This window comes from Corvus moneduloides, chromosome 22, assembly GCF_009650955.1.
Source record: "Corvus moneduloides isolate bCorMon1 chromosome 22, bCorMon1.pri, whole genome shotgun sequence".
Classification (NCBI taxonomy): Eukaryota; Metazoa; Chordata; class Aves; order Passeriformes; family Corvidae; genus Corvus; species Corvus moneduloides.
In genome coordinates, this window is record NC_045497.1 from 753,203 (window position 1) to 822,844 (window position 69,642).

At 51.0% G+C, this 69,642-nt stretch overlaps 2 protein-coding genes across 8 annotated transcripts; both read right to left on the reverse strand.

Moving 5' to 3' along the window:
* Nucleotides 1-4,599: 4,599 nt before the first annotated feature.
* SPSB1 (splA/ryanodine receptor domain and SOCS box containing 1) lies at nucleotides 4,600-31,096 on the reverse strand. Of its 5 annotated transcripts, none has more exons than XM_032131578.1 (3): nucleotides 31,001-31,096; nucleotides 9,658-10,473; nucleotides 4,600-6,726 (listed from the first exon to the last, which is right to left on the reverse strand). In XM_032131578.1, exons 2-3 carry the CDS (start codon nucleotides 10,349-10,351, stop codon nucleotides 6,599-6,601), a joined length of 822 nt encoding a protein of 273 aa, XP_031987469.1. In that variant the 5' UTR covers nucleotides 10,352-10,473; nucleotides 31,001-31,096; the 3' UTR covers nucleotides 4,600-6,598. The 5 variants fall into 5 exon arrangements, with proteins under 5 accessions (XP_031987469.1, XP_031987470.1, XP_031987472.1 ...); XM_032131579.1 differs by lacking the exon at nucleotides 31,001-31,096 and adding an exon at nucleotides 30,574-30,787; XM_032131581.1 differs by lacking the exon at nucleotides 31,001-31,096 and adding an exon at nucleotides 18,988-20,333.
* Nucleotides 31,097-36,541: 5,445 nt separating this feature from the next.
* Nucleotides 36,542-48,054, reverse strand: H6PD (hexose-6-phosphate dehydrogenase/glucose 1-dehydrogenase). Of its 3 annotated transcripts, none has more exons than XM_032131633.1 (7): nucleotides 48,010-48,054; nucleotides 47,096-47,245; nucleotides 45,736-45,891; nucleotides 43,903-44,558; nucleotides 42,677-42,794; nucleotides 40,892-41,161; nucleotides 36,542-40,586 (listed from the first exon to the last, which is right to left on the reverse strand). In XM_032131633.1, exons 4-7 carry the CDS (start codon nucleotides 44,527-44,529, stop codon nucleotides 39,229-39,231), a joined length of 2,373 nt encoding a protein of 790 aa, XP_031987524.1. In that variant the 5' UTR covers nucleotides 44,530-44,558; nucleotides 45,736-45,891; nucleotides 47,096-47,245; nucleotides 48,010-48,054; the 3' UTR covers nucleotides 36,542-39,228. The 3 variants fall into 3 exon arrangements, with proteins under 3 accessions (XP_031987524.1, XP_031987525.1, XP_031987523.1); XM_032131634.1 differs by lacking the exon at nucleotides 48,010-48,054 and adding an exon at nucleotides 46,878-46,990 and having other exon boundaries at nucleotides 47,096-47,413; XM_032131632.1 differs by lacking the exon at nucleotides 48,010-48,054 and having other exon boundaries at nucleotides 47,096-47,413.
* Between the last annotated feature and the right edge of the window lie 21,588 nt (nucleotides 48,055-69,642).

Here is a 69,642-nt window from a genome sequence, read left to right on the forward strand (position 1 = left end):
TGTGATTAGTGCCAGTACCAGGCAACCTGAGAGAGGAAAACAAGTTTATTCTAGTGAAGGCCATGGTTAGTCTTGATTATGAAGTCCAAAACACAGTTAGCAAACACAAACACAAGAAAACACAGACCTAAAGCATGTGTGCCACAAGTCTCTGCTGTAAATGTTAGGCATCCTCCAAGGTGCACAGTCCAGATCCATGATCTGTAAGCCCACCTCAAGAGTGCCTGAGCTAGAGGATGCAGCTTCTCAGGGTGGGTTCCTCTTCTGTCTCTCACCCTTTTGAAGTCCAGAGTTATTTGCATTTCTCTGTTTTTTAAATGCAAATAAAATGGTCAGATTGAATACAAAGAATCACCTTCTTTCTAATAAAAGGGATCTTATCACACAGCACTTCACTTTGGAAGAGGTAGCTGGCATCTGTGAGAGCATTAATTGAAAACATTTGTGTTTATCCAAGTAGGATGCATCATAAGGACCTTGAGTGGTCATTCTTCTAGGTTTTCCTTTACAAAATCGATTGTAAACTTCATTTCTGACACTCTGTAAATCTAACTTTCACTGCTGTAACTTCCTATTGTGCAGCACAGTTTCAGTCAGTTTTCATTTGGCAGCATTTCACAAGGAGCTCATGTGAAACATCCCCACAGCTCACTGTTGTGAGGGTTTACTGTGTCAGTGGTGTTATCAAACACCACAGCCAATAGCTCCTGAAATCTCTGCACTGTCTATACCAGGTCAGAATGAAAAATGTCCAAGTGTCAGCCTCAGTGATCAAATTGCCTCGCTTGTCTGCTTGATTCACCATGTTCCCCTGGGTTTCCATATAGCTCATTAAACAAAACAAACCTTTAGAGAACGTTTGACATGATTAACTACCTTTGCTGGTAATGTGTGCAACCCACCCAGGTGTCTAGACAGTTTGAAAAATACAGATCATATTTAGGAGTAACAGCTGGTACTCCTCAAGTCTCTCTGCTGGACCTCAAATTAAGTAGAAGCAGACCTTATCAATATTATGTGGTTCTCTTCCAAAGAAAACATCCAGCCTGCTGCAGGAAATTAAGTTACTGCTTTGGTAGATGGCACTTTACCTGCAGCCTACCAGGAAGCTCTGCACTCCCAAAGGTCCTGTTTTGAGAACAGTGAGAGCACAAAGAGTTCAGACCCATTTCCATTGTAGGAAACCTTCAGTATTTTTCATAAAAGGGAAAAAAAAAACCCAACACCTGTGTCCTACCAGATTCCAGTTTAGGCAGGTGTTTTTTGCCTGCCCGTGTACCTTTTAAAATAATAAGCTGGAGAACCTGTTTGCTTATGCAGGTTTTAGACTGAAATTTTGTTAGGTGCTTCTAAATAATGGCTTGACAAGAGGTTCTGGGAGGGAACAATGACAGGCTCTGGTAAGAACAAGCATTCCAGGGACTCTTCAGGACAAACCAGGTGCTCTCTAGAAGGTCACCCGGACGCAGCTCCTCTGCCTTGGCCCACGTCCCACCCAAAACCTCTGCACAGCAAAGCTTCCCTTGGCCATGGGCTGTTGGCTGCAGAACACTCACACATGATGTCAGAGGCAAAAGCAGTGCTAGGTGCCCAAAAAGTGTGGACAGGAGTCCTCTGATTATTAAAAGATGCGAGTCTGAGCAAAGTGAAAAATTGCAGGTCAAACCCATTTAATGAGGACTGTGCCCCAAGATGCCACACGTGTACAGGATGTGGTTTTCCAGGAATGTGAGGGGGGGCAGAAGCCCAGAAAGTCAAGGAGGTAGGTACCTGTAAACATGATGGCAAATGGGACTGCTCCCAATTAACAAATTTTACACAAGTAATGTGTAAATGCCAGGCAAACAGAAAGGACATCCCAAGGTATTCCCTGTTCAGCAGGTATCTGTCTTCTGACTGAGTCAAATTTGTCACAGTTCTGAAAAAAACCACAAAGGTCTTTGCCCCACTTCATTGTATTTGAGAATTTATCGTCCCTCTTACAGGGGGAAGTAAGATTTAAAACTCAGCTAAGTCCCTGTCCAAGAGGCTGCCCAAGCCCTGACCTGCAGGCCTAAACCCAGGCCAGGAGTGCTGTTATTGTAAGAGACTGTAAATCACCTCCACTTTCATACACCGTGGCAGGATGTGAGCAGAGGAATGTGGCTGCTCTGTGCTGCCCCAGAGCAGTGAAATGCTCAGATTTGTATCTGCCCCGTGTCAGGGTGAGCGCGGGGGTGCCACAGGAACAGAACCCGCTGGGAAGAGCATAAGCAAACTGTAAAACACAAGGCAGACAAAACATCTGGCAGCTGCTTCAAATAGTTTTCTGTCTGAAGGGCAGACAAGCCTGCAATAGTTTCGAATGAAAACATGTGCAAAGGCAGGATCAGTGCTTCAGTGTGTTTTGTGCAAGCATTGAATGAGTTTTGCTCCTTTCAGCGCTGTTTTGTAAGCCAAGAAAGGCTGTGCTTTGGGTAAGGTTTTTAATTTTAATAAACTTTACTAAATAAATCACTGTATTTCCTTCTCCAGTCAAATGCAACTTTGGCATAAGATCAACAGCATTAGCTCTGCATAGGAAGCACGTGGGAGAGATGAGGGGCAGTGTGCTAGGAAATGTTTTCCATAATTGTCTTACCTTATGCAGGAGAAAAGGTGTGACTGCCAAAATAAGTTCTTAAAAGAATGACGCATGTTCTTTCGAGTTCCCACGTCTCAGGGAAAGGGAAAATTGCCTTGATACTGGCAAAGGACTTGACAGGTACAGACTGGTGGCTGGGCTCCAACAGGGAAGTTAAGCTGATTGAGCTCAGACATAAATTCTCAGTCCTGCGGACAAAGGAAAGAACTGGCAACTGTCTTCCTCCCTCCAAGTTTTCCTGTCCTGACACTGTCACAGCTTTGATGAAGATCCACAGGCACAGGTTTGTGCAGGAGTGTAACCTGCACCCAGGACAGGCTTCCCTTTTGAGAGGAATGTGACAAGACTGCTAAAGAAGGATGATGTATTTCCTTATCAGCTACTGCACTCCTCCACTGAACACTCCCCCCTTGCACACTTTCCCAGACTCAAATTACTTTCACCAAAGCCTCAACTTCCAGGAGGAAACAAAAGCTACTCCACTGCTTGTCCAGGGCACCAGGATGCCAAGGCTCTGTGCAGAGTGGCCCCAGCACTGCTGCAGCACAGGCAAGGCAACAGCAGGCAGGCTGTCGAGGCCAGGAGCCTCCTAAAAAATGTAGGAACAGTTCCATGTGCGCAAAGTGGTGAGTCAGCAGCAGCAGGAGGATGAGATGCTGGCAGTGCAGCAGGGGTGGCTTTCAAGGCAGTCCTGAGACAAGCAGAACTTGCAGCTTTTACTGCTACTCACAAAGGCAGAGAGAGATCTGCCTGCCACAATGCCAGGGCTGGGATGGAGGCAAGAATAGCAGGGAAGCAGAGCACCACTGATTTATTAGGACTTGCTAATCCGTGATTTCATTTGTTGATTCCATCAGGTCCAATCCCCATCTCATGACTTCCTCCCCTGTTGCCATGGCACTGTACATAAACACTGCAGGCTCCCAGCCCTGAGCAGGTCATTTGTTTCAAATATTCCATGCAGCTGGAACACAAGCCTGTTTGGGTGTCTGGAGCTGAGCATGAACTAATTCCTCAGTTTTCTGCACCCGCCCCACCTTCTGCACCCTCCCAGCCTCCTGCTCTCCCCCAGCCTTAACTGCAGGGGAAGGGGAAGGGGCCTGGGGCAGAAACAGGCACAAAGTAAGAGTTCCACTGAAGTCCTGCAGCAAACCAAAGTGTGATTAGTGAATATGCTGGATAGTAAAGCTCAGGATCTACAAACCCTTGTCTTAATCATGTGGTTTTCCCACATGTACATGTCTCTTACACATGTAAGAGACACCCAAAATTTAAAAAAAAAAAAAAAAAAAAAAATCTTGCCTGACTAGAGACAAGAAACCACTTGTCTTTTTTTTGAGCTCTCCCTCCCCACTACCCTTATTAGGCAGTTCTCAGGCTGCAGTGGAACCTCACATGTTGCAGTGTGTGTGGGTGAACTGATTAAAAGATTTGGCTCCCTCACACACCTTGGTGGCTGCAGGGAAGACAGAAAAGTGTGTGGACAGGAGGAGGACTTAAAGCCTTCACCATCATGGACAAAAGTACCTCATCACCACCACACTTCCAGTCACTTTGGAGGCTTAACCTCACTGCTGGCACAACGTGGGAGCACCTCTGTATTGCACAGGTCGGTGACTGGAGGCACAACCAGCAAGCAGCTGTAAAATCAGCTATAAACCCAGTTACAGCAGGAACCCGAGGCTGCCTCATCACAGATTAGACTGAGCTCCATCTCTGAGGCTGTAGGGGCAGCTGTGCACACTCTCAGGTTACCACACCTCACCACCCTGTACCCACAGCTGCAGCCTGCCCTCCGTCTGTACACACCTTTTAGATGCCAGCTTTAAATTGTTATTCCTCCAAGCAGAGATAAGGCCATGACAGCCCCTGCTTTGCCTGTCTGGGCAGGCTTCCTGGGAATAAGCTCACTGCTCATGTAGAAACAGAGGATAAAGAAATCTGATCATTTCATGCAAATAAAACCCATCACCAAGTAATATTTAATAAAGTTTATTAGGTTACTGAGTATTATCTACAGTCATAAAATAGAAAGAATTTTAAACTGTACAAAGTAATGTCCTGGTGAAGTGAGGAGAGATGGTAACAAGGGAGCACAAGGAGCATTAGGAGTAGGGGGAACACAGCTACCTCCCTGGAGTTCTGGAAGACACTGGTTCAAGTTGAAGGCAACCAAGTAGGGCTCCACACACACTGAATTTTGTGTCCCACCCTGCAACAGAAACTAGTACAAACCCCTACATTGAAAAAAAGTCATATAATATTAGAATAAAAAAGGGGCACATCACACCCCACCCAGTCTTGGCACCAACTCTGTGCTTTAAAAAATATACTATGCAAGTAGTTTATTTTCAAAAAGGTACCCTACAGCAGCTGTTTAAAACATGTTCTTATACATACACCACAAATATATATATTAACATTTTCAACAACTAAACTCATTTGTACCTACACAAAACTGAAGGGGTAACTCAAAAGCAAAAAAAAAAACAAAAAAACAAACCCAAAACAATCACACAAACATTTTTCAAGAAAAAAACACAAAGAAATGTGCAAAATAACCCCAGAAAGGCAGCATAGTAACCTGTGGAGAGGTCAAGAGAGCAGCTCCTGCTAATAAAGGAGTGTCATCCTCTTTACTTGGCTACTGAGGATCTATTTGGGATGTGCTGATTTTGCCTGAATTGCTTGTCCTGTTTATTGCAGTTCTCTCCTGCTCCCCAGCTCTGGAGAGGTTCAGTTTCTTCTTGCTGTGCCTGAAAATCACCCCCACTCTCTGCTAAATCCTCCCAAGTTCCACCCTGCAGCAATCCCCTCCTGGGCTGCTCACCTGCCTGCTGAAGGCATTTCTGCAGCCACACCGTGGCCACTGCTCTGGGACAAACTCCCACCTGCAGCAGGGCACAGAGAACCATTCCTGCTGCAGAGCTAAGTGGAGATTAAGCTGGTCTATGACAGCACAAAGCCTGGTCTGGATGAATTTAAGCAGCTTATCCAAGAAGAGAATTCCCTAGCAGTGCCATTAGAGAAATATGAATGTTTCTCTAAAGCCCCAGCATGGAACAGGGGCAGAGCTCAGGGGACAGGACCTGCAGCTGTGTGACAAAGCTCATGCAGATGGGCTCACCCTATTGCACAAGTTTGTCCTTCCCTGTTCCCACATCAGCCAGGAATCCCAGACCTAAAGCTGCAGGTTTCAGTTGGGAAGGAGGCATGTGGAGACACAGCCTGACTGCAAAATTGACTGAGTCAGGAGGAGGCAGAGCAGAGAATGGAGCAGGAGAAGCAATGGTGCTAAACAAGAAAGCAGGAGTCACAACCCGTGAAACAGCAATAGAGCAAGGTGAGAAGTCCCAACACAGATACAGACATCAGCAACATAACCACCTTCTCCAAATCAAGAAGCGTCCTGCTGGAAGGGCTCTTGGTTTTGGTGTTCCAGGGCTTGGGGTTGTACTTTTTATTTTTTGGCTTTTAAAAGCTCATCAATTAATTCTTTGTGGCATTGTAGACTCTTTCCAACTCTGCTGGCTATCCCGAGCCTTTCCATTCTTAGGACCTGGTCTTAACATTCCTATTCCTAATGCTTCCTCTTTCCCCAGATTATGTTTTTATTCTTTTATTATCATCCTTCCCTTTAGCTGGTACAGAAAAATCATTCACTCCGAGGCCCTCGAACCCCAAGGATGCAGCACAGCCTTTTCTCAGGAGAAGCAGGGAAGCACAGAGCCTCTGTAAATGTTCCTTTTGTAAGTGTGCTGGGGAAGTGACTTCCAAGGAACAAAGCACTTAGTTGTGAAACAAGGATTACTTGAGAGCTCGCCAGTGAGGGCACATGGAGGCTGAAGCAGTGGCAGGAATGCTTTGGCCGAGGAGCTCCAACAGCGGGGATGACACGAGGGCGGAGAGCCCAGTGCTCCGCGGGTCGGCTCCGATCCATTGCCTTGGTTCCACCTCTGTCCTGGAGCACGAGGGTCATTGGTAGAGCAGGTAACTCTTGAGGGAGGCTGGCAGGGGCAGGGTGGGGATCTCAGTCAGTCTGTCCTTGCCCAGGGCAAGCCTCACGGCTCGCCGGCACAAGTCCATCAGAGGCAGTGGTTCAGCTGGGAAGAGAGACCCAAGACATTAACAGCCCAGCCCACAAGGCACACGTTCACTCTGCTGCTTCTACAAATCCCCCAGGAAAGACTGAGCAAGAGAAGGGAATGCCTGGCATGCCTGCAGGACCTAAGCCATTCAGCAGCTTCAGCTCATCAAATACACCAACAGAGCATGAGGTTTCTGTAGGTTATTTAAGCCATACATGTGGGAATGAAACAATCCTAGAATACCAGCTGGAAGTTCCTCCTCTACAATACCATTCATTCCAGTCAGAACACATCTTCTAGCTCGTGCCTCTTACTGCAGTGTCCAGAAACTTTTGTAAGAGTCACTGAAGCAAAAGACTGCAGCAGCTAGAGCATCATGTGGTCTGGGTACCCAGAAGCACCATGATTTATCTCATATAGGAGGGTAACAGCTGTCAACCCCTCCATTTATACTGCATAGTTCCCATGAAAAACAAAGCCATCTGTCAAAGCTTCATGTTTCTACTTGCACCGTGACATTTTCCACTAGAGGATTCCCTCCTGTGTCACAGATCCGGGAAGGATACAAGCCTTTGGCTATCTTTTTCTGCATCCTGTACTTAAAACCCTGAACAAGACACTACAAGTTTTTCAGGAATGGCACAGGGGGCCCTTTGCTGCTGAGGAGTCATTCACACACGGAGGGGACTGAGGTCAAAGCCAGAGCTAACACATCCCAGCTGCACACAAGGAAGATACACATTAGTTCCTCACAGCCCCCGCTGCTGAACCTGTCACAGCTCACCTTGACACCCCGTGCTGCTCAAGCCTGAGGGGTTTGTCCTGCCCCCAGAGAGGGCTGACAGACATCCCCAACCAGATAACTGGACATCCTTCTACAGCCTGAAGGCTCTGCCTGCACCTTTAGAAAGCTTCCTTTACTTGGGCTGAACACAGACACCTAAAAGCACCCACGAGCGCAGAATGAGTTTGGCTGAGAAGCTGCAGTTTTCAGTAACTTTGATAGATGCCTACAGCTCCAGCTTCTACTGCTACATGCCAAATTAATCTGACTGTTCATACAGGTCCCCAAGCACCACCATTTACCACACACGTTCTGTGCCACAAGGAAGGCACGGCTGCACTCAGCTCTGGCCTGGCCGCTCATGACCCATTTCAGGATCTGTGCTGCCTCTTGCACAGGGACAGGTTCCTGCAGCAGGCTGCACCTCTCTGCTCTGGCTGTGACACTGCCAAAGAGGCCCATTACTGGCAGCACTCCTTTGGCACTTCCCAGTGTAGCTTATTCTTAAACCACTGGGGCACAAACTCACTGCATTCAAAGTCTGCCCCAATTCCGCCTGTTCTGCACAGAGATAGTTGGGATAGAGGCACTGCCTAGCCAGCATCCCAGGGGACAAGGGCCCTGACCTTCAGAGCCTTCAGATATTCACAGAACAAATACATTTCAGTTTAGTGGCCTTAAAAGGAGAGGATCTTCCAGAGAGATCAAGATTTGTCCTCGTCTAGTTTGCACTGATAACCCCATCTGACAGGAGACCAGAAGAGAAAGCACACACACATCTGACCTCCTTCCATTCACAAGCACTACAATCACTGGACAGTGTTGCCATTGAATGCTCAGAAGTGGTTAGAGCCAGACACCTTCTTTCTATCTGTGCCAAAACAGCATCCCGTCATTGCTGGCCTGGTGCCCACAATTCACTCCTTAGCTGAGAGCACATTACAACCAAATCCAGTCCTGGAGGTGGCCGTTTCCTTGCTAAGTGCAGCTCTGTGCCAGCAATTCCACAGACTTGCTGGCTTCGAGTGGAGCTGCAGGTTTTGGCTTTGACCCTCCAGCAAAACCTGGTTCCTGGAGCTGCTGACATTCTTTAAGATGTTGTGGCAGAAAGAGCTGGGCTTTCTTTGGGTGAGAAAATGCTCTGCCAAGAGCTCTCTGTTTGGTCTTGCAGAGCTGAAGTGTATTTCTCAAAGCACTTGCAGATTTTGCTCCTGCCCCTTTGCAAGGCTCTCCTGGTTATTCTGACAGTTCAGTTTTTCAGCTTTGTTGCACCCCAGTGTCAGGGTTTACCAGAGCTGGGCCAGCATCAGGACACCTCCAGCACAAACAGAAGAGCCCAACTTGCTACAGCCCTTGGGCAGACACTGTTCTGGAATGCAGGGGAAACTACTCTTCATACCGATACTGCCAAATTTATTTCACTAGCAACATAAATCCAGATTTTAATCCATTTCCTTCACCTCTCTCCTCCACCCTACCCAGAGGACTGAGTCACAGTCTGGCCCCATGGGAACTTCTGACTATGAGAGATAACAGACTTTAGCACATTTGGACAGCCAAATTTCTTACTAAGCTTAGCTAGAGATTGATGTGCCTGTTAGTAAAAGGCCTGGCATGCAAGCTGGGCTGACTACAGTATCCAGCCCCTCGACAGAAACGAGCACACCCTGCTCTGAGAGAAGCAGGGAAGGGAGCTACTCTTCTGAAAGATGAAAAACATTCCCATTTTCTTAGATAGGGAGAGATTTTCCCATTCTTGCCTGCAAGGGATTTTAAATATCCCTTCATTACCCACTTAAGGAAGGGGATTGTCTCAGAGACTGTTTTCTGTAAAGAGACACCAGGATTCCAGTGCCAGTGGTGCAACTGTCAGAAGAACGTTCCTGCTGCTCTTTTGGTAGCAATACAAGGTTCCCCATCTCTAGTTGGACAACTGGCATCACCTTCTCCCACCACCCCACCTCCCCAAGCCCTGCCTGCTCCCTGCAGTGCCCTGGTGACAGAACATGTGTGCAGTCAGGTAAGTATTATGTATTTGCCATCGAGCATTCTGCTGACACGAATCCTCACCTCTCTAGAAAGAGGAAAACCCTCCCCAGGATGGCCCAGCAAGGGCAGCCACAGGCCTGTGCTGCCAGAACCAGCACAGGAGTCATACTCACGGTCAAGTCCATTCAAGTAGCACATCCGTATTTCACAGTGGCCCCACACTGCGCTCACCACCGGGTAGAGTTTTTTCCCTTTGAGTCCTCGAAAGGCAACCCCCATGTACTGCCCATCCACAATGAAGCTCAGTGTCCCGTCATCCATGTCCAGAACCACCAGGAAGGAGTCGGGCACGATGAAAGTCTCGTCCGGTTCTAGGAAGGCAGGGTAGGTTTTGCTGGGCTGGTTCTTGCCGTCGTGGTAGAGTCTGTTGCGCCCGAGGTCCCAGCCCCAGGACTCGTGGTTGTTCCCCACGAGCGTCGTGTACCCCACGGAGTGCAGGGGGGCCTCTGCCGTGGCCACCCCGACCACGGCGTGGGTGCCCCGCTGGCGCATGGCCCACGTGATCTGCCACACGTGCAGTCCCCGCGTGTACCCCACCTTGCCCCTGATGGCATCTGTGCTCTGGGCCACCGGATGCCGGTGAAATATCAGTTTGTCGTCCTCTTTCACAAACACGTTCAGCGAGCGATCGTCGTTGTTCCACGAGTGCAGCAGCTGCACTTCGTAGGACACCGGAGGCATGTCCAGCAGCAGGTCCAGCCGGGTGGGTTTGCTGTAGTCCAGTCCTTGGAGCTCCTGTTTCAATGGCCTGTATACAGGGTCCCTCATATCCACAGTCTTTATCCCACCTGTGACCTTCTGACCCATTGTGTGTCCTGATTTCGCCTCTTTATAGGCTCATCAATTTACCTGGCAGCTTCTGCTGTCATTCAGCCCTGCAGAAAAGGTTGCCAGGAGACTTTGTCAAGATGTGCACCACTCAGTATTGCCTAATGGATGGAAAGAAAAACAAGAGACCAGTTAAACATTAGCACGTTCAGCCTTGTATGCCACATTCACAGAGCGCAGGTTCATCTGTTTATTCCAAAAACGTGTGCTTCCTTTCCACCAGCAGGAAGGGTTGCACAGATCAGCTGCCAAACCAGCCATTGATACAGGGTTGAGGAGATAATTCTCTTCAACTAAAGCTTTGCTGAGTACCTTGGAGGCCTGACTGCAAGTCTAAAACAACAGACAAAAGCTGCTGGGTCCAGCCTTGGGGGGACACTCATTCCAGCAGCTCTTGGCCCCTCTGAACCCCTGCAGCCACGGAGCAGATAAACCTGCTGCCTGGTTTGTCTCAAGTGAGCAGCTTCGGTTGGGACAGCTTCGCTTCTCCAAGAGGAAAAAAATTCCCTAGTTTCAGCTGCAGAGTCCAGGGGGAGGAGCAAGATTCTTCTCACAGTTTAGCAGTTTTCCTTCCAGATTGCAGAGAAACCTCTGAAACGTTTAAGACAGCTTGGCTAGAGATACTCGCTCACTCTGTGCACCTCTCCTCCAGCACTGCATCCACTGAAGTGTCTCTGCTCTCACTCAGCAACACAAACAACCCTCTGTCAGACAGCTGCCAAACTGGGGGCAGCTATTAGGAGAATTAGAAGTGGGAGGGGTGCAAACGAGCTTTCTAAGAAAAAAAAGTGTTATTTTAACATTTCCTGAAGTGAGGCAATCATGCAGCGCTCCTGCCAGCTACAGTCACAACACTTACTCACAACCAAGGACCTCATCTGGCATAGAAAATAGAGCATGAATCAGATCTGGTTTAAAAATAAGATTACTGGACATCAGCAAGGCTTCAGCTAGAAGGTGAGCAGGGAAGGCTCACGTATGGTCTGGGTTAGGGATCAGTTCAGCAGCTTCCCTACAGATCTTTACTACTAGTCCAAGGTATGCCATTGGAACAGTGAGTTAAATCCCAATTCTCAAGTAACAAGAGATAAGACTACTTTTTCTTTCCTTACCCACTTTTTATTTAATCATGGACAGAGAGGAAAATCCTGAGATTCTTTAAAAGCCACATCCCAATGCACAGGCTGCAGTACAGCTATTTCAAACTTTTCAGGGACCTCAGATGTTGGGCACTGCCAGGCAGAAGATGCCATTTAAATAGGCCCAATCATGTTATCGGCTGCTGAGATGACCACGACATCCTGGAAGTCAAATAAATACCATCCACAACATCAAAACAAATCCTGAACCATGTTAGCCACTGGTCAACAGCTGAAAACAAGCAAGGAACAGCAAAACCAGCTGAGGGAGGGCAGTCAGTGGATGCCAGTGCATATCCTCCCACGGCACATGATTTGGCTGCTGTGCCCCACAGCTCATGCCTGGGCCCACGTGTTTCCATGACTCACAGGCACTTCAGCCCCAAAGGGCACAGGCTTCCTTGCTCTGCAAGCCTAAGGAACAGCAACATCTCAAACCAAGGGATCCAAAGAACAAGCCAAAACAGACATTAGCTGAGCTTCCCTGGGAGAGGCACATTAATGCTGACCCAAAGCAATAATTTTTGCAAAGCTTCAGTGTAAGCTGGTTGCTCAGGCTGGGATAAAACCCATCAGGCTGCTGAGACAGAACATGTGGTGCTCTGCAGAAAGCACCAGGTGAAATCCCTGGCATTCCAAGGCCTGCGGCACATGGACAAAACCTGTCAACAAGGGACTGGCAAGGCACACGTGGAAGTCCATAGGCAAATTCAGCGTCGGAATTTTGATTAGGATAAGGGAACAAAACATTGGCAGAGAGAGGAGAGGCAGAGATTTCCTGTGCAGTACATGTGAGAACACAGCATAGGAAACAAGAACCAAAACAAAGCAGACTGCAGGAGTGCTGTTGCAGACCTCTTTGAAGCACAAAATACTCAGGACAAGTAAGGGAATAGGATTGTGCTCTTCATTAGCAAAACAATGCCTTGTTCATTATGGCTTTTTGCCTTTTGCCAACACAAGCTTCATCATATTTCTCTGAGGCTGCTGCAGCAGAAAGGGAATCACCCCAGTGAAAGACAGCAGGGACTCCTGAAGCCCATGGGGCAGGACAGCCCTCACTGCCTGCTCTCCTCCAGGGGCAGATTTCTGAACACCAGCACCACTCATCACTTCCATTGGTTAGGACTTCCCCAGGCAGACTGCTAACAGCAGATGAAAGACAATGGCCAGAATAAAGAGAAAGGAGAAAGGAAGGAAAAAGACTGAAGCAAAGGGGTCAATCGGAGTGAGAGCAGGTTGGGTACTGAGCACCCTGTGCCAAGACTTAAGTGCAATACAGCTCCTTATTAGGGCAAGGCAATAACTCCTGCCCACAGCTGGCTCTGCTGTTCCTGGCACCAGTCTGGTCTAGAACTGCAGAGTGGCACCTTGCCCTGCAGTCAGGAACACAATTACGCCCTCATTTTTTACAAGGAAAAGCCTCTTCATGCACAAGACAATACAGGCACTTTCCCGCAGCAGGAGAGAGACAGAAAGGCTTCTCCTGTTAAATTAATGGATTAATGCCCTGGGCAGCTTGATATGAGACACAGCCAGCCATAAATGAAAAGATATGCTGGGGAAGGAGCTGCTTCAAAACCTTTGAACTGCTACAAGTTTAAATACAAATGTAAACACTGAAAGTGCTTTTATCGATCTTATCAACAGCTCAGGCTTGCTGCAACTCTGCTTTACCAACACAAGCTCATCCCCATGATGCTCAGTTCTGCTCCCATGCTATTTTCAGTTCTATTGTTAACCTTCTGGGCTTGAAAACTGTGGAATGAAATTCTAAGGGTGTCTCAGAGGAAAGCATTCACTGCTATTTTCAGTGAGAATTGGACCTCCCTTCCATTTAGCTGTTCAGAGCAAGCAGTCAGTTTGCCATACTAGGAGGATATGCCAGGTTCCAAAACAACTGCTTGCTGCAAATAGATCAAGGCAGGAGACAGCAAAGACATTTAAATGGAAGGCAAAGTCCTGCTGTTAAAATAGGGAGAACACAGCTCTGCAAGTAAGCTATTGCACATGGCAGAGCAGAGTTGGTGTCCAGCTTCTCTTTGCAGTTCAGACACTCACAGCTCCTCACAGGTCCTCCCTTGCTCTGCACCTACAGGACACTTGTCTGGAGCATCAACAGGAACACCTGAAGGATCCTCAACTCCTTGATTCCTATCCACTTTTAATTTATTTCTTCGCATCAGTTTACTGTGGCTTTATTTCCTTCCCAAATATTCATTAGGTGTACTTCTACAGATAAGAGACCCAACTTTTAAACACCTCACAGGCTCTGGGTGCTCTACAGACAATGAATCAGAGCCCTACTCTAGAGATTTCCAGCCTGGAACACACCTCAGGAGAAGAAAAGAAAATACATATACTGGACATGGTCATTGACTTGCTAACGGCTTTAGAACTAAAGGATTCCAGACAGTACCAATGAACGAGACTAAAAATCCCACTGCGGTTTTGCTCATGTTTCCATGATTTTGCTAAAAAAGCGTAAGGAGAACTTGGTTAATTTTCTTGGGCTGAATGTTCATCCTGCAAGCCAATAGCCAAGGGAGCCACACAACTCCCAGTCTGCCAGGTAACCTGCTAGCAGGTAGGTATGTGCACAGCCAGCACGTCAGAAACCCCACGAACACCCTTCACTGTGCTTTCCCTTCTTTAGAACGGATTCCACAGCAGAGAGTTCCCCTTCCTCCCCTGGTGGGGCTGAGAACAGATCCCTTGATCACGGAGATATTCTGTGTAACCAAACTAAAAGCCAAGGCGGATCAGCAATGCTACAACGCATCTCGAAGAGGGGAGAACTCACGTGCCTCTAACAGCATCCAAACTTCAGCCCCAAAGAACCAGGACACTTGATTTTCCCTGGTGTTAGCTCTCAGCATCAGAAGCAGTGGGTGGCCTGCACTGTGTACTTCTGCCTGCTGCAGAACCCGGGCAGGCAGGCTGTGACATCCAGCCCAGTGCTGATGCAATCCCTTCACCAGCACTCTGGCCTCAGCACCCTTCCCACCCATTAAACTCCGATCAAACCCTGGGAAAAAGCAAGCTCACCTCTGCTGTTGGAGCTCTCCAGTGCTGTGTTAGCACAGACCAAGCAGCTACAGCAGAGATGACAGGAACAACTGCCCCAACAACATGGTCAGGGCGAGTTTCGGAGTGTTGCAACTTTGCTTAGATCAGGACTGGGCAGACAACCCTTGTTGCATAGCAATGGTTTTGGCAGCCTCACGGCCGCCTTGCCCCACATGGAGAAGGTTGCCACAGGGGCAACTTGCTCACCCCCACCTCCTGAGGAGCAGCAGCAGCTTGGCTCAGCAGGTTTGGCTGCTGGCAGGGCTCCGTGGCCGCCGCAGAAAGTGAAACTGCAGTCACAGATCACGAGAGCTTGGGCAAGGAAGAATTAAGAAAGGTGGCACGCGTCCCAGCAAACAGCAAAAAGGAAAATCTTCCAGCAGAGTAAGAGGCCCCTGACAAGTAACTGTGCTCGAGATGTGTCAGGGATGGGGGGAACAAGTCACTTGGTGTTTGGCAGCGCTTGACTTGCCTGGACTTCAAGGGCAATGCCTGCCCTGCTGAGCAAACAGCCCCATCCATCCCCTGAGCAGCACCAAGGGCTCTGCCGTCCCCACAGGAGGCAGCTGGCACACGCCAGCCCACCCTCAGACCTACAGGAAAGGCTCCTGCCCGTGGAAGCCAGGTCCTTGTACGGCACTGTTAGGACTTGCAAGGACTGAGCATCAGCTTGTCGGTGTGAGCACAGCTCGCTCTCACTCCTCGCCGTGGAATGATTCAGGCAGCTTCTGCTGAAGTTTTCTAGCTATTTTTGCCATGCTGAGGGCATCATGCCCTCTTACACCATCTCTCCAGTGCCTGGTTGTCCAAAACAAAGCACTGAGGTTACTCGGAGCAGCACATCTGAGTAAACTAAAACCCGAAGTAACAACCACCACCCATCCTCAACCAAGCCACTTACTAGACACCAACTTTAACAAATTTCCACTGTCCACATACCCAACCAGTTCCTGTTAACTACAATGCTGCATAATCTGGCAGAAAACAATTCTAAGCAACAGGAGAGAGTTTACTTTGCAAAGTATTTGTAATGATGGAAGTACCTCAGAAGGAGTTCCAGAAGTTCCTGCCAGAGATCTTCCCTCCCATTAAAGGCAGGTCACAAGCAGCAATTTTGGTTGCAGAGAAAAGGCACTTCTCTAAATGAAACAAGTGAACTCAGGCTGGGTTTCCTCACAGAGGAAGTTTAGTGGATGTTTCAAAGGTCATTAGGCTCTTTCCAGCTCTGCATAAGGTAACTTACGAATGTCAACTGCATGTTAAAGCCCAGGCACAAACAAGACTCACTTTAAAGCAGCTTCTCAGAGGCAGACTGCAGTCATTTGCCTGCAACACCTATGTTCTCGGCACGAGGAACTGCTAGTCCAGCTTCCTATGGTCAACCCACTTAGGCCAGTACTCTCAAACAGTTCTTTTGTCCCTTTCCCAAAGCTACCTTGCAGAAGTTTTGTCCTGGCTATTCTGAGGACAGCAGCAGCATTAGGAAGCTATATAGGTTAAACCATTGCCGCTGCTGAGTCCAGATCTCTGCATCACCAGCAGCACAGTTGCTCCTTACCCTGCTCTGATGTGTCCACTTCCTTTCCACACTTACTCATAGTCTGTGGCCTTTACAGCCCGAGTCAGGACAAGGGGACTCTGGCTGCAAACAGTTCATTTACTGGTACTGGAACCCACAGATGTTAAAAGGACGTAAGCCATTTGCCCTTTTTTCAGCATGTTGGTTGTACAACAGGAATTAACTCCAAACACACGTCCCGAACACTGCAGAACTCTTCCACACAGGCACACTGACCCCTGGGCTGCAGAGTGAGCAGCATTATGTGGCATAAGAAGGGTTGTTAAGTTGGCCATGGGGCCTGAAAGAAGCCATGGTAGTGTATTCACTGTGAGCAGCTGGTGAACAGGCCAGAAACCCAGCAAGTGAAGCTCTTCTCGCACCAGGCAGGATGGAGCCCCGGGTTTACCATGCCACACTGAAGTGACAGCTCTGCATCACAGCTAAACACTGAGAAATCCAGCCAGAGTCCCTTCCCATGTCCCCCCTTTGCAGCTGCAGCACTGACCTTCCTTACACCTCTCCCCTTTGCTCCTCTCCAGCTTCCTGCTGGTCTAGAATATCTGCTTGCAGCCAAGTGGTGAAGTGCTATTTTCCAGAAGCAACTTTAAACTGCGTTGTAGCAAGTGTTTACAAGCAGCTGTTACCTACCAGACCAACCTGATGAACTTGGGTTCCAGTTTAGCATCTGAATCATGCTTGGTGCCACAAGAAAGATTGTCACCTGCTCGGGTGTCAGCCAGGTCACCCTGCAGCCCAGCCATTCACCTGAGGCTCCCAGGCTCACAATACACACAGTGAACTGCAGACATCTCTTGCTGTCAGTGCAGGAGGTGGGGACAGAGAGATTCTTTTGGAGGAAACAGCAGAACAGCCGTGCTTTGGCAGCTCAGCCTGAGCAGACACAGCACCTGTACACAGTGCAAAAGGCACAGACTTTTGACAGCTCCAGTTTCTTTACATGCACTCAAGAGATGTGTCCATAAGCTGCTTGCAGACTAAGTGCCATCAGATATAAGTCACATAAGCAGCAGGAAGAAAGGTCACAGGCAGCCCTTTCTCACATGTCCAGAGGTTCACCTTCCTTACACCTTTCTACCTGTCCTACCACCTTCAGCTGGTTTTCCCCACATTATTGAGACTTTGCATGTGAACAAGCACTGCTTCCAGAAGCCTCACAACCCTTTAAGGCTGAAATCTACGCTTGGCACATTGCAAATACAAACCCCCCAGTTTTGTAACCAAACACTTGAAAGGCCTGGTCCAGCTGCCATGCTTGCCCAGTGTTTTTCCCTCCAGCATTGGAGCCATTTGATAGGCTGCATTTAGAGAGGCATTTCCTCCACAATTAAGCCACTATAAATTTTAAATAGTAAATGTTTATGTTCAGAACTATTTGCATTAAAGAAGCCCACATAATCCATACTAAGCCACCCTCTTGCACAAGAACTCCCTGCTTTTTGTTATTTCCCCACTTAATTTGCAGCCTACACTGCCCACTGTCCATCCCTCATCTCTGTTTAAGTGTCTGGATTCATTAGTTTTGTCTGATAATGAGGAGATGGGGAGGGGAGCAGTGGGTGGAAAGAATGAAACTGATGTTTCTACCTCTGCCCAGAGTTTCCACTCCTGGATCAAAAGCACTTTTTTGGCTCTAACCGCGAGATTGGCCAACGCCACAACCCATCAGGACAAAAATTTTGTTAACAAAACACTGCTGTCCCCTAAAAACAGTTCATGAAACACTGTAGCTTCTTGCTAGCAGCAGATGCATTAAAAGAAATCCATGTTCTCAGCAGTCACCTACCAGAACTCCCCTTCTGTCTTCTTCCTAGGTGACAGCAGGGCACAACAAAGAGACTTTCTCAAACAGATGGCTTGAAAACGTCCACAGTGGACTGTGAGGATTTCAATCCCTACTCCTAAAGGCAATATAATATACTCTGTCAGGAGACACAGGATCCAGCAGGATTCCTTCTCCCAGGTAAACCATTTGTAGATGGAGCTGTTTTAATGTTAAGGTTGTTCAGTTACTGTCTCTTCCTTTTTTCATTTAAGGATGTCACAAGCACTGCTAACAGTAAAGCAAAAATCCCCACAACAGAGCAGCTGCCAAGCACCAGATTACTCAGCCTGTTACCCTCAAATACGTTTATTGTGTCTGAAGCTTCAGCACATGTATTTACATCAAATACATCTCTGCCAGAGGGGAAGTTGTGCAAGTGTCTGGTACTGCTCATCACTACAGAAAAAGCATAGTTGAAAGCATAGTTTCTGTACTAGAAACAAATCATTCTTGGTCCATTGCAACAGAGTCTCTGCTCCCTCCAAGCAGATTCTTACAGCACCAGGAACTGGATGCTGCTCTGATTCAGAGGGCAGAGCAGCACATTCAGCAAAATCAGGGCCTCGTGGTGCAGAACTGAAGTTATGCTCCATCCCCGCTTCCCTGGTGCTCAGCTTGGGAAGCTTTGGCACAGCACCTCCCTGGATCTGCATTTCCCCCGTTTGGATGGGCAGCAGCAGCACCAGCCTACCACAGAGGAGAGGAGGAGACACTTGGTAAGAGGGAAAGATCCAAGTGCTGCACCCTTCTCAGCCTGGCACATCACCTGGAGAGTGCTGGAGCAAAGGTGAAGGTGAACAACAGGACCACAGAGGATGCCACGAACTGCCTGTTACTGAGGAGGAAATCCCAGGTTCTGATACCCAGAACACCACTCAGTTCCTCCTCACAAAACCCTGCCTTGTCCCTGACATTTAAGGAAGCAAAAAACAGATTCAGTTTACATGCCTTATGGTCTTACCTTGACACATGGAAAAACTCGACATTCCTCTATAATACTTACCCAGATCTCTTCATCCTCTGCTTCTTAAGCGTTGAAAAAAAGGAGACTGAAGTTACATCCTTGTGTATGAAGACCCCTGTGGATCTTTCACACTTTAAAACTACAGATTCAGGTCTTTCCTGTCCTGAGGTCTGTGGAGACTGAGGGTGTCACCACTGAAGACAAAAGCCTCACAAGAGGAGACAGCTGAGTCACTGAGGAAGTGACTTTCTTCGTACTGCTTAGGAAACCATTCTGTTCACTTAGCAGAAGGATGTTTTCAGAAGTCACCACCCCTGCAATGCATCCAAAGCAGGAGCTCATCACACAGTCCTGACAGGTTCCTTAAAGCAAGAACCCCAGAGCCTGTCAGATTCTCCAGTGCCTCAGATTCTCCAGTGGCACCTGCCCGTAGGCAAAAACACCTTCCATGGTTTCCCTCAGTGAGTCTGGTAGTTCCAGTAGGTATTTCCCACACCCCTACTCTCAAATGAGATCTTGCACCATGACCTGCACAGCAGATGTGCCTCTGCTGCATCAGACAGCTCTTGCAACGTGCTAAATGATGACAACATCTTTTCTTCCATGCCCTGGCCACTGGCCAAGCCAGCCATGGCTTAAGTTTAGGAATTGCCCATTCCCTGAAGTCACCTGCTACATAAGCAAGGCTGTGGCTCAGCCTTATCCACCAGCTGTCCTCCCTCTCAGGACAGGCAGGCCTCAACATCCCCCTTGGAAACAGCCCTCACATCACCCTTTAGGAAGTATTGCAGGAACAGCGCTCGTCTTTTTAAGTGGAAAAGATGAAAGCCAAAAGCTGGATGCTCACACGAACCTCATGCTCAGTACGAGTCTTTGAAGGCAGGAAGGCTGGGGAGGGCAGGCTGGGCTGGGAAAAACAATTCTGTCTGGCTAGAGGATGCAGACTGCCTCGCTGTCACGGCGCAGCGTCGGAAGGGTTGTGCTCTCCCCAGGTCCTTGCTCCTGCTGTGCTGCACCTCGAGCTGCGTGGCTGGCACCCCTGACAGCTTCAGCCACACGCTGCAGCTGGAAGGAAAACAGCCTGCACAAACACTGTGCACTGACACCAATGTCTGGCACCTCCTTTCCCACGTGCAGCTTCCCCTGAAGCAGCTCAGCTTCATCTACACCTCCCACCCCAAAAGAAGTCACTGATGCTCCCAGGTGAGGAGGGATCTGCATGTTCACTTAGAGCAAGCAGGGTTCAGGAGCTTCCAACTCTCAGATTTGTTTCCAAGGAACACAGAATTACCTTCAAGATAAAAACAGCAGTTTTATTATCAAAGTTAACTAGGTACTTTGCTTTGAAATACAGTTTCTTCCCCTACATCAAAGGGCTGTTAATTTTAGTCTTGTAGCAAAAAAAAAAAAAAAAAAAAAAAAAAAAAGTAGAAGAAATGAAAGCAGCATCTGCTTGGAAGAGATGAATGCAAGATAAAAGGTGTCTGTGACAGAAAGCTGGCAGCAGCCTTATGCTTTCTATTCAAGTTTAATCTGGGAACAACAACCACCCTTAAACATAACAAAAGCTGTGGAAAAACCCTTTCCAAATCCAACGACATAGCCAGAAGATGCAATTTCTCTTCTCCAATTGCTGCAGCAGCCAATTGAGGTGAAGAGTCCAGACAAATCCAAGCTTGCTATACCAGGGTCACCCAGTACCTCAGCTTGCTCGAGTCCACAATACCCCTGCTTTAGCTTCCAATTCCTCTTTCCCTCCCTCAAGTCTCCACAGAAAAAGCAGTTTCCTAGAGATCTCCCACAAAAGGAGGCAGTCACACCATGGCAGAACACCTCCAGCATGTCTGGGCATAAATGGTTTGCAATCCAGCCAGCAGAGAACAGCAAACAGCACTGACATTTCTCGTCTGCCCAGGACAGGCTGTTCTCTGCAGAGGCTCCAGTCAGTATCATCACTTCTGCAGTGGAAGAAGTGAAGCATGGATCCTTCCAGTGCATAGCAGGGAGTATGGAAAGCTGCTCCTTGTGACCTTTAAACTGTTTGGAACTATCGAGGAGCCGGCGCAGTGCACTCTGCCTGACCCAGCCCACTGCCAGCTTCTAGAAAGATGTGGTGCTCATCTCCCATTTCTGAGGCAGCTGCCAGAAGCTGTGTAACTCAAACATTGGCTATAGGAGCAAAAACCCAAGGAAAGAGCTGGATAAACATGGAACAGACCAGTGCCCAGACTTTTGTCAACATTCAGCAAACCACTCCACCAGCAGGCTCAGTAGGGTGAGCCCTCCACGTCCAGGAACACACACCAGCAACGAGGGATCGCCCAGCAGCTCTCGAATGCTGAACTAAGAGGATATTCCTGGCAGACAGATTGCACAAGAGACAGCTCACACTGCCAGCTTTACTGGAACACACTCAGCAACTCCCCACAGCAGAGCATGCCGGGATGATGCTTCACTGGGTTTCTGACTTGTCATTAGCCAAAAAAGTTTAATGACATGGTTGGACTCTGTGTTTAGCTATAATTGACCTGGGACATCCCATAATTAGGAAGAGACACTGCACATGTCACTGGAGCTGGCTGTGAGTGCAGTCTCAGCGTGATGCAATGTTTTGCTTTCACCATCACCTGAAAGGGTCCCTGGAAATTGCTGTGGTGGTTTGAGACAGGCAGGGTGACCCAAAAGCTTTGGCTGGCTTCTTAAATCATCCACCAAAAGGCTTCACAAAGCAGCAATTTTAAGAAGCCCTTCTAGCCTGCCTGCTTGAAATTTTATCCCTGCAAAAGCTCAATGAGATAAATCAGATTTGAAAGGCAGAGCGCCAAAATGAAGAGGATAAAAGCACTTTACCCAAACTGTGGATGCAGGAATGTACATGCTGCTTTCAGAGGACATCTGCACTGTAAGGTGGCCAGATATCCCAGAGCAACTTTTTCCTGGAAATAGCAGTTGTGGTAATACAGAACAAATGTTTTTGCCAAAAAAAAGTGACCAAGACAGGCACTGCAGCATTGTCCACACTAGCTTCACTACTGGTTCAAGTGGCAGAGGGTGAAATTTGTCCCTTAGTCTTACTGGGACACACTCAGAAATTCATTCCTAAGCAACAGCTTCACAAGCTTGAACTCTGTAAATAAAGTGATATTTAAAGTGGCTTCCTCACCACCTCCAGTGTGCCAACACTCAGCCGCACCCCAAGGCACAAACTCCTGCACGGGAGGAACGAGATGGCCACTTCTCAGAGTCTGAGGTCTGGCTGGTGGTGACAGGGAATGCTAAGATGGTTTTTATCCCTTCTGTTTCCACCTCCCAAACGCTCTGACACCACCACAGAAGCCTGAGTAAGCAGAGTCTGAAGAACATGCATGTCCTTCCTTCCCTCCCTAGGGCTTCTCAGCAGACTAAACTGTGGGTTTCCTCTCTAAAACAACAAAATTCCATACCTGTAATTAAGCCAACAGCTTTCTGCTGTGACTATCCAGACTTTGCCATCTGGGTCCTTTCCACTATGGTGACCCATTGGAAGACCTCGCCAATGTAAAAGACAAGGAAGAGTGCAACTGTCAGTGATGAAACACGCTCGTGAGCTGTACTCCTGAGCCCTTATCTAGGCACTAAACAGCTGCCAGGACTTCCAGAGTTCAAAGGCAAGACAAAAGCTGTGCAGCCAACCTATCCTCCCAACATACCTCAGCCATCACAGGTCCTCATAAGTCAACATGCCTTCTAAATAAGTGTTTAACATAAACATTTGTAGAGTCACTTAATTCCTGGTGAACGCAGCTATTTGATGTGGGCCACAGAAAGCTCCCATGACATCAATGGAAAGTTTCCAGTTAGAAAACCAGGTTTGAAACAGATTAATAGAAGTTAAAAAATAGAGATGAAGAAGCCTTGTAGAAACAGTCAGAAGATCTGTTCTCAAGCAAGATGCACTCAATGCACTCAGGACCAAGCAGAAAAGAGAAGCTGCCTTGCTTTTTCAAAGTTTAGAGATCAAGAGTAGTAGAGATAAGCCAGTTAAGTCAGCTGCTGTCTCCAGTGTGTAGGTTTCTGTCTTTTCTGAGGCTGCTCAGTCTCAGTCAAAGTATGTTCAACTGTTTCTTGGCTGCTGCTGGAGTTCTTACTCCTCCTTTCGAGGAGGCTGGATGGCTTGGCCAGGATTTGCTGTGTGCAAACACCAGTTGGAAAGTAATGAGAAGGCCACTGCCACCCACCACTCAGTGCACCACAACCTCCCAAACACAGGATAGATGTAAACTGCCTGGAATAGCCAATGCCTGGAACATCAAACAAAGCCACCACATCCAACAGCCTTTTCTTCCATTAAAACCTCGCACCAGACTAAACTCACCTTGTGGTTTTATTCCCACAGTCAGCTCATGACACTACTACTGCTAACATTCAATGAAAGCATAAACTGAACCCCCCTCCAGATAATTCCAGTGCTCTGGGGATGCCATCCTAGACTGGACAAAGCTGGCTGTGGAGCTATTCACCCTGGAGGAATTCATCTAAGCGCGGATAACTGGACTGCCCAGCTCTTCTATCAGACCTGCAGGCAAAATAGGGTTCCACTGAGGGACCTGCAAAGCCACCTTGTCCCTGCTGCCACCCTGCCACCTGCTGGGCCATCTGCTCTGTCCACCTGGGCCCCAGGGCTTCTCTGGCACCACAACCCTGGGTCACACACCATTTCTGTGACAGACCCGTTCTGTGGGCCTCTTAGATATGCCAAAACAAGATTTAAGAGCATATTGAATGTTCTCCTGTTGAAAAGGCTTTTATGCTGATACAATCACTGCCGTGCCGTTTTGCACCTTGAAATGGAGATTCCCATGAGGCCAAGGATTCTTTCAAAACCAGTCTAGGCTGAGGATTGGTTGGCGTTTTTGCCAAGTTTGAAGACAGCCTAATCCAAATAACGTAAGAGCACATGCCTCTGAACAAGTGCTGGTTACAATACCTTCCTCTCCACCTGAATGACCATGAGCTTAAACCCCATTCTCGTATCTTAAATACACAGGGGGATTTGTCCTCAGTCCTAACATAGAGCACATTGCTCTCCAGGGCCCACCTGCTTCAAGAAATCTCTTAAAGCTCCGTAAGCCACTCAACTCTTGTTTCTTACCAAAATTCGCAATTCTTCTCCATTTAGACAGAAAAGTGTTGCTATATTTATCCCAGAAAACACAGTCCAGCAGAGGATAAGACACATATCTCGTTTTACTCTTGTGTGTTCCTAGGTGCAGCCCAAAAGTCTTGCCACACCTCTGGCCTAAAGCCCAACCTGCTCAGCTGAGTCAGGGGCTGCTGCCGTGTCCCGGCGTGCAGTCAGTGGAAATTCTGTTTAGCCCATGGATAACGTGCTGCCATGTGGCTGTGCCACAGCAGGAGGCTGAGCTGTTCTGCCTGGAAGGGAACACCAGCATGCCCTGAGAGCCACATCCCTGCACCAAGGGGCAAAGGTGGAAGGCACCTCATGAGTCACAGCCAAATTCCTTTCTGGAAAAAATAGGTACAGCAGAAAGTCCTTATAGAAAAAATACACACACCAAGTATGCATTCAAGTGCACCCAGCAGCACAGATTTCCTTCCAAAACGAACAAACCCAGTCCACCAGCAGATTCACTGGAGTTCCTTGCAGGCAAACATCTGGAGGTCTCTGCCATCCCGGGGTGACACAGCACGCTTGGCAAGCTCCCCAGGTAACACAGAGCCTGGCTCTGGAGCGAGCAGAGGGCAGTTGCACAATCCCTGCTGCAGATGTGGGCGACTGCTCCTTCCAGGCAATCTCATCAGGTGTCCCTCCCTCCCAAGGTGTTGACACACAAAGCTGTGCCTCTTGCAAATCCAGTTCCGTGTCACACCAGGCTCTATCAGGTTACCCAGACAAAGCCTCGGATTTAGTGTTATTGTTGCTCATGCCAGAAGGGCAGAGCTGGACCTGTGTGGGCACTGCGGGCACACAGGACCTGCCCCTTCAGCAGCCTCCCCAGAAGGCAACATCCTGCAGCCACCTGCCCTCCTCACAGCCAGGGGACCAGGAACACCAGCACAGCTGGACAGCAGCACGGCCACAGACACCAGTGCCAGGGAAACAGGAACGATGCAGCTGAATGAACTGTTCAGGAAAGCTCTCAATTCCTTCAAAAGCTACTTGTAAACACAGTTTAAAAAGTTCCACTATTCAACAGCTTGCTGGTCCTTGAGTGGATCATCTGACAATCAATTAACTGAGGCAGCTAGCAAGAAACTACAGTGTCCAAGTTCCAGGACGAACCTCAGTCATTGAAATAGGGCAAACTGTGTATCTTATGTTTTTGAATTTATCTTTCTTCTTCTCCCCATCTCAACCTTCAGCAAGTCAAACCCACAGCCTGGAAAACCAGCAGCACATTACGGTGCTGGTCTGCGTCCACTCCCTGAATTTTCGCCCTTACCCAAGCTCACAGCCACTTCACAGCACATTAGCTGCCCCTTTTCAACTTCTGCACAGCAGCTGTACCTTGGCAGGACAGCGTGCCACATACCTCACCTTGCAGCAATATCCTGCTGGAATCAGTGCCATGTGTGCAGCCCTCCTGCCCTTCTCCTCCCAGGCTGCAAGCTAAGCTGTGCTGGCAAGATCTAAGAGATACGTGTGCCTGAATCAATACCAGAGTCAAGTCTGAGGCTGAAACCACTTACAATTGCCTATCTGATCCTCTCTGCAAGAGGGAAGCACAGCACTCCAGAAACGCTGAGAGGAAAGCAGTGCCCCGGCTCGCGAAAGATCAAACGTTCAAGGGTTTGGTTCACTCCCACCCCCAGCTCCAATCGGTTCCAGCTGGAAGTGCACAGCGTGCCACACGGACAACCCCAGAACACGAGCAGTGGCACCGTGGGGGACACCAGGCAAGGGAGCCCAGTGTTCAGAACCTTCACAGAAGGGTGACAGCACAGCCTGCAGCAGCTCATGCCTATCATATAACCCTGGAACAGACAGTCCAAGCAACTGCATTTCCTGCCCACAGGCATCCAGCCAGGTACTTTCTGGATTCACACAGGCCCACCACTTCTTCTCAGCACAAGGGTCAACAGGTTTATTCTGCAGCTGTTCGAGTTTACAGGAACTGGGATGCAGACACGAACCCTCCCAGTTCAGCTTACCCCTCACCAGCTGGTCACAAAGCTCCGAGCATTTCTTTACATGGGCACCTCTTGAATGGTCAAGTCCCAGATGCACGACTGTCCTGGGATTAGTGTGGAACAAAGCAACCTCTCCCTCATTGTCCACATTCAATAACATGACTGGTTTAGCCTTAAAATAGCACGGGGAGACTGAGTATCAATGTAGAACTGCTGACAACACAGGACAACCCCATCCACTCCTCACACCCAGTGTCCCCACAGCTCAGTAGCAAGGGCCACTGTCTGGAAGCATTTCAAGAGTCATTATTCTCTTCTTACTGAGAAGCAATGCTGCTGTCCCTGCAGCACAGACCCAGGGGTCCTGGAGTACCACCCAGCAATTAATTAGGGCACCTAGGTAAGAACCACACTTTGGCAAACTCCAGGGCCTACCACTATAGCCTCCAAACACTATAGTTAGGATGTAGGCATTTTTCACATGTCTGCATTAAGTAGATTTTAATTTACAAGAGGCCATTCAAACCAGAATTTATCCACAGTGAAGTTTGCAGAAGTTTAAACCAAGAATTTCTAAACATCTGAGACCAATGTAGCCTTCTCATGTAGAGAACAGCCTGGTCTTACCCCTTGCTTGCTTTTCTTGGCTGTTTACCATCTGTGGCTCACGTTCTTCAGAACTAAGTTGTTTCTGCAGTTTTTGTGCAACTGAGTGCCTTTGTACATTTATGGTGTCAAGGCCCCATCTGGGATCTCCTCAGGACAGATTCCTGACTTGATAACATACCAGCTCTCCAAAGAAAGCAGTTTGAAGCTAACATCGACACAGCTGCTCTGACTTAGAAGCTTCATCAAATTCCCCTTCCAGGCTAAAAGAAAAAGCCCATGTTTGGTAACTCCATTCAGACATTACCACCTTCTGCCCCAAAGCTCTCAATTGCTCTCACTTCGCAGACAGATGGTGGTGGTTGTTTTTTTGTTTGTTTAAGTAAAAAGCTTTCTCCTTAAAGAGAAAGCTTTGTATGAGGACAAAGAAGTGTGTCACTTTCGGCTCCCAGGGGAAGTTTTACTCTTGCACAGCAGCAGCAGCACTGCTTCAGCTTGAAATCTGTCTTCCCAGGTTCTAGAACAGAAGAAACTCACAGAGCCACGGAAATATCAGTGGACAAGACTCTCCAGCATTAAGGAAAAAAGCTACGGCAAAGACATGTGGCTGTTTCTCTATTAAATGAGAAAAAGATGCTAATCCAAAAAACTCTGAAGCTGATCCTCAATGCTGCTGAAGCGCAACACATAAAACCAGAAGGGAGGACGGCATCTTCCACACAAATGGAACACTGGCAAGTCAATGACTGCCAAGCCCCCCACTCCTCACTGAGGCACTTCCACACTGTGCACAGATAGGAAGACATTTCCCACCTTTTCCACCCCACTGCCAGAATGAGCCACATGGCAGAGCCCATTCAATAAAACCTGGTATCAAGTATCCAGCCCAGCCTTAGCTACCAGACAAGCAAAGCATTAACTTCATTCTCTGCCTTTCTGAACAGCCGAGCGCCAAGGGGAGCGATGGAAGCAGGGCCACACATCGAGGCAGATGTCTAGGAAGGCTTAGCCCACAGCTGTCCCTGGCCTGCAGCCCTGCACTCATCCCTCCAAACCACACTCCCTGGAGCACACAAACACTGTCAGGTTGCCACAAGCACCAGCTGGCCTGGAAAGCTCTGGGCTGTCAGACCGAGCCCAGGCACAACAGCGTGTGACAAAGAGCTGTCCCCAGCAGTCATGAGACAGCACCGAGCACCCACTGCACCAGCCCTTGCATCTGCTCATCCCAGAGCTCAGGGATATTGTCCTTCCCTCTCCTCTTGCCAAAGCAGGGGCTCTGCAAAGGCAGCCCCTTGGGCTGGGACAGCTTTACTCAATTTCAGCTCGAGAGCAGGACACTGTTCATGGTTCAGCTGAGTGTTCTGTCAGTTCCTTACTCGCTGCTACATGCTGGGGATGGACCTCCACACAGCATCCAGTTCACACCAAACCGATTTTACTAGGGAAATTTTTTTTGTATTTCCTTCCCTTAAACACTCCAGGCAGCTCGTGCCACCCCACAGCTACAGAAGAAAGCAGTTCCTGTACCCAATTAACACCCAGAGTGAGGATTTTTTCTCTTTGCTGTATAAACCACTTAGTCTGCAAGAGAATTTTCTGACCATTGCCACAGACCAATTTACTTTATCCCAGGAGTTTCCAAAACATTACCATTAAAGGCAGAGCAGTACAGAGTCAAAAGGGAATAGATGCTTTAGTAGTCCTTGGGAAAACACAGTTAACAGTGGCACATTTTCCCCACCACGTGCTTGGAAACTGTTATTTTTTAGCTGTATTTTCTCACACTCAGCAGAGAGTATTTGGCCATCACCTGTAGCACATATCCCATCTTTGCTAAGGACAACTGCACCCTTCCCCCAGCAATTATTTATGGAAACAGAGGCAGCTATAGCAGTTACTCACATGGGGTAACTCAAGGGAAGGTTTCTTTGTTGGCCAGAGCAGTGCAGTAACTGGAAGTGAGTCAACACCTTGACATGAGCTCATTCTGCAAAGGCCACCAGCAGAGGAACCCAGTGACTGCAGTCTGGTACCAGACACTTACTCACTTTTATTCTGCAGGCATCATACAGCTTTGTCTGAAAGCAGCTGGTGCCTGACTTGTGACTTGGCAAGTGATGGGTATGAGATCCATCACACACCTGGAAACACAAAGGAGTAGGGCAGCAGCTGCTCAGCCAGCCACAGACACCAGGTTTGGGAAACTGCCACCAGAACAGAGCTGGTTACTGTGGTTCATGCAGGTCTAGCCAGCTGTTCCTCCACTGCTGTTATGCTGCACTGCTCTGCCAGTTCATGCATGTACAAGGCTCCTGCCACAGGACATGGAGATAAGCAAAGCCCAGCTGAAACCACCTCATTGATACTCCCTGCCAACACCACTGAATCCTCCTCACCCCTTGTCAACACAAGCCCTCAGTGACTCCAGACTCAGTAAGTACAAGTATATTAAAGCCCAAAATTATAACCACCACTTGCATTGGCCTCTCAGAGCCCATCAGGTGCCAATTTCAGCATATGCAGAGGCATCAGCCACGAAATTTGACTGAGACACAAACCTCGGACAGCCACAGAACATACTCCATTCCACATCTTGTATTCTTCAAAACCTACATTGTGACTTGGAATATTATCTGTCAGCACTCAGTCACAAACCCTGGCATAGTGTCCTCACTGGCTCATTAGCTACAGATTTTTAATTCCAGTAACTTAATGAATTCTTAATTAGCCCTCACAAGACTTGCAGACTGCTTTCACTTTTTCTGAGGAAAGGAAATAGGAGCCAGGGAAAAAAAAAGCCCAGACACAGGAGAGCAACAAGCAGAGGCCATTCCCCACATGCAGCAGTGAGTGACTGCACACAAACACAGCACGTGTCAGCCGGCCAGTTCCTGGAACACAGGCCCACATCTCAGAAGCATCCAGCAGAAGTTTACAAACAAGCTCCAAAGCACATTATAGTGCACTTCAGCAACCTCTAGGGCAGAGGAGAGAGGCTGCAAAAGCTGCTGCTGATGCATTGCAACAACCCAATATCCCCCGAGGAATACACTGCTGGAGTTCATCCCCTGCCTTTAAGGGAGGGGAAGAGTAAATTGCTGCTTTGCGCATCCATCATCACCACTGTGGAGAGCTCGGCAGGGCCAGCGGGCCAGGCACGGTGACAGAGCAGGGAGGGGACAGGGCAGCTCCCGCCGGTGGGTCAGGGAAGATGCTCCTCCACTTCGGTGCTTCCTGGCAAAAAAACCCCCAGCAGCACGGCTCCATCGCGTTCCCGGCTGTTCCCTTATCAACTTACCACAGAAATATCCTTCCCTGTAGGCTGTGAGAGCCCCTCTGACCATCCTACAGCCAGACCTCTCTTACTGTAGGCTCAGCACAGTTTGGTCCTGGTGATGCAGCAGCCAACTTACACCAGCAAGACTGAGCTGTCTGTGCTACCGAGCTTTGCAATGCTGCAGCTGGTGTAGAAACCAGGTGTTGGAGGGGTGGGAAAAACACTGATTACTCCTGGGACAAAAGGTTTATAGCGCCATCCTGCATCGCTATCATGCAAAAGAAAAAAAAAAAACAAAACCAAACGAGGTGATCTTTCTCCAAGGAGCAACTCCCATTTTTGCAATCATTTTGTAAACTTCCTTATCTTGAGCCACGGCTCAGACAATTCACAGGTTTTGATTCAGGCATGGCCACCAGCAGCCACCAGGCACCCTGGCTGCCCACTTCAGTCACAGAATGAGGACAAAACACGGCACAGTCCAGCAGGAGGCTACAGCAAGACTGACCTTATAACAACAGTCTAGGTCCTTCAGGTACAGGATTATATAAGTCCCCGTTGTATTCGCAAAGGTTTATGTAGTAAGAAAAGAGACACAGTAATCAGACCTTGTAAGGTGAGCTCCGGAGGCCACCGCGGTAACCACAGATCCTGAACAAACAAGCTCGCTTCCCTAACGAGTCGGAGCTATCTGAACCGATTATCGCTGTTTGCTCTCCAAACCCGCACCCGGCCGCGCCAGCCGGGCTCCGGCAGCCGCCCCTCCCGCGGCATCCCCGGACCGCGGGGATCCTCGGGGCGCCGCCGGAGCAGCGGAGCCCGTCACCTCCGCCAGCCCCGGAGCTGCTCCCCGCGCCGGGACGGGCTCCAGGAGCGGCTGCGGCCAGCGCTCGGCCTCGCCCCGGCGTTCAGGCTGGCACCGCCCGCGGGCCCTGCCCGGGCGGAGGCTCCGCTCCGCGGGGACCGAGCGCGGAGAGGCCGCGGAGCCGCCCCGCAGCGCCCGCCCCGCAGCGCCCCGGCCCCGCCGGCTCCTACCGTGCCCGGGCTGCCCGCCGGACCATGGCCCCACGCCGTGCCCGCCGGGCAGGCCGAGCCCCGCGCCCGCTGCTCCCGGCGCCAGGCGCGCCCAGCGGGGCCGGGCCGGCATCACATGGCCCAAATAGCGCCCGGCGCGGCCCCGCTCCGCCCCCGGCCCGGCCCGGGGCGCGGCCGCTCCGCCCGGGAGCGCCGGCGGGGGCGGGCGGCGGGCGGGGCCGGAGGTCGCGCATCGCGGGGCGCAGCGGCGGCCCCGCTGCCCGGCCCCGTTTCTGGGTGAGATCTGGGCTGCTTTAGTGCTGTTCTGCCACGCGGAAAACAGCGGCGAGTCCCGGCCGTGGCGCTGGGGATCTCCGCGCACGGTGCGGTCGCTGTGGGTCGCATCCTCGGTGTCCGCACACCGACACAGAGTTCCGCGTTTTTTCACATAAAAGGGGATCAGGAAGGGGCTGCCCAGGGAGGTGGCGGAGTGTCCGTGCCCGGAGGTGTTTGAGGAGTGCCCGGCCGTGGCACTTTGTACCGTGCTCCAGTTGACACGGTGGCGTTATGTCACAGCATGGACTCGATGATTTCAGAGGTCTTTTCCAACCTGATTGATTCTGTGATGTTTCAATCGCTCCAGGGAATGTCTGTTTGCTTTTTAAAGACTCATTTGTTTACCGAAATGAACCAGGGAAGTACAATTCTCTTCATTTCAGTCTTCATTCAAAAAACAACTCTCTGGACAAATCTGACCCGGTAGGGTCCCTTTGAGATGACTAATTTTTCAGCATTTCCAGACAAAAAGAGTTGTTTTTAGCAGTACTGCTCAAGCTGCAAACCCGTGGATTGTCATAAATTCAGCAAGCCATATTGCATGGGATACCTCCAAGGACCACCTAAGAGCTGCAGGAAGTGGTGTGAGTGATTCAGGAGGTGGCAGTCTGCCATCTGAGTCAGTGTGGAATGAATGCCCCTGCATGCTGCTGGAGTTACTGTTTTTAGGGATTGGACACTGACATGGTCTTGACATTTCTCATCACTGATGGTCTTGGGGCACACGTGAAAAAAGAGCACAGTTAATTCATGTGCCCTCATTTTTGTGCCTCTACTTCCAGAGGACTTTGCTTTCGTCTCGGCTGAACTCCATTTCCAGCACAGGGACCTCATTCAAACAAGGTTCACCCATAAATATGTGAGTGCCTTTTCCTTACCTACATTTTAATTGGACAGGATACTCAGCCCTTTTTCTCCTGGCTGTGCTCCTCGTAGGGAGTGCGTAGTGAGTAGTGAGGAAGGCAGTTCCTGGGTGCATTTGTGTGCTGGATCTCTGGGGAAGAAGAAGTTATATTCTGCTGAGAGCTCAACAGACTTTTTGACACATTTCATGGGCCATGCATTGATTTACAATGTAGTTACACCAGTTCTTAGAAGATAAAAAAACCCCCTGCAGCTGCACATGGGATAAAATGAAATTGTGTGGTCCCCAGGGGACTGTAGGAACCACTGCTGGGTTATTTCTGCAGCGAGGTGGTCACAGCAGGGCCTTCAGTGACAAATAACAGGGCAGGGTCCAGTGCAGAACCCACTGAGCTGACAGAAAATGTCAGAAGGAATGAATGTGGTGTGAGGGCCAAGGCAGGCAGCTACCCTGCTGAATACTCCTCTCCTCCTCACCCTTTTCAGGCCACAGAATCAAAAAATCCCTGAAGAGGACTTCAGCCAATAAAGGGGAAAAATTCTGCTGAACTCCATGGGACACTGCATGTGTGTGAAGTCGTTCATATGTGCATTCATATCTTTGCAGGACTGAGGCACTAATTTCTTGGGCATATTTTGATGTGCCTGGGGAATAGTTGCTCTATGCCAGCCACTGTGGTCCATTAAAAAAACACATTTGCATCAGATTAAATTTATTACTCTAGCTGACCAGAAACACCGGGGAGATTGTAGATACAGCACAAATATGTTCTTTCACACCCTGCAAAATAGAAATAGGAGGGTTTATGTCAAATAGATACATATTTGGGTAGCTTTTTCAAAACTACATCGCTTTGACCTGGTCCTGCTCATATTTAAGTCCCTTTTCCCCACTAATTTCAGCAGAAGTTCTTCTGCAATGTGTGTTGTGAAAGTCTCCCCCTTCAAGCTTTTTCTGCAGGATACTCTTCAGTTCTTGGACAGTTGGCCAAGCCTTGGGGGTGAGCTTCTCTGAGAGCTACTCAGTCCTGCATTTTCTTGTGTGCTGGTTCCAGGTGAGCAAGGGTTTCCTGCTCCAAGAGAGACCCCTGCTCTTTACAGCAAGAGGAGAAGTGGGGTGGAGGAGGTGTGGGAGCAGCAGGGAAGCTGGAGGAAACCAGACGTGACAAGTGCTGAAGCAGAACTTCTCAGCTTTGTGGTGGCTTCTCGCCAGATGAGATCACAGCTCCTATGGAATCTTGTCTGCTTTTATTTCCTTAGTATTTGACTTTCTTGCTTCCTTAAGAAGCAGGAATTGCTGATCTTCAATCACTCGCTTTGAACACTGCCTACATCTCAAACAACAGGACAAACAAAGGCAGAGGGGGGTGACTGACCAGGGCCAGTGCTTATGGCCTGCAATGGAATCCCTCTCAGCCTTTTTGGAGAACTGACTGGGGATGGAGCCTGGATTAGCAGAGACTTTTCCAGCTCCCATCCTTGTGAATTTATGCTAAGACTATTAAAAAGAAGGTGGGAGGAGGAATGGCTTGGCATGCCTGCTTTCTTGTGGTCAGCATCCAGCACTGTAGATTAGCTCTGGGGTCTGAAAGGGGATGAGCATCCACCATCTGAAAACTGCATCCCTTTTGAATGTCTGAAGTTAAAGATTAAAATCCTTTGGACTCCCAGCACGGACTCTGAGGCTGGAACAGACTGTGGATGTGCTTTATGCCTGACTGACACTGCCCTTGAAGCAGGAGGCTGGCGGACTGCAGCGACAAAGGGGATCCTATTGCCTTGCGTTCGGAGGGGGTGTACAGAGACAGGCAGGCAGAAAGCCTGGAGCTCTCTGTGCCCTGGGGAGAGCAGGGGAGAGAGAGAGCAACCACTCTGCCCGGAAACATGTACGTGCTGCATGCAGGCTGTGCCTGTGGGAATTGAGGGAGACAATGCAACAGATAGTGAACAATGAGCGTCTGTAATGTGTAGCCACGAAGCCAAAGTAACCCAGTGTGCTGCAGGACAGAGAGAGGCTGTGAAAACAGCAGCCTCACGAGGGAGAAACCCTGCCAAGCCTGCTCAGAGGACAATCAACAAACCCTCCTCAGCTGGAAGATGGGGTGGAAAAGGGAGTAAAAGAGAATGGGATGGAGGAGAATAAAGAAGTCCCCATGGGGCACTTTGCAGGAAAAAGAAGTAGTAGTCATCTACTTTTTAGTCCCTTCTTGTAACGGGAGCACTTGGATGCAGAATTTACTCCCTGTTCTTTTTAGAGCAACCCTTACATCCCCAGCTGACTGCCCAGTTAGCTCTGAGGTACCTGTACATGACTCTCTCTCCACGAGGGGAGCACCCCTGGAAATCACAGCGATTTACTGGCTGACACGGGTCCTGCAGCTGCGGGAAGAGGCCACATCCCACACGGCTTGTGCCACCTGTGCCTGTGGGGAGACGAGCACATGGTGACAGCCTGGGCATGGGAGGCCACTGGGAGTGGGAAAGCAGAGAAATAAGTTCCTTGCCTTTTTGATGGATGGCCACGGATGGAAAATGGTAGCAACCAGGACGATACAGGAACAGCAGCTGTGGAGCAGCTCCCGGGAGAACAGCTGGGCAGGGAGCTCGCCGTGCCCCAGGAGCCCCGGCTCATCTCCATCCGTGCTGGTGTCAGACACAGCTGTGCTGGTCTGGGCCTCTGGAAAACGCTGCTCCGGCAGGACAGGGCTGGGAAAAGCGGCTGCCAGCAGCTCCTGCATCACGGGCAAGCAGCACCCTCTGCTGCTGGCAGAGCTGTCTCCAGAGCTGCTCTGTGCCTGGGGGTGCTCGCAGGGAGGAGCCGCGGAAAGGCACCGCAGCGGTGTCCCGTGCTGGGAGCGCAGGGGAGGTGTCCCCGCTCCCCCGGCACGGGACGCTCGCCGTGGAGCTGTGCCGCTGCCAGCGCCCTCCCGAGAAGGCTCGGGGGTGATGCGGGACCCAGGCAGCCGGATGGATCCTCGTCGCCCTTGGGTTTTTCCCCTCCCTCGTGCTGCAGACTTTTCGCTTTTCCCGAATTAAGCTTTTTAGCAGCACTCAGGTCCATCCCACAAGCACATTCCCAAATGGGATGTGCACGCCTCAGACAGACGCAGAGTGCTTGGTCTCTTCCTCCCATTTCCTCCCTCTTCCCTGAGTGAAGCTGCCCTTTTCCCCAGCATCTGACTCAAGGTTTCCCTTCTTCATGCGGGCAAATATCCAAAACCACTCCCTCCGCTCCCTCTCCTCTCTTGCCCCTTTTTAGGCAATGGCCACATTTTCAATCCCATTTTTCGGGGAGAGGAAGGCAATGAACCACATCCCTGCTAAGGCAGGCAATGAATCTGGAGGTACAAATCCTGCTAAGGAGCACCCTGAGCTGTGCACAAAGCAGAAGCAGAGCACGGCACCAAAAACTTGTTTTAAAAAAGCGTTTAGACACTGAAAGTTTTGCTCCTTTTACCACCTCTGCCGCTGGTCCCTGTGTTTGGGGGGCATTCACTGTTCCTGGTACTGTTGAAGCATCTGGAGAGGGTTTGGCCGCTGAAAAGCCCCACACCCCGGCGCTACATCAATGCCCTGCTGCAGCAGCAGCAGCCCAAGAATCCACTGCAAACCGGGTCTGTGAGGGGCAGAGCCCTTCCAGCTGCAGCCAGGGAAACCAGCACTTGTGAATCAGCAGGACTGCAGCAAGAAAGCATCTGATTTAAATCCTCCCATCCTCCCCTTGCCAGGAAAATGAAGTCTTCCCCTGGGGCACTGGGATGAAACTGCTGTGCTCCTCCTCCCCTTCCCCGGGCACGCTGTGCCTGCTCTCTCTGTGGGATGAAGGTGTCAGGTGGGATTTTCCTTTGGGTCTGGGCAGGAGCACTTGGGAATCAGCTGGAGTGGAGGCCAGGACTCAGCTCTGGGACCTTCCACAGGGCCCTGCCAGCCCGAGTCACAGCACAGCTCCTGCTGGAACTTCAACTGCAGCCTCTCAGCTCACAGATTGATAGACTGCACTTAAAAATGCACTCCTATAAACTCTGTGTTATTAAGCAGCTCTGCACTATGGTGACAGTATCCATGGAAATGCAACTCAGGGAGTAAATGTGGATCAGGGGAGGCTTTCCTGAGGCCTGGCCATTCCAGAACCCTGCACAGCATTGGGTGATTGCATCTTCTCACCTTAAAAGGGCTTTGGCTGCTCCTTGTTTTGAAAAGTCCTGGCCTTGTCTGGATGAGACACCAAAAAAAAAAAAGCAAGAGTCAGAGTGAACATTTAATACTGCAGTGACATTGTCCACTATGCACAACTAAAACCCCAAAACTTCACTCACCAGGAGGACAGGGAAAAACTCTCAGGAAGAAATTAAAAGACACTTATTATTAAAAACTATTTATTTTTTATAAATATAATTCTTCATTCATTAAACAACATGAAAAGAATCACAAAACTTTACTCATGGGAAAAAGGATTTTACAATTTGATTTATAAAAGTTGATGTGAAAAATGAATTATTTCCAGTGCTAGTTTTCTGTAAGACATATAAATAATCATACCACTGAATTGTAGGAATGCACTTGACATTAAAAAAATTGATAAAAATTGGTATCAATAATCACTTACAGGAGAAACAGAGTGTAAGAAGTCACTCCATGGAGCTGCCTTTGCAAAGAAAGGTTAATACAAGCTCTCAAGAAGGTGCACACCTTCTATTAATAACTTTCCCAAAATAAAAATAGCCCTGGTTCCTTGGCCTACAGCCCAGTGGATTGCTACCATTCCTCCTCATCAGATTTGTTGCTCATTTAACCCTTTTTCCCACCCAGTCTCTCGTTCCAGTCATAAATTTTGTATATTCCAAAATATTTGGTTTTCATTTAGCAAATGCTAAGTATTAAAGAGTTTAACAGGAATTGTCTGTGTGAAAAAAACCCCACAGTTCTAAAAAATCCCCCAAACAACCCAGACAGCTCCATTCACGAAGGAAAACATGGGGAAACTTTTAATGGATTTTAATAAAATCTAGGATGAATTTTGGGGTGACCCACTAGATAGAGACTTCACAAATAAACCCTATTTTCAGCTGGAAAAGACAGTAGCTCCCTGGGAAAAAACCCATGTGCTTACTCAAAAAGTGCAAATAAACCTCTCAGTGTTTATTTCAATTATTATTGCCAGCCACCCATTAACAAGAAAGTGTGCAAAAATAGGAAAACTCCAATGCCACAATCACCTGTGAGACAGGAATAAACTCCGGTGTTCATAACAATATAGTTACTCTCACATAGGTCAATTTTTAATTAAAACTTGTTCCCTCACACCAAACAGAAAAGAACTGGAATGAAGTTAACGTGGACATTTCTGTTTAAAAAGAAATGGTGTTTGAATTCATGGACGTACCAGACCTAAACCACCTTGCTCTGCACAGCTGCTCCAACCACTGTGGTGGATTTTGGAGCCAGTGTCTGCCAGGACACAGCCACAGAGAGAGTTATTCCAGAGAGCTCCTGGCCACGGGAGCCTGCAGTGCTCCCCTTCCTGCTGCTCTCTCTGGGCTTGGAGCTGGGGGTTAACCCTGCCTGTGACCAGGGCACACCCAGAGCAAACACCCCCAAAAGGGGGACACCAGCCATGCCAGCTGGCAAACCTGCCCAGGTAAGGCACTGCCTCAAAGGTAAATAACCCATCAGAGCATTTGGGGATGTCCTGGAAGCAGAGGACACCCCTTGTGCGTGGCAGCGTTCTGGGAAGGTGAAAGTCAGAGAATTAGGAAAGGGAGAGTGGGGTCTCTGGGCACACTGGGTGTCTCCAACGCTCCCTGTGAGCAGCAGAACCACACGTCTCTATAAATTTCTGTACATTCCTATAAATTTCTGTACGTTCCCACGAGCACTTTCTGTTGTCCTGTCAGAGGTGAATCTGCCAGTCCCGTGTGCCCAAGGGCTGTGCACAGGGAAAACCCCCTCCCTCCTAAGTCAGTGTCCACGAGCTCAAAGAGCACCACCACCTCCTGCAAACCCTGCAGCTCCCTCAGCGTGTGCAGCAGTGACAGATGCGTGTGCACTTTACAAAGCTGCCTCCCACAGAAACTTCACAAGCCACCAAATGATGCTGAAAGCTTCCGTTCTGAGGAGAGAAAAGTTCATTTCAGAGACTGAGACAGTTAAAGAAAACATTTCTTTGCTAGCTAAACCCAACAACTCCTCTGAGCACCGAGCTTTTCCCTCAATAATTATTGCACTGCTGGCAAACAACAGCTCTGTGAGCTGCCATATTCCTCACCCTGTCCCCATTATTTTAACAGCCTAAAAAGCAGTTTGTCTTCCTTCCCCATCCCCCGTGGTATCAGCCATCCACTTAATGAACGCAGCTAATTACTGCTCACAGGCTCAGCCTCTGCTGCTGGGCAGTTTGCAAAGGCTCAGGACTGCAGCGAGCTCACAAATCCCTGTCAGCAGTTAAGGGCCACCTGCCACAAAGGGCAGCGGGTGTCTGTGCTCCCAGGAAAGCACAGCCACAGCCAGAGCCTGGCTCCCAACGGGACGGGCTGCACGGACAAGGTTACGGATCCATGTGCACACAACCATCATTTCACTGAGACAACGACTCTGGCCCAGCCAGACTGAGCAGGGCAGGGGATGAATGTGTTATTGTTGTCTTTTAGCCCGAGAATTATATAAAATTTACGTAGAAGAATTTGGCAGGCAGTTGATTTAACAAGTCTCCTGTAGTGCCTGTGAGGTAGTTACATGCCAGTAAGCACAAAGGCCTGACAGCAAAACTGAGGCACTTCAAGGTGAGGTCATTTGTCCAAAATCTTGGTCAGAACCCAGAGCAGAGCCAGAAATGCTGCTCTGGGCTCTTGGCTCCTCTTGGCTCCTCCTGGACACTGAGCCCAGCTTCCTCCAGGCTAAATGTCAGAGGTGCTGCAGGCCACGGATCTCCCAGAAGGTTGGAGGTGTCAGGGGTGAAGCCGCTGCTGGCAGCAGAGGAATGTGGACACGGTGTAGGAGAATCCAGGGTGTCAAGGCCACGCAGACAAGGGAGGAGGGACATTGTGAAGGCATCACCCAAGCAGAGCTTCATAATCCACGTACCAGACCAGCTGGCCAGAGCTGGGGCTGACACCTGAGATCGGCCACTTCCTGGGCTCGTGGCCCACTCTGCTGAGCAGGGTGGTGATGTCATGCTTGCCCTTCCCCAAAACCAGGACAAACACCTGCCTGGCCCTGTTGATGAGGGGCAGGCTGAGGCTCATCCTCTGGTGAGGTTTGACAGGGCTCTCGGTCAGCACCACGGTGGGAGCCCCTTCCAGGCCGTTCTCGGCGCGGGGGAAGAGCGAGGCCGTGTGCCCGTCCGTGCCCATCCCCAGCAGCACCAGGTCAAAGCTGGCGTTGGCCACCAGGGCCACGATGTCCTTGGCATAGAGCTCTGCTCCCCTGTCCTCCTCCACGCAGAGGCGCCGGTTGAGGTGCACGGGCATGGGGTGGATGTTGAAGTAGGGCACCCTGACGTGCTGCAGGAGGTGCCTGTGCAGGCCCAGGAAGTTGGACTCGCTGTCGGTCAGGGGCACGCAGCGCTCGTCCACCAGCCAGACGTGAGTGTGCTTCCAGGGGAAGCTGTAGTGGTGCCTTGCCAGCCGCTGGAACAGCACCACGGGGCTGGAGCCGCCCGACAGCGCCAGGTGGAACTGCCCAGAGCGAGCCACGCTCCTCACTGCTGCCTCCTCCATGTCGGACGCCAGCTGGGAAATCAGGTCCTCAGCCCACGCTGAGACCAGGGGACTTTGCCGAAATTTGGACTGGATTGCCCTGAAATCACTTGGCATCTGCCCACTGGGGTTCAGCAGCTCCGCTGGCTCTGCCAGGGTGAACGCCACTCCCCCGCTCACCATCTCAAAGTCCAGGAGGTGCTGGTTCTCCACGCCCCCGGGGTAGAGGCGTGGGGGCTGGCGGGAGGTGCTGTCCAGCAGAGGTGTCCAGAAGGCCCAGGAGGCCAGCAGGTTCTCCGTGGTGATGAAGAAATCCTTCCTGCCATGGTAGATGTGGGAGATGAGGACAGAATATGCATCTCTCTCTTTCACAGGGCTGTACATGTAGAAATCAGACAGTGGCTGTCCGAAGACGTGCAGGTCTGACCGAGCCTCTGCTTCTTTCCAACTGTCTTTGGGCATGACAGGCTGGAAGAGGTTCCTGCTCACCAGCACCGCAGGGGTGTTGAGTGCACCGTGCCCGAAGTGGAAGATGATCTGTTTGGGTTTACACTGGCTGTGCCCTGCATCCCTCAGAGCGCCACTCTGAGTGCAGTAGGCCCTGTTCTTGAAGAGCACACGGGCGTAACCCACCCGTTCATCCAGAGCCTTCCCGGAGGTGAGGAGGAAGGGGACCCCTTCCCAGCGCAGGCTGTTGCTGCAGATCAGCACTCCTGGAACGACAGAGATCCCAGCTACCATCCCACACGTGGACAGCAGGCGCTCCTGGGGGTCCCCATCACCTGCCCATTACTGTCCCTCCTCAGCTCCCAGAAATCCTGGGTCATTAGTCAACTGACATGACAACAGCGTTATCCTGTCCAGCTCCCAGCTACCACGTCAGTGGATGCCTGGACACATCCCTGAGTCAGCAGTGAGGTCCAGAGCCATGGAGCTGGTACTGCACGCAAGGACTCGCATCTCCTGCTCTCCTCAGCTCTGACTGCTCCCCTTGCCAGGGCCCAGCCCAAACTCTCACCTGCAAAGGTTGGTGTGGTGCTGACGTAGCCCCGTGCCTCCTGCAGCTCCTCCTGCACCTGGCTGTCGTAGGCCTGGTACTGCCCCAGCACGGCACTGCTCCTCTCCAGGCCCCACAGCGACTGGAACGCCTGCAGCTTGTGCTGCACCACCTCGTGGGCACTGCTCATGTTGGCGGGGAGGTCCATGATCAGGAACATGAGGGCCTCGGTGAGGTGGTTCTGCAGCACGTCCCGGATGACCCCGTACTGCTCGTAGAAGCTGGTGCGGCCTGGGCACAGCGAGGAGGCAAAATGCTGCTCAGGTGATGTGCTTCCCTTGTCTGCATTATAGCTCCAAGCTCCTCTCCTCCCCACCCAACGATTAACCTGAAGCAATCAAGCTCAGGGAAGCTGTGGATGTCCCACCACTGGATGTGTTCAAGGTGTGGTTGGACAGAGCTCTGGGCAACCTGTCCCAGTGGAAGCTGTCACTGCTTGTAGCAGGACTAGATGGTTTTCCTGTCCTCAGAAGGCTCTGGCTGAGCCATACCCTCTGGAGACAAAATTTCGTGCACAAAGCCATGCTTCCCTTTCCCTGCCTGACTTCTCATGAGGTGGGAACAGTGGGAGAAGGACAATGCACTTCTGGAGTGACTCAAGGCTGTGTGTCACCAGGAGCAGGCTGCATCACGACCACAGGCTTCCCCTATTGACTGATAATTTATCTCCCCTGCTCTAATCCAAAGGCACACTCATTAATGGAATCAATGCTGCAGACTTGCTGGGAGCCAGGCTGCCAGCTGAAGCTGCACAGAGGAAAAAAGATATCAAATGAAAAATCACCAAGTTGTTCAGAGAGGGGAGGGCACAGGGAGTAGCTGGGGCTGTGCACAGACAACGCTGTTCTCCCTGAACCTCTCTGCAGTGCATCCCTCTCCCACAAACAGGCTCAGATGAGCTCTGAGCTGCCAAACCAAAGACTTCTCCAAGTTTGATAAAATTGCATTAATTGAGTTGGTGATGGCTGGGGGAGGGAGGCAGAGGTAAAGTGAGTGGGGGAGCAATCCTGATGGTGCAGAGCCCAGGGCACCTGCCGTGCCCAGAAGTGCTGCGGGTGGCAGCCCAGCCGGGAGCTTTGTGCTGAGCACTGCAGAGGGGATGCTGCAGCATTGCAGGGAGGCAGTGCAGCCATGCCCTTCAGCAGGAGACCCACGCTACCACTCCGGGCTGGGACTGTCTCTGCAGTGCTCTTCCTACTACAGAGAGGCAGGGAAAGAACCAGGCACACAAACCCAGACTGACCCAGGGACCCGAAACATCCAGGCAGGAGATGCATGAGCACCTCCCAAAGAACAGCACAAAGGCACACTCAGGGTGAGCCTGGTGTCTGACAGGACAGCAACACAAAAGGCTTGTTGTTACAACAACCAGATTACTGCTGCACTGAGCTGAAGTGGCCTTAGACTGCATCAGTTCCAAATCTAGTGCTGTTTACCAAGAATTAGGATAGAAAGGCCAGCAGTGCCCCCAGAGCTCTGCAGCAGAAAACGGTGGGGGTTCTGCCCCTGCTCCCAGATGAACTGCAAAGGGATTTTTTCTCAGAGGCAGCAACACAACCTGGAAGTCAGCACAGGAAGTGTAGGACAGACCCTCTCTGCTTCCAGGGAGCAACACAACATTCACCTGTTCCTTTTTTATTTCTGTACCAGTACCACCTCAAGGGCCACCTCCCCACAATGAATGAACCCACCAGTTCTCCTTCCCCCTCACTCACCCTGCACACTCTGCACACTCGCCTCACCAACCTTTAGCATCCACAGTCTCCTTCAAGACAACCTCCACTCTTTCCACATGATGTCGGTTCCAAATTGGGTCCAGAAACTGTCGGTTCTGATCCCGAAAAGGCAGGATATGGGCTACAGCCTGCAAAGGGAAAAATTCAAAGACCCAATAAAAACTCAGCAGATTCCCACAGTGCCTCTGCCTCACTGCCCCATCCAGCAGACAGGCAGCAGAGCAGAGTGGGTCAGAGAAGAGAAAAGCAGCAGGAGAGCCTGCAGTGATGCACACTGGGGTCACCAGTGACTGTCCAGAGCAGACATTGAAGGTCTTTCTGAGGCATTTTGAGGTTTCATGTGAAAAGGCTGAACTACAAACTGCAGAGCACTCAGTTTGTATCTGTCAGAGGACAAAGGGCTGAGTCAGGCCATTCTGGGACTAATGCAAGGTTCCGAAGTGCTGAAATACATCAGTTCAGGTGCTTACACCACTAAAGACATCTGCTCTTTTGGGGAGACAAAATAAACCCCCAAAAACAAAACAGAAGAAATCCCCCCTCTTAGTGGAGATGCTCTCCTTGCAGCTGGACATGCAACTTCTCAGTAAAACCTGTCCAGTGCTGTGGCTGAACAGGCTGCCTTTAAAGTGTGACATCACATTCCTGTGGCACAAGGATGGCATGTCCTTGAGCACGTTCCCTCTGGGGCAGTGCAGCTCCACATCCTTCCAGCCCAGAGTGGAGCACAGGGCAGGAAGAAACCTCCCCCTAAGCATCCCACAGACCTACCATCCCATCAGCTCCTTATCATATCAAATGAAGGCGTGCTTTCAGAAGCCATGGCTAAGCAGAGAGCCCTGTGTGTAATGAGATGTGGAGCTGTGAGAGGACAGGTGCTGCTTACTCAGCGAAACCAAAGCCCTGACCTTGGGCAGGACACCAGAGGAGTTCTGCATCTCTGCTCCAGGCACGCAGAGCCCAGCCCTACACCCTGGCCCCGCTCTGCAGAAGGGACCCTCACCACTCCAACAGCAGGAAGCCCTGCTCTGGCCTGCATATTCCCTCTACTCTCTCAGCAGCACAGGACAGAGAAACAGGACAGGATTCCAGGAGCAAATGGAGGCTCTGGATCACACTGACAGGCTCTGCCTGGATTTGGGAGGGGAACAACGCTCTCATCAGATGCAGAACTGACCCCCAGGAGTCTCCCAGGCACTGAGCCCCTCAGCCTGGCAGGGGCTGTGTGCTGCTCACCTGCTTGCCCAGGTAATGGTCCACCCGGTACATCTCCTCCTCCCTGAAGAAGCCTGCCAGCTCTGCTGCCAGCTGCTGGGCCGACTGCAGGTCGTGGCCAAAGGGCTTCTCCAGCACCACGCGCAGCCAGGCCCCGGCCGGGGGCCGGCAGCTGCTGTTGATGTGCCGGGCAATCTCTGTGTAGGCAAACGGGGGCACTGAGAAGTAGAAGATCCTCCCAGCCTCCTTCAGCCCCTCCTGGCGAAGCAGGGTCTCAATCTCTCTGCTCAGAGCTGTGTAGTTTTCGGCAGTCTTTAGCTGGTGGTACTGGCTCAGCTTCAGGAACTGGTCCTTGAGCACAGCACACCTGTCAGGAGCCTCGTCTGGGGGACAGGACAGCTTCTTCAGCACGTCAAACATCAGCCTCTGCCCTGGCTCCAGCGCTGCCAGGGCAGCCCCATGGAATGTGAAGCTGTGGCCACTGCTCACTTGGTCCATGTAGAGCTGGAATAGACCCTGCCACAAATACTTCTTGGCCAAATCACCCGTGGCTCCCAGCAAGACCACGGAGATGTGGCCCTGGGATGCTTCAGCTGGGGATGGGAAGGCTCCCACAAACAACACCATGCACAGGACCCTTCCCAGCATCTTGGGGAGAAGAGGTAGAGCCAGGAACACTAGAGACCAGGAATAAAAACCAAAATCAATCCATGTTGTAGCGCTGCAGAACACAACACAAGGTACCTGCTTTCCCCTGGCTGAAGAGCCAGGGGCTCCTGCCTGGATCCTCCACCCAACAGCCTCTCCTCCCCTCCAGGATCTGAATCAAGGCAGTAATTTGGGTTCTCGACAAGGCTGCAGCCTCCTACTGCACCAGAAGTGGAAGGCAGTTTGTGCTGAAGGTCTTTGGGCAGCACGTGCACAGTTCCACAGCTTTGCACCGGGAATCTGAAACCCATTTTCATACAGATCTCAGAGCTGCCCACAAAGGAACACACGTGCCTGCATACTGAGCACATGTGCCTGCACACTGGATCCTGCTTCCAACGTCCTGTTTGGGACTTTGCTCAAACAGTGCTGTGCTGTCTTGGCACGGCTTCATGTCAACATTGTCAGAGCAGCTCAGGGACAAACATGACCACTGGCAGTCCCAGGCTCTTCTCCTTCCACTTAATGACTCGTGCACCACCACTGAACTGGGTTCTAATGGCTACTGGGAGACTGGTGTGATAAAACAACTCTGGGGAAGAAGTTTAGTCCTCAGATTGATGTGAGCCACTCAAGATGCTGCCTCACCGTGGCTGCGTCTGTGGCCAGGTGACAGCCTGGGGTTTGTGTTCTGCCTCCTGTAACCTCCACCACTGAAGAGCAGATCCTGTTCTGGCCTTCTCCACTCAGTGCCCATTCAAACCACTGCAGCCAGGACAAAAAGTCTCTTTGTTCACGCTTACTTATTCAAAATAAAGTTGTTTTTAAGAGAAAAGACAAATTTAGCGCTTACACTGAGACACACAGCAATGACTTTGCAGCTCAAGAGATGTAATGCTACTGAGGAGAGGTTTAGTCACTCCTGTAGCGGTGACTAAACCACCGTGCTGTTCTCATTCCATCAGGTATTATTTCAGGAGCTCTCACACTGGCTATCTCCTTCCCTTAATTCCATTCTCTGAAGTTGTGTTTAGTTGGAGCAGAGCCTTTGCAGCACACAAGGTTATTAACTTCTTTAAAAACTTGGAGCTCTGGTCAATAAATTAGGATAACTAAATAATTACAAGGAACATCTGGATATCTCTCCCTGTCTGCAGCTTGAACTGGTCTGTAGAAGTCTTGTGTCTCTCTCTCCAGCAGACTCACCTGTAACACAGGAGCTTTAGAGACCACGGTGGCAAAAGCAGCTGGAAATTCTTCTCCTGCACAGCCTCTCCCAGTGCAGATCTCCCTCCTCCTGTGACCGGGTGTCCCTGATCAATGGTCGGGTGAACAGGACAGATAAGGCAGCTCGTTCCCTTCCTGGGAAAGGGGAGGAAAGACCCAATGACAACAGAGGAAAAAGCAAACGTGCCTGAGCCAGCAACGCCCCAGCACATCCCAGCTCTCAGTGCAGCCCCACTGGCTGTGCTGAAGCTGTTGGCTGCTGTTTGTGAGCAGCTAATTCCTGCTCCCAGAGAGCTACAAGGTATAATGCTGTCTGCGAGTTTAACTCATCTCTCCAGCCCTCTGTTGTGGCTGTCTCCCCTCCCTCCCTTCCTTCTGCACGATTTGAGCTCCACAGACCCACTGAAGGAATCCAGCCACCAGCGCTGCAAAGGGGCACAAGTGTGGCTCCTGAGGCTTTGCCTGCAGTACAAACGATTGTTTGGTTTCCCACCCCCTGCTGTGGGGTTATAACACAGATGACAAAGTTTCTCAGAGCAATAAAGTGGTATTTACTCTTCAACCTTTGTTCCAGGAACCAGAGGCCTCTGACATACTGCCCGCTGCGCCCGGGCAGCCCTGCTGTGCTGCAGCCAGGAGCAGGTACCCCCTGAGGAATGGGGAGGGTCTGGGTGGGCCATGCTTCTCCAGACCCACGGAAAAAAGGGAATTAGTCAAGGCACTTCCTGGCAGAGTCAGCCAGTCACGTGTATTCCCAAACCAACGGAGAGCCAGTTTCACAACCCTCCCAATTGCAAAATATTGAGCTACACTGCACAGAATAAGCTCAGTAAACGCAGCAGTGTTTGTTTACTGCTTTCATATCAGCGAATCACCACTGCTCACATTAAAAAACAATACTCCAAAAATCCCCCAGCCAGCCAGAAAAAAGTAAGGCTTCAGGAAAAAATTCCTGGGCCCGATCCACATAAAACATGTAAGAGCTTAGCCCGGCAGTCAGACTGTGCATTCCCTTGCACAGCCACTGGAGCTCCAGGTTGACAGGAACTCCTTTCAGGTCTTCATAGAAAAAATGCAAAAGGTATTTTTTTTACTGTTGTATCCCCACTAAAAATAATTACCAGATGCACAGCCAAAAGAGCTGGACTTTGAGGATCCTTGTGGGTCCTTTCCATCTGAGGATATTCTATGATTCTATGATAAATGCAGCATGGCCTGGGGTTCCCACAGGACTCTGCACAGGTAACACACGAAGGAAAGGGTTCTGAGATTCTTTGAGAACTGGGCAAACCATACTGGTCTTCTGCATATGCAAACATTAGGGCAGCAATGATCTCACCATCAGCTTCTGGAAAAGTCCGAGGCTTAATGAGGAGACTCGCATTAAGAGCAAGCTGAGAGATGCACGAATTCGTGTTCGGCCCTTCTGGCTCTGACTCAGCCTCACTCCGTGTGCTCCGGCATCGTGACAGCAGCTGCTTCCAAAACCCTGGAGAAGCAGGACAGGGGGACCCTGAGAAAGCCACGCCAGTGCGTGGGCAGCGCGGAGTCCGAGGGATGAGCTCACGAGTGACAGCGGCTGCCACAGCCCCGAGCACCGGGAGGGACCGGACACCGGGAGGGGACCGGACACCGGGAGGGACCCGAGCACCGGGAGGGGACCGGACACCGGGAGGGGACCGGACACTGGGAGGGGACCAGACACCGGGAGGGACCGGGCACCGGGAGGGATCCGGACACCGGGAGGGACCGGACACCGGGAGGGACCCGGGCCCGGCGCTCGAGCTCCGCCAGCCCCGCGCACCGGGAAGGCCGGGCCGGGCATCGAGGCTGCGGGCAGCGGGGCTGCGGGCAGCGGGGCTGAGGGCACCGGGGCAGCGGGGCCGAGGGCAGTGGGGGAGGCGCGGGCTGAGCGGGGCCGGCAGCGGGCGGTGCCCGCAGGGAGGGGCCGGACCGGGGCTGCGCCGCGCTGCCGCTGCCCCAAACACCTCTGTCCGTGCCTCCCCCTCGCCGGGGGCCGGGGGCCGGGAGCAGCCCCGCTCCGTCCCCGCATCCCCGCTCCGGCCCCGCATCCCTCCCGCGGCCACGCGCGGAGCTCCGGCCGCCCACGCGGTGCCGGAGCGGGGAGGCCGATGCGCGGTGCCGCAGGGCCCCCCGGGCTGACCCCTCCCCGGTCCGAGCTGACCCCTCCCCGGTCCGAGCTGACCCCTCCCCGGCCCGAGCTGACCCCCGGCCCCGCCGCCCCCCGCTCACCTCCCGCCCACCGCACCGCGCCGGCGGCGGCGGGCCCGACACAGCGCCCCGCCCACCGCGCGCCGCGCCCCGCCCACCCGACCGAGACTCTGTGGTTGGCGGCGGCTGGTGCCGGGCGCCGGCGCTCGGGAGGGAGAAAAATCCTGCAGGGCTGAGAGGGACACAGGGACACAGCCCCCCGGGGGGACACGGACCCCGCCCGGACACCGCTGGGCACCGGTGCTGGGAATGCGTCTGAACACTGGGCAGGCGCCCGGACACGGGGCTCGCACCCTTTTCCCGCCTGGGGGTTGCATCAGGCGTGTCCCCGGATGGGTGCGTGGTGCGTTCTCCACCGGGTGTCCGGGCTGGAAATGTTCGGAATGCACCATTACAGCAAAACCTTGACCGAAACCAGGGCTTTGGTCACCTTCCAGGCCAAGCTCGATGTGGCATGAGCCACCCGGCTGAGTGGAAGGGGTCCCTGCGCATGGCAGGGGGTTGGAACAAGATGAGCTTTAAGCACCCCTCCAACCCAAACCATTTCATGATTCTGTGATTCATTCTAAAAGAAAAATGATCTGATTTCCCCAGCTGAGTGGCTGTTCTAATTTTATACCTATATCTGTAGGTGTATTTGTCTACAGCCCTTGCGTTGCTTTGTGTCCTGAAATGACTCTGGCATCCCCCTGCTAACCACACGCGTGCCCTCAGCTCCAGTCCTGTGCTTTCTGAACGGAGGAATTATCTTGTGAACCTCCTGGGGTGCGTTTCAGATCAGCCTGACAGTGCTTTTAGGCACCTCAGGCTTTGTGAAGGCAGGCGGAGTGATCAGAGGCAGACAGGAGAGGAGCGGAGGAAAGGTGTCTTTGCACGTGTGTGGCAACAGCAAGGAGCTGAAAAGCAGACTCGGACTGTTAAACAGCTGTAACCGCACTCCAGAACGGATGGCATCACATTCCTTGGCAACACACACCGTTCCTGCTGTCTTTTCCACTCCAAGGTCTCCAATTATTTAATACAAGTAGATACACTTTACCCCCACCGCTTTACAGGTGGGGAAACTGAGCCACCTTGGCAGAACTGGGCACAGAGCTGGGGCAGCTTCCTGCTGGGGCTGGTAACTGAGAGATGAAATTGTACCGAACACAAGCCTTGCATTATATCTGAGATATATATATATATACATTTTGAGCAATCTGGTCTAGAGGAAGGTCCTGCCCATGGCGGAGACTGGAGCCAGGTGATCTTTAAGGTCCTTTCCAGCCCAGCCCATTCCATGCTTCTGTGACATAACTCTGAATTTTGTTCACAGTATAATTTCGATTCTGCAGCTTCCGCCGACCTGCTCCGGGCGTTATTCCCGCAGCACGTGTGAGAGCCCCTGCGAGGCACTGCAGAGGTCAGAGCGGCACCATGCGAGCCCGGTTTGTCTGGAGCCGGGTCTGGATTCGGGAGGAGGGGGCTGCAGCGAGCCCTGCTGCTCGCCCACCGTGCTTTGTGATTCCGCCCATGCTGCTGATGCAGCTTTGGGCTGGCTGCGTCCAGAGTGATGCTGAACCCAGCATGGGATCCATCACAGGCACAGCACAAAGGATGCAACTGAACGAACCAAACTGGGTGAGGGGACCAGTGACGCATCTGAACGGGCCAGCTGGACAGATAGCCCGGGTCTGGAGATGTCCCTTCGCCGCTCCGTGTGACAGGACTACACAGCACATTCAGCGAGCAGCTCAGGGGAAGCAGTGCTGCATCCCACAGCTCTGTGTTTAACCCATGAATGGCCTGGTGACAAAGCTCGGCTCTCAGAAGCTCCCTGGGCCTGTTTGGGCTCAGCAGCTGGGAGAGGAGGTTCATGGGGGTCCCCTCCTGAAATCTGTGTTCTGCTCTGGAAGAAAAAGGGGGTTTGCCACCTGCTTTAGCAGAAACCATTGAAGAACAAATCTCCCTGCTGCATATTTCTGGCACATGGAATGAGATGAACAGCTGAGGCCCTGGTCACTTAAGCTTGTTATTATTATAGACAGAGCTGGAAGTTGGGAGTAGCAGCAGTTGTTTAACATCTTCTGTTGAGAGACCGTGTTTTCAGCTAGTTATACGATGCCAAACTTTAAATATGGAGGCTGAAATTGTAGGGGTGGTTTGCTTTATGCAGTAATTTTTTGGAAAACTAAAAAAAAAAAAATAGTGCAGCTATTTCTGAGCTGAAGGTCAGAAGATAAAATAGGTTTTTTGACCATGTTAAAAATATCTCAGCTGTTTCGTTAAGGAGCTCTAACATCTCATAATTTGGGACAAGTAAGATTTTGTGAGGATGATGGTTTGGATCAGAATGTGCTTTTGTCAGAGCCTTTTCAGACTTCCTCAGCTGCATGTGCCTTTAAGGGAAAAAGGTCCAGTGTGACAGATGAGACATGTGATGCCAATAAAGGAATAAAAGGCAGCTAGCAAGGAAAGGGGCCTTAAGGAGACAGATGTTCTACAAGCAAATAAAAGCTCTATAGGAAAAAGAGCTGCTCTGGGTGGTGTTTAAAGATGGTGTTTGAGAGGAGGAAGCATTAGGCTGGAGAGAGCAGCTTATCAATTCAGAGCCTCTATAAACCCTGGGCAGTGGCTGTGTTTTGGCATTGCAGTGGAAATCTGTTCCACAGCAAGGGGTTCTTTCTTTAGGAGTGGGGAAAACAATGAAAAAAGTGAGTTTGCTGCAGTGGGGCTTTGTTGCCCTTTGGTGTTGCAGCTGCAGACCCAACTTGAGGTGTGGAGAGGTGACGCTGAGCTGGGCTGGGGTTTGCACTGCTCTGAAGGGGCAAAGTGTGCTTCAGGAGAGCAAGATTTTGGTGAGGTAACCTTAGAGGAAACTTGCCTGATACCTGCCAAATTTATCAGCCTTTGCAAAGGCATTTACTGCCAATGAACTGGAGAGGTGGCTGTAAATGACGGAGTAATTTCTGGGGATGCTTCAATTCCTTGGTTCTCGTGTGCTGCTCTGTGAGCTGGGAGCCCTGTTTGGTGCTGCTGCTGCTGCACAGCTAGTGGAGCTGGGTCACTGGCTGTGCTGGGGGACGAGCTTCCAGGAAAGCTCTCAAGTTCTGGGCTATCAAGTTCACATGGCTTTGAGTAAGGCTGTTAACTTCTGCTGTGAAGCAATAAAGAACAGCTGTGCAGCAGCTGGGGTTCTTAGAAAATGAAATTACTGCCTTGTGGCTTCTCGAAAACCAGACTGTAGAAATGATAACAGCAGCTCCTAAACTGGTGTGGGGGAGAATAAGGAAGAGGGGCTTTGTTATGGCTGCTGGGGCAAGTGAACACCTTACCTGCTTAACGAGTTCTGGAGCGTGGAGCTGGTTTGTGGTTAGGTGTGCTCAGCCTGACAGGGAGAAATCTCCAATCCAGTTTAAGAAGTTTAGATTTAAATGCTTTGGCCTGTTTGGTATTAACCAGTGCCCCTTCTGTGCATCCAAACTACGTTCAGAGGCTGGAAAGCTGATCCACACAGGAGCAGCATTCCCAAGACCCCTCTGCTCTGGTGTTCTGCGTGGACAGCTCAGCTCTTAAAGAGCTTAGCATCAAAGTACAGCTGAGACACTCCAAGGTGAGAGAGTATTAGAGTAATGCTGCCTCTTAAGAGCTTTTGTTTCTATTGTTTGTTGGCTTTCCTCTCCAGACTGTGGCTTTTAAACGGCAGAACCCATGTCCAGGGAGTGCCTCTGGGGTGTGCAGCTGGAGTGGGGAGTGAACACTGCAGCCTTGCTGTGAGGCTGGAGGGGGTGGCATTGCTGGCTCCTTCCATCCCCTCTCTGCTGCTTCCCCAGCCAGTCATGGCACTAAAGCCTGACTTAGTGCCCGCTGAAAAGCCCTGTCACCGGGACTAGGGGAGCCCTGCTGCGCTGGGGGTGCAGTCTGGCACCCTGCAGCACCCGGGGTGCAGCTGGCACTGAACGCTCCATAAAAGCAGTGACAGCGGGAAGGGAGCTGGGGGTGGGGAGGAGGAGAGCTCATCTTCACCAAGTACTCTGCTTGAATCAAACAGAACTGATCAATCGAGTGAGCTGTGCCTGCGTTCTGCCTTTGGTTCTGAGGAAGTGATGCTCTCATCGGCTTGATCAGCAGATTAAAGACTGGGTGCTGGCATCTTCCCCAGGTGTTCCTGCACTGGGACAAGCTGCCTTCGGTCTCCTCCTCCGCCTTGGACTAAAGGAGGATGAGAATGGAGGTTATAGGCTAAACATGCTGTTCCTCCATTGTAAAATAGGGAAACATAAGGTTCCTCTTGTGCATGGGGGCAGAGCACGTCAGGCAGCTTTGCTGAGCCTGTGTGCCCTGAGGACTCCTGGTGCATTAACCAAAAGAGTGACTTGTACCTGTCCTAGCTGAGAAAAAACAATCATAAAGCAATGACTGATCCCCACTGTTGCTGACACAAATATGCAGAGATGGGCTAAAATCTGTCTGCTCAAATAAGCAAAGGTAGTCCACGGGTGAGGGGGCTGCCTCCTCTCTGCCTGTGGTGTAAAGAAAAACCATCCTTCTTGGTTCTATGGCATGAACCGCCCTCAGTGTGGTCCAGACTGATTCAGAGCTTCAGCAGCTTTGGGTCTGTACTATAATCTGTTCATTTACTTCAGAAAGAAGTACAGGGTGGGTACCTCATGCTGCTGCCTGGCTGGCTCTGGCAGCTTTTGACAGAAGTTACTTCTCTTGGCTTGTGATGTAAGAGGTGGACACAAGACAGGCATGTAGGAAGTGCTGTCATCATTGAGGTAATTGAAGTTTCCCCAGATGTACTTGATTGGAGTTTAATAGTTACTGCATCTTAGATAAATATTGATTGATGAAGGTTGACCCACTGAGCCTTTGAACTCCATAATGGGCGCTGTTGTTATCAGTTTCCTGACCAATTAGTATTGGATATATTGTCTTAGATTGGCAAACAAACAAAACTGACCAACAGCAAAAAACGAGTGTTTTAAAATGGCACACTTGTGAGAAGAAACATTCAAATATATGGAGGCTTCCTAGTCTGGGAGCATCTTAGCTCTTGATTTATATTTCACATCTTCAGTCCAAGGTTTTTACCGCTCAGAGTGAACAGTGCAGCCCTGAAAGCCAGTGTCTGCCTTTATCTTGAACTCTCATTGAGTGATACAGGTTTAACTATTGCAGCAGGGTTATTTCTTCCCTCCAAGAAGTTTTGGAAACTGTAGTAAAAATAAACCCCATATCTACCAACCCCCTTTATGCTCTAATGCAAGCAGTGTTCTGGGCAGTATCTGATGGTGTAATACTGCAGCAGAGCAGGGTTGCACTGCCTGTCAGAGCTGATCAGCCCAGGCTGCTGCACTCAGAGCACAAATGCAGCCGTGGCAAGTCAGAGGTTTTCTCTGAGCATCTGACAGCTGAATGGGAAGGCAAAGTTGAGAAGATGTCCCTCTGCTCGTATCTCTATGTCCTACTAAGATTGGACTCACTGATAAAGCTTAAAACCAAAATCCTTCATCCTAACATCCTCGTTCTCCTACAGGAAAGTGAAATGCACCAAAATGCATGAGCATGTTACTATAAATGGACTGTGGTGCAGCAGGGAATTGGTGCAGAGTTTGGGATGGTACGTGTTGTGCGGTGCATTCCTGGCATCCTGCATGCAGCCCGGGCGCTGGGGCTGCCGGTGAAATACTGCTGCCTTTCCTCACCCTGCCTGCTGCAGATTAACTCCGTGTTTCTGGTTTGTGGACTCAGTGGCCTTGAAATGCTGTGAAATGTCTCAATAAATCAGCGTTTCCTAAGCCGTGCAAAGATAGGTAAATATTCGGTGAAATATTTTTGCTGTTCAGGGGAGTCTCTTCTTGCTGCTGGTTTCAGCACACTGTCAGGTGCCACGGAGGGCTGGGAATTTCCTGCTGTGAATGCTCACCCTGCCATGCAGGAGCTGCAGCAGTGCAATGCTGGCAGCAGGGCACAAGGAACTATAAATACAATGCTGAGTACCCAGGTTTGTCTCTCTGTGCTCTTCTGGGGTGGTGAAAAACAGGATTATTAAGCATCGTTACCTTAAGCAACAGGTATAAAGAAGTAAAAACCGACCCAGACCTCTGCAGAGGGGGTGGTGATGAGTGGAGTGCTGGGTGCAGACCTGAATCTCCATCTTTCCAGGCATCCTGTGCCTTGGGTTGTACAGCTGGTGGGTGTAAGTGGTCCAGTCAAAAAACTGGTCTCCAAATGGAAAAGCAGTGACAGTGAAAGGGAAGAAAAAGGCTCCAGGGCAGCGCCAGGACTCACTCAGATGCAGATTATCAGCAGATCTGAAAACTTGATCTGAAAGCTTTCAAGGGGGTAGCAAAAGGCGGTAATAAATTGAGATTGACCCTGAGGTACACTTGGTGTTTTGCTGTGATGCACTGGCGTGTGTAGATGAAAAATTAACATATTTCAAAATTATCCCTTCGCAACTGTTGGTTCCAGAGCCAGCGCGTTGCAGAGCTCTTGCCCAAGTATTTTAGATGCTCTGTGCCCCTGGAAATGTCCTTCAATAACCTTGAGCTTGCAGTGGTTTCCCCTGCCTCAGTCTCACTGAAGACCAGAACAGCAGAACCAGGAATCCCTGTACTTGGTAGTTGCAGGATGTAAGGTCAAGTGTGTTCTCTGGACACTTCACTTCCACGGAACAGAAGGAAAATGGACTGGTGCCTGTTGTCTCTGTGCTCTGCCATGGAAATGGGCTGAATCCCCACGAAATGCAGGGTCTGCACAGCATCAGTGGCTGTAGCCTTCCAGGGCCTGAAGCAATGGAATAGCTGGGGACAAACTGTGCATTTCCTCAAACCAACAAGGGGCAGGAATTAAATTGCACAGGGCAAAAAGCATTTCGAGGCCTGAGCTGGTTTGGAACAATGCAGTTTAGCTGAAGTTAGTGACAGGTCTTTGGACGAGGCGTTGCACTGTTCTGTGTATCAGGAAAATAAATGGACCTGTCGAGTGCTAGGGGGATGCATGAGCTTTTTGTTTGGGTGTTTGTGGGTGTTAGTTTCATTTTTTTCAAATTTATTGTTTATACTTGCAGCTTCTGTCTGAATTCTTGATGTGGTTAAGACCTCTTAGCACTGCCGTGGAGAATGAGATTTCCCCCTGCTCTCTCTGCCACCCCCTGTCCTCGCTGCCACAATTTGAGAGCGCGTTCCCTACGTCTCACACCGGAGAAGACACTGCCGACTCCTGGATAAGTTCCAGCCTGCTCCCCAAATTGAGACCAGCTCAGGTGGGAGCAGAGTGCACTTGAGAGGCTTCTGCAGATATCTGGTTTGCTTTTCGTTTTTGCTCTTGGGAGAGCAACATCTCCAGGTGAGAAACCCCGGCAGCAATCAAACGTCTGAGTCCCCACCTCGTTGGGAAATCCGCCTGCACAGGGAGCCGGTGCCGGCTTTTTAGACCCAATCCTATAGGATCAGGGTTCTTGCAGTGTCAGGGATTTAAGACTTTTTAACTCCCCCTCCCCCGTTTTTTTTCCTCGCCCGTCTGAGCAGCTCCGGGCTCTCCCGGCATCACTTCAGTGCAAGGACCCGTCTGACACCGCTTCTGCCAGGTCCTGCCTCCCTCCCAGAGAAGCGTCTGCAACTTTTGCTGCTCCAGACAACGCTGCATCCCTGGGAAAGCAGAGCTCCTCAGAGTGGATTTGGGGTAAGAAGAGACAACTTGGGAGGGAGGGAAGGTTTCCTAACCTGCTTTAATGGAAGCTCTTTCCTTTGCATGCTCTTTTAGGAAGGGAGGTATTTTAAAGAGGCTGCAGTCCTTCCTTCTGCAGGGCTGTCTTTTACGATTGATAAAAGATTAAAAAGTGCAACTTCTTCTGTGTGCTTGCTAATTAAACTTCATTCAGTTCGTTTCCTTTCTGCCTTTTAATATGAGGGAGGCTGAATCAGCGAAGGCTTTTTTTTTTTTTTTCCCTCTCCATTCTGCTTTTCTAAAACAAGCCAACAAAACCAAATAAAATAATAATAATTAAAAGAAAAAACAAACCCTCACAACCAAACCCAGTCCAGGGACCAGTGAGGACCTGTGGTTCTGCGTGCTGGCCGCTGGCTCGCGGGCAGGTGGTGGGATTTTCCTGGCTGGCTGCTGGTGCAGTTGTGCTGCAGTCCGAGCCCTGTGCTGGCTGCGGAGCTTTGCAGGAGTGCAGCAGGACGCGCTGCTGCTGCTGCTGCTGCTGCTGCTGCTGCTGCTGCAGCACTTCGGGGACGGGCACTCCCCGCAGCTCCGGCCCTTCCCCGCCGTGTCCCCGCTGTCGCCGTCCCCGCCCGGAGCGGGGCTGCCGGGGAGCGCGGGGGGAATGCGGCGCGGCCGCTTTAAGAGTGCGGAGGTGCCCGAGCTCTTCTCCTCCGAGGGATCTGCAGAGCAGCATCCTCGGCCAGGGATTCCCCTGCCCGCGCCCGCCGGAGCTGCCGGCTGCACTCAGGGGTTTGCAGCCCCAAATGACGCGTTCCCACCCCGCGTTTTCAAGCAGTAGGTTAAAAAAAAAAAAAAATTGTTGTGTCTTGAAATGTCCAGGCTCAGAGCTCAGCCCCAGCGCCCTCCTCCCAACTGAGCGTGTCCTTGTACCTGGTGAGCCGAGCTTAGAAAGTGTGTTGGATGAATCTGAGAAAAGCGGGCTGATGACCTCCAGGCGTTGCTGCCTTTCTACAGTCGTCAAAAGTTGAATTTGCATGGGAATGTGTCAGCACAGCCTCTTACTGCAGAAGTTTAACTTGCATTTTCTGGAGGCATGTGCAGTCTGATTTATTAATGGCGCAAGGACTGGTTGGTTTATTTTAACTCTAAAGTAAAAAAAAAAAAAAAAAAAAAAAAAAGACATCACTTTGACATAAACGTCTGCTAGCAACTTGCATTTTCCTAGTATAAAAATATCTATTAATTGAAAGGCAGCTTCTTAGCAACTCCAGAGCCTTGGGAACTGTATGGGGCAAGGGGGAAAAATGCAGTTTGAGCAATTATCAATTCTGTTGCAATAGCAGTGAAGTCAGCTGCGCTGGAATCCCTGCAGATCTGGGTTTGCTATTCCGTGTCTGGGGGCGAGGGGGGGAGGCTGCTCAGCACTCAGTGCTTACAGCACATCCCGAGTCAGAGCCTCACTGCGGCCTGGAGTTGATGCTGGATGACATTAGCAGCATCTGAAATGACCAAATATTTGCCTTCCCTATTTTAGTGATGTCTCTTGACACCAGGAAGGGTGTTCTCTTCCCCACCGAGGCTGAGGCAATTACTGCTGTCTTCGACTCCATTTGAGAGTGGGAGCGCGTGTTTACACTGATTAGATCTGTAATTGGGGTGGGCTTTTATCGTGTGCTTGCACAAGGACTAAGAGAAGTCACTCAGATCCGTAGGAAAGGTGAGTGTTATCCTCGGCACAGAGGAGCTGGGGCTGAGGTGTGATCTCTCAAGGTCGCACAGTGCCAGCTGATGCTAGAGACAAGCCCTTGGCACCCTCAGCTCCCAGCTGCTCCTTTAAATTCAGTGAAACTTTCATATCTTCCTTCAGAGATGTCTCTGGCCCCAAGTCATGGAGGCACAAGGGGAGTCAGATGTAAGGCCAAACCCCTGAATTTGGTGTGATTTAACGCAGACTTTATGCAGCACATTAACACCGCGTTACTTCTGTTCCTTGCATCATCATCTTAACGAGCAAGGAGACTCGAACTCATTTGTAAAGTATTTATGCTTTACTTTTATGTAAAGTACTAATGTTTGTGGCATTTATGAAGAACTCTCTAATCGGTAGAATAGGAACAAAGTAAAAGTAACTGAGTTTACAGCAGGCTTGGTGTAAATCACCAAGGGGCAATGACTGCGCCAGGGTGTTCCTGCAGATGGCTGCTGAGGAAGGGTTCTCAGCATGAGTAAATATCAGTCTCTGCCTTAAGGAAAAACACGCAACTGCTGTAAAACTGAACAGAACAGATTCCCTGAAGGTGGTACAAGGGGGGGAAGCTGCCACATTCCCTGGAGTTCTGCTCTCCAGAAGTGGGCAGAGAGCCTCTTGAAAGGGTTCTCCTCATGTCCTCTCCCCTGCAAAGCTGGTGTGAGTCTGTCCAACAGAGAGGAAATTATGATTGTAGAGGGTAAAAAGGAGACAAATCAGAGAGCTGTGAGTCTGAGGTAGAAGCCCCTGTATTAAAGTGTCCCTGTCCTGGTAATCAGGTGATGTGTGACGGGTGCCAGGCTGCTGTAGGGAAGTTAATGCAAAGAACCCTTCAGTGCTGAGCAGTGGGAGGAAGAGTCCCAAAAGACAAAATAACACCAGAGTGCAAAGGCTGGGGAGGGAGGATGCACTCAATGCTATTTCTCCTCTTACATCCTCTGCTGCTCCGGCAGTTCTTGCTTTGCACACCTGGGAAGGCGCCTTCAGCACACATTAAATCTTAACAGGAATTCACAGGACCTCCAGTGCCACCCTAAACTCCTGTGCTGTGCCTGCAGTAGCCCATGATAGGTCCCCAGGCAGTGTGAGTACAACATCAGCCAGGCACTGAGCAGCCTGAGTGCAGAGATTCAGTGCCTCTGACACCTCGACTGTGCTGTGCCTGATGAAAGGCCATATTTCAGCTGATTTCTTCCTTTAATGCCAGTCTCTGATCTGGAAAGCAGTGATCTTTTCCTGGCTGCCATAGTGGATTTTAGAGTGAGTTTTAGCATTTTGGGCCGCCTGGGGTATTCGCTCCTGCTGGAATCTTTTATTTTAGTAAGAGTAAAGTGTCTTGAGAAAGTAGGAGCTTTATGAAATGTAAGGAGGTTTATTCCTGGTGCTGATGAGCTTGCACAGAGAGATGCCACCTGAAATCCTCTGGTCACAGCCGGCACTGCTACCAGGGCCTCAGATGACTCTGCTTCACCACATGTTTAAGGAGTGGGACTTAAACTGTGGTTTGCTTGTTGCTACTTGACTTTTCAGTTCTGTTTCCAGGGGCTGGTAGAGAAATGTTTTTGAAGGACTGGGTCAAGTGACAGCATGTGTTTTTGGAGAAGGTCATGGATCCTGTGCCTGGCTCCCCACTGCAAAGGGCAGAGAGCCATTAAATATCTGGGTGTATTTGTTTTAACTCCTTGGTGCTGCTCAGGCAGAGGCAGTGCAGTGCAGCAGCAGGCTCTGTGCTCGGCTGCAGGGATGGAGCTTCTTTCCAGGCTAATTTGTGCTTCTTATTCCCTCCCTTAATTTACGACAGACTCTGTGGGTATTGAGCAGCACTGCAGCAAACCCACGTGCTCCAAGTTTCTTTCTTCTAAGAGCTCTGGTGTTATCATGAGTGAAGAAACACAGAAGTGCTGTGAGGAAGGGCCTTCTGTACAAAGTGGAATTCACAAATAGCTCCTGGAGCCCAGTGGAGGGTCACTGGCAATGCCTGTTCCTGTGAGGGATCGGGAAGATGCACTTTTCCTTCCTGATTAGTGTAGAGCAGTTTTGCCCACTTTCCTGCAGACCTGAAACTCTCAGGCTGGGGCAAGGAGAGAGGCTGCTTCTTGCAAAACCTCTGCAGGTTCTCCCAGCTGGCTTTGCCCCTGCAGAATCGGAGTGGTCGGGAGTGCAGGGGGTGGGGGGGGTTGGTGGCTCAGTCCTGTGCTGTGATGCACCAATGAATTAAAAAGCCTCACCAGCTGCTGTAAATTGCTTTCTGCCCATCCCTGTCTGACACGTCAACACAGGAATTCCCATGTGCTGGGAATCTTAATGTTTCCTTCTCCTACCTCTGTGCCTGGGTGTAAATGTCCTTAAGATGTAATTTTTCCAGCTCAGCCTTCAGAATTTCTAATTATGCCAGGAGAGCTGAGCTGCAGTGGGGCTGCCATCCGGCTGCCCTTGTGCCTTTCCCCTGCTTCCCAGACAACTGAGCTTTTGAGAAGGGACAGCCCCTGCTGCTGAGTGAGGGAGAACTAAAATTTGGCAAATCTAAATGAGTTTTCATTTGCGTCAATATTCTGCAGCAAATAACTTTGCACATTTGTAAACAGAGGGCAAACTTACCACACTTTAAGAGCTTTCTTGGGATGAATTGGAAGTACTCTGCTCTTGTCTGAAAGTACAAAATTCAGTGAGGGATGTGCTTATCGAAGATGCCTTTCACTTAGTTTAGCAGCAGAAATTGTGTTGAATCCTGTGGAGACAAAATAAGGTCCCTGCCCTAGAAAGCTCACAGACAAGAGCTTATTCAAGAAAAGAGTGGAATTGGGCTTGAGCTGTCTGTTGACCTTGAGTTGTTGGTGAAATTTTTGGTTTTAAAATATCGGTGGATCATAACTGAGCATCACTCATAAGCCCTTTGCCAGTCCTGTCACTCAAAAAGGCTTGGCTGGTTGGTAGCATTTGATTAAACAAAGGGAAAGGATGTGAAGAGCCATTTTCCACTTTGAAGGTCACCGTCAGACTGGGCAGAGCAGGGAGGAGGTTGGTGGCTGAGGTCATCCCTCAGGTGCTGCATTTTGGCTCCCAGGCTCTGGGGTGTTTCCCCACACCCCCCTTCTCCCAGGGGACACCGCTGTGTGCCTTCACACACGGCAAAGAACCCTTTTCTTGGCAGCAGTCGCTGTGCTAATGCAGCGGCACTGCCATGGCAGAGTGTGACTTCACCTGTGTCCCTTGCAGGGCTTCTGGAAGTGTTTGACAGTGCTGCTGTGCCTCAGAGAGCACCCCCTGACCTGCTCGAGGCAAAGAGGGGCCTCAGGTAAAGGTCTTCAAGGTGAAGGGCAGGAGAAACTGGACGCTGAAGGCTTGGAAGTAGCCTGGGCTGTGGGAGTGTGAGTTGGAGCCCTGGCTGCAGTCCTGAGGAGCCAGACCTGGGGCTGAGCACCAGGAAACGTCCCAGGCTCCAAGGCTGGTACCTCAGCGTGCTCAGGGCAGAGGTGCTCTGCAGAGGAGCTGTGGCAGTGTGGTTGTGGCACAGAGAGGGTGAGACGGGGCAGGAGCCTGGGCCGCTGCTGGGGCGTTCGGAGGAGGGTGGTGCAAACCAGACCTGCTCCTCCTGGAAGGCTCAGTCCTGCCCAGAGCTGGGCACTCACTCAGGGACTCAGTGTCCGGTTACTGAGCATCAGCTCCGTGTCTGGGGGAGAGAAGGGAGCACTCTGTGGTTTGCTGGCAAGTCACCCGCTCTTTGATGCACTGCAGCAAAAGCCCTGTCTGAAAACTCCTCAGCAAAAAGGACATTGCAGGGGAAGGGGAGGGGGGACGATGGACGCCCGGGACACAAAGATGCTGCTGCAAGTGCTGTGACAGCCAAGCCTGGCCTGTGCTGCTTCCCCTGCACCCATTTGGTGATTGAGTTGGCCAAGCCCATTGCCTTGTGTCTGTGGGTGGAATGCAGTGTCCTTTCCCTGGATGCCCTTCAGTCGCAGGAGGGACAGGACTGCGTGTTGGTGCATCCCCAGGGGCTCAGGGTAGTGATTCAGGGACCAGCCAGGGCGAGGGAGCAGCTCCAGGAGGTGAAGTGAGCTTGGGTGAGAAGCCACCACTGCAGCAGCTCTGCAGTCGCCTCGGCCAGGCTGCTCCAGCGCCGTGGGGACAGCAGTGACAGATGCAGCGCACGGTGGAGCAGCAGTGCTGATGGGAGGGAAGCTGAGGACCAAAGAGAAGCCTCCTGCTGATGCAGTGCAGGTGATCCTTGGCTCGGTGTTGCAGCATGTGCAGGGTACCCTGCCTGTACTGCAGGGCAAAGGTGAGGTAAGGGGGAGTTCATGCGTCTTATCTAAAGGGGTTAAAGCTCTTCAGTTGATGGCCTGCAATTAATTTCCTGTTGCTGCAGATGCAGATTGCAACCTGCAGGCCACCCCATCAGGTGATCTGTTCTGCCCCCCTTGGGGGAATTACACCCAAAGTGGCAACCCAGGGATGGAAGAAGATCCCCCTGGTCTCTGGGCAGGTGCAGGGCTGCTGGCCACAGTCTGCCAGGGACCACAGGAGTGCTCCTAAGGGTGGGCATCCTGCTACGCTGCTTCCAAGCTGGGCCTCTTGGCAGCACAACAGAGCAGAGTTTGGCCACCTTGCTCTGCAAGGAGTTGCAAGGCAGCGTGGTAGGGCTTTTTAACTCAGTGTCCTGCAGTGAACCTGTTAACTCCTCATACTACAGAAAAAACAGTGAGGAAGAGAAGGGAGTGCTTGCTGGTGTTACCTGAGGTGCAGCTTCTCGTGGTGCCAGTGGCTGATGCTTTGGCACTGGGGAAGCAAAGTTTGCAGGAAAGCCTGGATACAGAAAAACCTTCCAGTTCTGCTCCTGATGCTTGTTCTGTGCAGTGCCACTCCGTGGCCTCAAACTGCTCTTCCTTAGGTAGGAACGGGCAGAGAGTTTGGAGAAGGCAGGATTAGGAAGAGCATTTCTTTCCATGGCTGTCATTTCAAGAAGAATCGAGGGGTTGCAGTGGCAGGAGAGGAAGTGTGGACAGGTGACAGAGCTGGCAGCTTTCTGCTGGCCTTGCAGCATCCCTGGGTGCAAAGGCAGATGCTGCTGCACAGACTGCCCTCCCTAAGCACCTCTGCGTGTGAGGAACTGAGCCTGACCCCTTTTCTTGATGGAAACTGTTGGTTCTGCAGATGTGAGCACGGAACAAAATAAAAATACCTGCCGTCTGCTGGGCATGGGGGAGGGAAAAAAGCTGACAGCAAAAAGCCCAGTTTTCTTAAACTGATCAACCAAAGGGACCCTTTGTTTCCGCCCCTCAGTCAGAGCTTCCCCCAGATGTCACTGAAGGAGACTGTCCCATCTGCAGAGCCCCTGGGTGGGGGATGTCTCTCCAGCAGCTTGGAGGAGGCCAGGATATGTCACTCCCAGGACAAGGTGTCCCCTCTGCCTGGCTCCCAGCAGAGGGAAGCAGCAGCTCACCAACCTGCAGCCCTGAGCTGCTCTGTGCTCCTCCAGCCTTGGTGTCATTAAAACAACCAAACAAAACTCCACAACACCTCCCCAAGTAAAGATTAATTTCTCTTGCTGCTTAACTGCAAAGCTTTTGAGTAGCAGGGAATTGCTACCTGTAATTGCACCAGCTAATCCTACCTGCAAGCTGTGTCCTTCACCTCAGGTGCTATTCTTAGTTCAGTCCCTGCTGGATTCCTGACAGAGCAAATGCTGAGGCTTGGTCTGTGCCTTTGGACAGATTAGTGGGATGAGTGGATTGGGAAGGATCTTCCCTTTTATTCTCCATTATGCAGGAGAATAATGGAGACCCTGCTTTTCTGAGGGAAGTAAGTCCAGTGCTGATGGAAATGCTAGAAAGTGGTGAAAATGCAGATGGATGAACTTGGGGAACTGTAGCTGGCCTTGACTCAGCCTGAAGGAGAAAACGGAATGACTTCAGTTTCTTGTGACTCTTTGCTCTTATGACCTTAGTCCAAAAGTCTCTTTTGTCTTTTTGCCTTTTTTTTGATCTGAAACTGGGTCTCCAGCTTGCTGCTCTCCATTTTTTTCATCAGCTAATTGGCAGAATCCCTGTGCCATCCAAGCCCTGCTCCTGTGAGTGTGACAGTGTGACCCTGGAGAGGAGTGACACAGTCCAGGAGATCAGCAGCTTTTTAAGGGGTGTCTGCTTGGTGGAGCAGTAATGTGGCTGCTATGTCCTCAGCAGCATTTTCCCCCCTGAGACTACAGGGACAGGTTTTTCCACTGCAGAAAAGAAGCAGAAAAGATGTGTACGTCCCTCTGCTTTGGGCTTTTGCAGCCTAGTGGATTTCAGTGTGTCTCAGTCCCCCAGTGGTGCAAGTCCTTTCTAACAGGACAGCAGCAAGACATGACAGTGTGTTGGGATGTAGCTGCACCTGGCAGCTGCATCTTCCTAAGGAACAAAAGTCCTCATCTTTCAACTGGTACAGGTCTGAGCAAGAGCAGACTACCAGGGGGAAGAAGGCACTCGAGTCTGAGCAGTCAGATGTTTCACTGTCACTGGGAACACGCTCAACCGCCTGGAACGTCACCCCTTGCTCTGTGCCTGAACTGGTTCAGTTCCTTGTGCTGATCCTTCTGTTTCCTGTTTCTACGAAAGGGGAAGCGTTCACAGGCTGTTCTACCCACAGTGTTTTGGGAGAGCTTTTGCCAGTGATCCCAGAGCTCTCTGATCCTGGTCACTTTGCCCTGTGTTTACACCTGTGCAACTGAAGAGACTTGTGCCCATCTCATAATCTGTGATTTGCCTCTACAAAGTGTGTGTGCAGTCGTGCATGGCTGCAGCAGAGGTGCCAGAGGGATCTGCAGAGGAGCTGAGGAGAGCTGGACCAGCATCTGAGTGTTCCAGTCAGCGGGTTCATGACAGCTCAAGTTCCTTGAGCAGCCTGAGGACTTCTCCTGCGCTGCTGCTCAAGTTCCAGCTGGTAAAAGTGCCTTAGTCACCAGCCCTTGTCCCCCTCACTGCTGTCAGTGAAAGCTGCAGCAGGCCAGCAAGGGTGAAGCAATGCCAGGTTCAGACACGAGTGGGGCTGTTTGGAGATGGGCTGCTGGGTGCGAGTGGGGCTGTTTGGAGATGGGCTGCTGGGTGAGCCGTGCCTCTGCGCTCTCAGCTGTGGCACCCTCGAGGCTGCTGAGGGGGCTGGGAGCTGCTGTGTGCTGTTAACCCCTGCTAGCACAGGCTGTGAGCTGGTGCTCAGGGACAGGGAACCCAGCTCTGCTGGAGCAGGGAATGCTCCCAGTGGGGGAATTTGTCCAAACACATGGCACTGCAGCTGGTTGCCTTCCACACTCACTCGCTGCTGGAATTTCCCAGCTCTGGTGCTGCCCAAGGTGTTTCTGCAGGGGAAGGTGCCAAGCAGGTTATTGAGGTTTGTCAGGTTTTTGTGAAGACCTTGGGCAGGTTTTACTCGTCACACAGAGAGAAAGGGCCTGTGGAGTAGGCACAAGGTATTTACGTGATAAATACAAGCTCAAACACAGGAACTGGTGTTGCACATACACTATTTCTGTTCATTGTTAACAGGCCACTTTGCTGCAATTAAGGTAATTGGTTCCTCTGCTCATTACAGGTGCACAGCTACAAAGTTCTCAGCTTATCTGCCCTTGCAAAAGAGATCTGGACATGTACTTTGGGGAAAGCCTGAATTTTTTTTCTCCTCTATGTCAAGAATCTTGTCATCTCTATGTTAAAGTGATGGGTTTTGAGGGGAAAGAAATCGTATATTAGTGACTTGTGACTGGCAGTTTGCACGAGCACACAGGAATCTGCCTCCACGGGGCTACCACTGGTGGGAAAGGGTTGGAATGGATGAGGAAGGTGGACGCTTCCTTTGAAGTAGGAGAGCCCTGAGGAACTGCATGAACAAGCGCAGAACTGGCCCTTTATGCTGCCTGTTGCTGTTAACACTGTTCAAGCCCTCACACTCCTCTCCAGGGGACTCTGCTCTGCATCCTTCCCCAGATGATGAAGGGGAAAGGGTGAAGGGCCTATCCCCTTGTAGTACAAGCTTAGAGCTACTTTATTTTTTAGATATATTTGTAGAAATGCATTAAAAAATAAAAAGAATGCTTTGGAGCTGTCGGATCTCCCACTCACCCCTGTCACATTGTGTATCCTGACCCTCTTTTTCCCCTAGCTGCATCTTCAGGTGAGGGCAGAGAAGGGAAGCCAGGGCACCTGGAGAACGGTGGGGAATCGTGGGGTCATCCAGTGAGGCACCAGGGGCACTCTGAGCTTGTGCTGAGCTGGCATCTGCATCTGGCCCTGTGGTTGTATTAAGAAAAGTTAAGTGGACCCTTGCTGGTACAAAGGAGAGGGAAAATATCTGCATTGTGTGTGGGGAGGAGGCTGCTGCAGCTCTGTCTCTGAAGGGCTCGTTATTAATTAGCTGTGTGCACAGCAAGTGCTTCTCTGGAGAGTGAACCAGGTGCCTTCGCCTCCCTCCGCACCCTGCATTTTTAACAATCGGTGCTGGGGGAGAGGGGGAGCTTTTCGGGAGATGGGTCCTTGAGCTGCAGGGACTGGCAGAGGAAATCGTGCAGCGCCTGTGGGGTGAGTTTGGGGTGTGCACTCCAGCCTGGGCCCTGCACCCGGGGCGTTCTGCTGTCCTCGCTGCACGACAGATCCCAGCTCCCAGTTCCCTTTCCCAGTTCCTGGAGCCTCGGAGGGGATTACAAAGTTGTGGGTGACATCCCTTTGCCGGGAGCAATCCTGGAGGAATCTTGCATTCCTCCTCCTCTGTGAAATGGACTGGATTCAGTGTGGGGCAGCTCGGGGTGACTGAGCTCCCCTGGCGCCGGAGCTGGGGCAGGAACCCAGAGCTGGGGCAGGAACCCAGAGCTGGGGCAGAGCCCGGAGCTGGGGCAGAACCAGGAGCTGGGGCAGAACACGGAGCTGGGGCAGAACCAGGAGCTGGGGCAGGAACCCAGAGCTGGGGCAGAGCCCGGAGCTGGGGCAGAGCCAGGAGCTGGGGCAGAACCAGGAGCTGGGTCAGGAACCCAGAGCTGGGTCAGGAACCCAGAGCTGTGCCACAGCCCGGAGCTGGGGCAGGAACCAGGAGCTGGGGCAGAGCCCGGAGCTGGGGCAGGAACCCAGAGCTGTGCCACAGCCCGGAGCTGGGGCAGGAACCCAGAGCTGGGGCAGAGCCCGGAGCTGGGGCAGGAACCAGGAGCTGTGCCGCAGCCCGGTCCTGTCCGGGCTCGGTGCGTGCGGGGCTGTCCCCGTGTCCCCGCTCCCCCGGGCGGTGACACCGCGGGGCCGGCGCTGCCTCCGGCCGGGCAGGCTCAGGAAGAGCCTTCCCTGGGGCTTGTCTGGGCTTGTTCAGGCCTGAGCCCGCCTTTGTCTGCGCGGTCCGGGACCGGGGGAGCACGGGGGATCTGGCTCCGTGGTCTGCAGCCGCTCTGGGGACGCCGGGACAGCCCCGGCAGAAGGAGCTGAGCGCTGTGCGAGCGCTGTGCCCGCTGTGTGCCCGCTCTGTGCCCGCTGTGTGCCCGCTGTGTGCCCGCTCTGTGCCCGTCCTGTGCCCCAGGTAAGCGCGCTCCGCCGCTGCACCGATGCTCCTGCCTCTCCTGCCCTCCCTGCAGCTTCTCGCAGAGCCCGTCCGTGCCTCGGGGCTGTGGCAGGAGCTGCCGGTGGTCTGTGAGCCCGCGTGGGCTCTCAGAGCTCTGGGAATCTCGTAGAACATTACGGTAGCTGCCCCTGCTTGTCTGTCATGTCGGGGTAAAGAATGTTTCCTTTTCCTTTTCTTTCCTTGCCTCTTCTGTAGCGCTTTTCCTTCAGGCCACTCATACAAAAATGCACGTTGGATTTGGGGGTGCTGGTGTGGTTTTTGGGGGATCCCAGAAAGCGACAGCACCCGAGAAGCAGCCGTGTGCTCACACCGAGCGTGCTGGAGCTGCGCAGGCAGAGCCGGGTGCTCCTGAGCGCTGGAGCCCGGGAGCTGCGAGTGATCCTGGGGAGCTGCCTGAGACAAAGTACCTGGATTGATGTGGAATTAGGCTCTCTGTGGTGCACTGTCATGTCAGGCGTTTACATAGAGAACATAAAGCTGAATGCTTTGTAAGGAGCTGGCAGCTGCTCCCCTCTCCTGCCACACTTGGCACAAAGTGTCCTCTCCATCCTGTTTCCAGTGCTGTTACCTGGCTCGGTGTGTTGCCTCCACATTCCCTTTGGGATGGAAAGGATAAATAACACAGCTCAAATGCTCACATGGGGGAGGAAAGCTCTGTTTTGCCTTTATTTTGGAGACAGGCCCACCCATGCTTTATATCTCTGATGTCAAATATATTCATTTGTAAGCAGCTTACCTCTCATCTGTACAGTCAGTTTGATATTTTATTAGCTGTATATCTGCCAGGGTATTTTGGAGTTTCCACCTACAGGGGGTGAGTTTGGTTGATTGTAATTGCCTTTGTAACTTTTAAGTGCTGTAAGGTGGTTTTTTTTGTTCATTTTGGTACATCAGGGGGGCAAAGGATTCTTAAATAACGAGGCTCCTTTTTCCTTCCCTCCCAGGGCACCTGGCCCAAGGATGCTGCAGACAGGCAGCTCTGGTGACCACCCTCTGTCATGTCATCTCACATGGTGTTTTGCCCCCTGAGGAAGTTGATTGATCTATTTGAAGCAACTTTAGAAATCTGAGGCAACAAAAAAAAAAAGTTTTGAGTGTACAATGAAACTTCTTAGTCCATTTTATAGGCAAGTCTGTGTTTCTTTGTATTTTGAAGGTAAACCACCAGTAATCTTCCAGTAACTGGTACAGATCATTTCTTAATGCAAATGGAGAGAAGTTAATAACACACAAACCATTGTTTTGTTTCCAAAGAGAGACTCAGCTGAAGGGGCTTATACAACAGTGGGGATCTAATTCAGCTTTCAGTTTTATATATTTCTTTTTGTTTTCATTTGAATACATTGTAGGAGAAGTGACCAGGCATTCAACCTATGCCCAGCCTGCCTGGAGCAACCTTCTCCCTGAGAAAAGAATCCTTCACCCAGTGGGCAAGAGAAGGCTTTGGTAAGAGGAATTAGAGCTAAAAAATTGTATACTACTGAAGAGAATCTTTTCTGCATAGCCTCCCTGGTGATGTGAGTCTGCTGTTGTACCCCTTCACAAGGGAAGCAGCTGAGGTGCAGGACTCTTTCCTTGTCTGGGATATTGCAGTGCACTCCTGGGGAGCCCACAAATGCATCTTCCAGGGGTGGTGGTTCTTTCTGTTAGGGAGGTGTAGCCCAGGCCAGGCTGGGGAGGAAGATGTGGGGAGCATCTGAAGGTAACAAATGTACAGATAGGTGGGTCTGGCCTTGGAAGAAAGGAGAGAGGCATGTCCTGGAGGTTCTCTAAAGACCCCTCCATGTCCTGATGAAGGAAGAGCTTGAGTTTAAAAAGCTAAAAAAGGTGCTGTGAGAGTAAAATCTCTGCTATGGATCAGCGTGGCAGCATCCTCTGTCCCAGCTGGCTGATCTGGGGGGCCAGGTCAGGAACTTTTGGAGTTGGATAAACTTGTTTTTCCAGGCCCACCTCGGCTGTAACCCCCAGGTTCCTGTTTGGGCTGACAAGCTGGAGCAGGGGTGGGGTGCTGAGGGCCCTGCTGGCTCCTGACAGCCCTGCCTGGCTGCTGACAGCCCTGCCTGGCTGCTGCTCTCTGCCTAATGCTGCGCAGTGCTGGGTTAATGAGTCATGGCTCTGCTGGTCCTCCCTGGCTGCAATGGCCTGGACTCTGCCCAGGCTGCTCCCTGAATCAGCAGAATCCCTCAGCCTGGTGTCCTTAGGTTGTACTGGCTCTGCAGAGTGGAGCTGGCAGGGAGCAGGGGCAGCTTTGCTTCCAGGAGCATCCCTGCAGCCTCGGAGGTGGCTGGAGGGTGATGGTGTCTGGGCCACGTCTGCACAACCATTAACAGCTCCCACTCAGCTGCTGGTGGAGCTGCGAGCTGCAGAATGACAGCTCCTCAAAGACCTTCTCTGGGTGCAATACAGGCAGAGCTGGTGTTCAGGGTGTGTGACAAGGGACCGCAGAGCAGCCAAAGCAGAATGTTTTGGCTTCTGCTTAAACCTTTGGGTTCAGTATGTGTGTTTTATCTAAGTTAGATAAGATATGGGGAGGGAATGGTGTAAAGGGAAGAGAACACGCACTAAGTTCATGCTCTCGTGTGTGAAATACATTCTGGGTGACACAAAGGTGCTCTTGTGCTCACTGAGACTGGGCTGCTCTGAAAACCTTGCACTCAGCTTAGGATGCTGCTGCTGGACAT

Bases quoted from the DNA above. Each gene is read 5' to 3' on its own strand.
- SPSB1 (XM_032131578.1), bottom strand. From the start codon at position 10,351: ATGGGTCAGAAGGTCACAGGTGGGATAAAGACTGTGGATATGAGGGAC. The intron at 6,727-9,657 runs GTGAGTATGACT...CTCTCTTCCCAG, and splicing joins CTACTTGAATGGACTTGACC to CTGAACCACTGCCTCTGATG.
- H6PD (XM_032131633.1), bottom strand. From the start codon at position 44,529: ATGCTGGGAAGGGTCCTGTGCATGGTGTTGTTTGTGGGAGCCTTCCCA. The intron at 41,162-42,676 runs GTTGGTGAGGCG...CGCTGTGCCCAG, and splicing joins GGAGACTGTGGATGCTAAAG to GCCGCACCAGCTTCTACGAG. The intron at 40,587-40,891 runs GTGAGAGTTTGG...CTGTCGTTCCAG, and splicing joins CACCACACCAACCTTTGCAG to GAGTGCTGATCTGCAGCAAC.